At 40.5% G+C, this 61,894-nt stretch overlaps 2 protein-coding genes and 1 long non-coding RNA gene across 6 annotated transcripts in view; 2 read left to right on the top strand and 1 right to left on the bottom strand.

Moving 5' to 3' along the window:
- The first annotated feature begins 3,141 nt into the window (after positions 1-3,141).
- Positions 3,142-7,344, top strand: LOC120880252. Its single transcript, XR_005724990.1, has 2 exons — positions 3,142-3,261; positions 5,152-7,344. It is a non-coding gene; the product is annotated as an uncharacterized LOC120880252 (long non-coding RNA).
- VAMP4 (vesicle associated membrane protein 4) lies at positions 7,308-32,765 on the bottom strand. Of its 4 annotated transcripts, none has more exons than XM_040263504.1 (8): positions 32,585-32,765; positions 29,709-29,825; positions 24,091-24,137; positions 20,774-20,824; positions 15,142-15,242; positions 14,032-14,111; positions 11,032-11,083; positions 7,308-8,737 (listed from the first exon to the last, which is right to left on the bottom strand). In XM_040263504.1, exons 2-8 carry the CDS (start codon positions 29,772-29,774, stop codon positions 8,709-8,711), a joined length of 426 nt encoding a protein of 141 aa, XP_040119438.1. In that variant the 5' UTR covers positions 29,775-29,825; positions 32,585-32,765; the 3' UTR covers positions 7,308-8,708. The 4 variants fall into 4 exon arrangements, with proteins under 4 accessions (XP_040119438.1, XP_040119435.1, XP_040119437.1 ...); XM_040263501.1 differs by lacking the exon at positions 7,308-8,737 and adding an exon at positions 10,295-10,503; XM_040263503.1 differs by lacking the exons at positions 7,308-8,737; positions 32,585-32,765 and adding exons at positions 10,295-10,503; positions 32,273-32,476.
- A 15,669-nt stretch (positions 32,766-48,434) lies between these two features.
- EEF1AKNMT (eEF1A lysine and N-terminal methyltransferase) overlaps positions 48,435-61,894 on the top strand; it is a 17,222-nt gene continuing 3,762 nt past the window's right edge. The window contains exons 1-6 of the mRNA XM_040263500.1: positions 48,435-48,995; positions 52,163-52,922; positions 54,201-54,400; positions 55,797-55,992; positions 58,142-58,309; positions 59,603-59,818. Coding sequence (XP_040119434.1) covers positions 48,843-48,995; positions 52,163-52,922; positions 54,201-54,400; positions 55,797-55,992; positions 58,142-58,309; positions 59,603-59,818 — 1,693 coding nt within the window. The 5' untranslated portion in view covers positions 48,435-48,842. The remainder of the gene's footprint in view (positions 48,996-52,162; positions 52,923-54,200; positions 54,401-55,796; positions 55,993-58,141; positions 58,310-59,602; positions 59,819-61,894) is intronic.

The raw sequence follows: 61,894 nt of genomic DNA, 5'->3' as shown, positions 1-61,894 counted from the left end.
GGAAGACAGGGGGAGGGAGAGGGTATGGAAATGTTCCTTCCTCTGCAACTTTTTGAAATGGTTTGAGAACTGATATTGATGCCTCTCTAAACATTTTGTAGAATTCAGCTGTGAAGCTCTCTGGCCCTACACTTTGCTTTTTGGGAGAGTTTAAATTACTAATTTAGTTTTGTTAATGGTAATTAGTTTGTTCATATTATCTATTTCTTCCTGGCTCAGTCTTGGGAGATTGTACCTTTCTAAGAATTTGCCCATTTCTTTCAGGTTGCTCATTTTACTGGCATATAATTGTTCATAGTAATCTTACGATCCCTTGTATTTCTGAAGTACCTGTAACTTTTTAATTTCTGATTTTATTTTTAAATCTTTTTGTTTATATTTTTTGGCAGCCCTGGGTAGTTCTTCATTACCGCACACGGGCTTTCTCTAATTGTGGTGAGTGGGGGCCTACTCGTTGCCGTGTGCAGTCTTCTCATTGTGGCGGCTTCTCTCATTTAAGATCGTGGGCCCTAGGCATGTGGGCTCAGTAGTTGTGGCTCACAGGCTCTAAGCGCAGGCTCAGTGGTTGTGGCGCACAGGCTTAGCCGTTCCGCAGCATGTGAGATCTTCCGGATCAGGGATCAAACCTGGGTTTCCTACATTTGCAGGCAGATTCTTAATCACTGGACCACCAGGGAAATCTCTAGTTTCTAGTTTTATTGATTTGGGCCCTCTCACTTTTTTTCTTAATGAGTATGGCTAAAGGTTTATCAATTTTATCTATTCAAAGAAACAGCTTAGTCTCATTGATCTTTTCTATTGCTTTAAAAATTTCTAATTTATCTCTGCTCTGCTCTTTATGCTTTCTTTCCTTCTACTAATTTTGGGTTTCCTGTGTCCTGTTCCTAGTTCACATAGGTGTAGGATTAGGTTGTTTTCTTCAGAATTTTGTTTCCTGAAGTAGGAGTATATTATTACAAAATTCCCTCTTACAACTGCTTTTGCTGAGTCCCATAGGTTTTGGACCATTGTGTTAATTCTTTTTGTCTCCGGTATTTTTTGATTTGGTTTCTTCAGTGATCGATTGGTTGCTTAGTAGAACATTGTTTAGCCCACGTGTGTTTATGCTTTTGGCAGTCCTTTCCTTGTGGTTGATTTCTAGTCTCATTGTGTTGTGGTTGGTAAAGATGAATGATACGATTTTTTGTTTTGTGGCCTAACATAAGATTCATCCTGCAAAATGTTCCATGTGCTTTGAAAAGAATTTTCTGCTGTATTCTGCAGCTTCTGGATGCCATATTATATATATATATATACACACACATATATACACACACACACACACACACACACACATATATATATATAAGTCCATTTGGTGTAATGTCTCATTTAAGACCAGTTTCCTTATTCTTTTATTTTTGTCTGGATGATCTAGTCATTGATGTGCACTCTGCTCTGCTCTGGTCACCAGAGCTATATGCTCTAAAGGTGCCCGCTATGTGGGCTGCATGGATCCTTCTCTTGTGGCAAGCTGACTACTGTGGGTGATCTGGTTGGCATGGTTGGCTCCCAGACCAGTTGGTTGCAGGCCCTGCCTTGTGCAGAGGGTGCAGCTACTGACTGGCAGGGCCAGGTCACAAAGTGGCTGGCTATGGAATCTTGGGTGGGTACAGGGCTAGTGTTGCCTTACTGCTGGAGAGAACTGGGTTCTGAAGTATGTAGGTGCAAGGCCAGTGTTCCTGGATCTAGTGTCATCCTGCTAATGGCTGGGGCTGGTTCCTGACATGGCTAGCTGTGGGGTTTGTGGTGTCTCAAAGCTGGTGCTGGCCCACTGATGAGTAGGGCTGGATCCTGGGGCAGCTGGCTGAGGGATCCAAGTTGTCTTAGAGCTGGGTTGACCTAATGGGTGGAGCTGCAGTCTGGGAAGCCCTCAGGTGGGTGCTGACCTGCTGGTGTGAGCTGGGTTCTGCCATGCCAGGCTGCAGGGCTATGGTGGTCTTCGGGCTGGTGTTCATTTGTTGGTGGGTGGGGCTAGGGCCCAGGGCGTCTGGTTCCTGCCCACTGGTGTGTGATGTTCCTGAGGCTAGTGCTGGCTCACTGGTGGGCAGAGCCATGTCCTGTGGTCTCCTGCCAATGCATTTTGGGTGGGGGACTGGGTCCTGTGCCCTCTGCCCTCTGGTGGGCAGCATTGTGTCCTAGACAGGCTGTGGGCTCAGGGAGTCTTAAGGTAGTTTCCTGCTGGTGGGTGGAGTTGTGTGTGCACCTGGCTAATTGCTTGGCCTGAGGTCTCCCGGTACTGGTGCCAGCAGGCTGGTGGGCAAGGCCAGGTCCTGGTGCCAATAGGCTAGAGGGAAGACTCCAAAATGGTGCTCACCAGCACTAGTGTCATGTTAGAGCCAGCTGCCAAAAATGGCTACTGCCGATGTCTGTGTCCCCAAGGGGAGCTCCAGTAGTGTCTCCCACTTCTCCAGAAGGCTCCCTCAGATAAGCAGGGAGGTCTGACCCAGGTTCCTATCAAACGACTTCTGCCCCGGATCCCAGAGCATGTGAGATTTCCGTTTGTGTTAAGGGTGGAGACTTTGTTTCCCACAACCCTCTGATTCTCCCAAATGTCAACCCTACTGGCCTTCAAAGCCAAGCATCTGGAGGCTCATCTTCCTGGTGCAGAACTCATGAACTCAGGCGCACAATATGGGGCTCAGACCCATCACTCCTTGGGGGGAATCTCTGTGGTTGTAATTATCCTCTTGTTTGTGGGTCGCCTACCCAGGGGTGTGGGTCTCAGCTTACTGCAATTCTTCCCCTCCTACCCATCTCACTGTGGTTCCTTCTTTATAACTTATCTTGGAGATGGTCTTTTCGGCTAGATCAATAGTTACTCTGTAAATACTTGTGGTTTTGGTGTGCCTATGAGTGGAGGTGAGCTCAGGGTTTTCCTACTCTGCCATCTCAGCTGAGGTCCTCTAGAATATTGGATAAAGTCTGTACTCAGAAGTCAAGCAGGAGACATAAACTTGGGATTCATCAGCACATAAATGTTATCCAAATTATGAGATTAGATAAGATTACCAAAGGGCATATATGTGGTTCAGACCAAGAGTGAATCCTGGAGCAGTCCAATGTTAAGAGTTGGGAAGAGGAGCAATCAGTGAGGTTAAGAACAAATTAAGCCCAGGTAGCAAGCATTAATGAGAAAAGAGCAATCAGCTGCATCATCAAATCCTGCTGACATGCAGGGAAGAGGGCTGAGAGTGGACCTTCGACTTTAGCAATGCAGAGGTCACTGGTGATCCTGACAAGAGCTTAAGTTAGGAGGCAAAAACTCTACTGAAGTATTTAAGAGAATGAGAAAGTATTTAAGAGAAAGAACTAGAAATCACAAGCATAGATGTTTTTTCAAGGATTGCTAGAAAGATTGCTATCTTTGGATAGGCGGTGGAGGCTAACTGGGGAGGAGAGGTGTTTTTGTATGTTACAGGGGATTCCAGGAGGATGTGCTCATAGGCTCCATGCGCATCTTCTTACACATCCTTAGACAAGATCCAGTCTTTTTACTCAATACACATGGTGAGTGCACTGCGCCTGGCCCTGCTTAGTTATGCATCTGACGTCTACTCAAACCTCTTCTTACACCTGCAGCTGAAAAGCAAAGTGCTGCTCACTGCGCCACAGAAGTTTCCAGCATTGGATAGGTATTCATAAAGTGTGACTGTTGGATTCAGGGAGGATCTGACCTCCCTGCCTGGTTCTTTCATACAATGACTGGTTGGATTACATTAAATACCATCATTCTCAGAATGCACAAACCTGAGTTCTTCCCATCTTCATTCCTGACCACAGTCCTCTATTTGTAGAGACTATACATTTCTGGGTACAACGTGCCCCCAATATCACCCCTTCCCACACCTTTCTTGAGTATTAAAGAAACAAACTAGTTTCTGGGTGGAGGGAGGTTGAAGAGAATGAACACTGCTCCAGTTGCCTCTAAAAGTAGCTCATGCAGCTGAGGGGTGGGTGCCAGGTTTTCTCACCTAAGTGTAAGTGCAAGAGAAATTTGACCCCCTTCCTCTCTTTCAAAAGCATGAGTATTCCAATTGTTCTTTCTGCAGTTGAGACTCAGTAATTTTACAATGAGACATTCTTACCAGATTCTGTCAATAGATTGGGCACTGGGCACGACTTTTGGTGACAGAACATCTTTTATTTATTTTTCCTCCATGTACCTTATTAGAAAACTGGGATGGACTAAACCAGGGTGAAAGTCACTCAGTCGTGTCTGACTCTTTGTGACCCCATGGACTATACAGTCCATGGAATTCTCCAGACCAGAATACTGGAGTGGGTAGCCATTCCCTTGTCCAGGGGATCTTCCCAACCCAGGGGTCGAACCCAAGCCTCCCACATTGCAGGTAGATTATTAACCAGCTGAACCACCAGGGAAGCCCAAATCAGGTTAGCCAGATGGTATTTCAAATAAGTTAAGCTATGAAGTTAAGGCAACAGGTAACATACTGAATAAGCCAAAAAGTGTTTTATTTTGTTTTCTATGAAATAGTTTATTTTACTGTTTACTATGGAGGAGCTACAAATACATATCTGACAGGAACACTAAGATTTGCAACACTGGTGAAAACGGATATGAAGACTTGAGGGTCTACAGCACAGGGTGCACACCATTTACACTGCTCATCTCCCCACACACATCTGAAAACATCAAAGGCACTTATCAAAACGATTAAATAAAGGAGTGTGGAATTTAAAACAGTGACACATACCCCAGGCATAAGATCAAGTGCTTAAGTTTTCTTAGAGTCTGATTTCTGACATTTGACTGATTTATGCAATTTACTGTGTAGCCCTAAAATATTTAATAGACGGTCTGATTTCAAGACCTTTTCAAATGAAAAGAACCTAATGAAATGATGTAAAATCAAAATTTTTCTTTACCCATTATGAAAGAGCACTACTATCTCCTGGTAAAGGCAAAAGACCCACAGTTATGTCAGTCGTGTCACCTCTGCAGGGAGGGCCATGGACGTTGGCGTTAAGAACACATCAAGCCCAGGTAGCAAGCATTAATGAGAAAAGAGCAATCAGCTGCATCATCAAATCCTGCTGACATGCAGGGAAGAGGGCTGAGAGTTGACCTTCGACTTTAGCAATGCAGAGGTCACTGGTGAACCAGCACACAAACACACCAGTGTGTCTGTGATTTCCTAGGCACATTCATCTAGCCAGGTGCACGGCACTGGGCTGGGTGCTGTGGGGACACAAGTACGATGTGATCTGTGTTTTCCCAAGCTTACGTTTATCCCCCTCAATTGAGTTGGTCATGCTTTCCCTTCAATTCCTACTGACCTGTTCTAAGCAACTTCTTAAAACAGGAGCCAGAATAAAAAGATTGTGTCCCCTATGGTTCCATTTGTCTATAATATGGGACAAACAGTGGATGGATTGAGAAGTAGGGCACCTTCCAGCTCCTTCTGACTCAGTATCTTCACACAGCCTTGTGGCAACTTCCTACACAAATATGAGTACTCTACTGCATTCTAAAACAAAAGTATATAAATGCTTTTCGACTGATTTATGTTCTAACTCCTCACTCACAGAAAAATAAAATTGACTTCAAAGACTCCAATCACATTTCCATATGAAAACATACAATCAGACTAAGAGGAGAGTTGCTTTTCCTAGACTTAGGAATACTGACTCAATACAGGTAGCTTCTAATGGCACTCGTTCTCAACATGAGAAAACATTTTCTAGCATATTTTTTAATCACAGTATGCATACACATAAGTGTAAAGAGTGTGGATAAAAATGCTGACAGGCCATCTAGCATGTTTAAGAGTGTACTGATAAGGAGAAATTTCAATTTTTTTCCTTCTCAGTTTGTATATGTATTATCATTTCCAGGATACTCACATGTCATACAAAATTGAAAGATGCCCACTTTTGCTACAAGAAAATGCTGAAGTTATAATTTTTTAATGCAGAGTAACTGCATATAGAGACTATATAGAAGCCATCTACAGGAGTGCTAACAGAAGGTATTTCTGAATTTGACGTGTACTATTACCTATATTCCTCCATTTTATAATGTTCCATTCTCAATACTGAACTTTTCTTTAGTCAGGAAATCCCTAAGTTTATAAAAACCTGAGGGTGATTTCCAGTGAGCTTTAACAGGATAGAGGAGCAAAAAGACCACAGGTAATACTGGATCATATCTGTAGGAAAAACTAATTAATCAGCATTATCACAAAATACTGTAGGGCAACAGGTTTCAGTAGTTAAACATAAACCACAAGGGTCTGTTTCTGGCATTATAAAAGGGGTGACCTGATTTCACTGGGTTATCAACTAGTATTTACAAAGCTACTTGGAATTTTCCTGTTTCTTCATTGTTGTTAAATAATAGTTTTGATGATGGGAAACTTCATTTTTCAAGTGTAGGATGATCTGAGCTGAATGAGAAAAAGAATGATTAAGGGAGGGAAGGCAGGCAGGCCTGGCATCAATTTGAACACAGTTTTCTTTTTCCTAAGGTGCGTATCTCCAAGGTTATGATAATAGAGTCATAAACATGTCCATCACTTTAAGGGTCTTAGTACTAATGAAGACTGAGAAGGATGAAATGATAAACTGAGCTACCACTAAACAGGCTACCACTAGTGCAAATCCCAAACAGAGTAACATATCCACCACCAGTATTCTCAGCAGCAATATATTTAAACACAAAGAGAACTACATATATATGATATTGTCATATAAATATTTCCTTTTATTTTTTCATTGTTAAAATTTTTTAAAATTTTGTTTTTATTTCTTTAAAAACATACTTTATTAAAGAAACACTGGAAATGTGGATTCTTTTTGAGAAATAATCATCTTCACTGATAGATGATATGAAGAAACCAAATTTCTATACTAACCAACAGAAAATTAACCATTGGTGAGTCTAGTTCCAATCCCAAATGAAGGACACACAAATAAACATGTTAGGACTGATTCTGTACACTCAGTTAAAACATTTCCATTCCTGAACTACATTAGCTACTGAAATTCTAAAAATGCTCATTCTCCTGGGTATCCTCTGTCAAAGGGTTTAGTATTTATTATGTTATTTACAGTAACTGACATTTACAAAGGATGGAGAAACCAGAGAACACACTCCATAGTACGTTAAGACCTTTACTTCTTTTTAAATGTTCTTAGTTGACTATAATGCTTAGACCTTCTTAACTTGCAGGTGTATTGAATATCTCTTAATATGCTTTCTCCCTTCAAATGTCTTTTCATTCTAAAGAGAACATTTTTGTATCTTAGTACTAACCCTGTAGAACTGGAAAAAAAAAAAAAGATCCTAGGTTTCATACATTTTGAATGAAAACGACCAAAGAAATAAACCCTATACGGACTATTTTTTTTTCCTATTTAAATACTGCTACTTTCTATTAACCCTATTTCAAATTTAGAGTTATATATACATTGTGAAGACGTCCATGTACACAAGTCTCTACAGAACCTCCAATTTTATTTTAAAACTTCCTCACACACACACACTAGAGAACTCTATTTTCACTTTCACATGTTTAAACAACCCAAGAAAGTTGGCACACTTTAAAGTTGACACTTTTTATCATTATAAAAACAGACTGAGATTAAATGGTGACCCTAGCATTTGGTTACTGACTGATTAGCTAGGCTCCTGACTTCTAATACTCATTATTATTGGTTAATTTCACATTTGATTATATGTATAACATGCATTTCCCAGGAGATAATCAGGGAATGCAAAAATCAAAAATCCTAAGCAGGTGATTTTGCTACTTTAAACATTTCTGGTAAAATAGCTAGTTGAAGTTAAAGAAGAAAGCTACTAATAAACAGAAAATTATGGGGACAAATTACCTGTGGATTTCATTTACTCACATTAGGACTGTTCCTCCTTATTGGAAGCTAACTGAAAACAGACTGGACCATGACTTTCAGCTGTATGTTTGGCATTTTCAAATACTCCAATGATGCTCTCCAATAATTTTATTACCTCCAGTTTATGACACCATACTATGCTTTTCACACTTTAAATTTCCCATTTCCATAATCCAAATGTCAAAAAATCACTACACATTCCCTTATACAATCAAAAATAGGTTTACTGGAATGTTTTTAGTTATAGCTGAAGGCAGCAACATTTACAACATTTAACTTTTGTTACATCTATAAACATGTGAACATTGCTTACAAAGCAATTGTTAATTGAGAAGAATCTTGCAAATATCGATGGAATGGTTATACACATCTTTCAGAATGATGATTTGGTACTCTGCAGAGGCTCCCTGACCACCAGCCTGATCCCTACCTCGATGCAATAAATTCAAGTCCTTATGCCATTAAAATAACAGTATGAAATATCCTTATCAGTGTTTAACTATATATACAATAGTGAATTGGCAAGTATCTAGTTTCAAATTAGACCCTTGGAATATGGCAAAATCAAGGCTGGTTATCTTTGCCTCAAACATAATTATTAAAAGCAACATTTTGTTGGAAGGGAGGGAGATAATTGGACATTCTCAATGCTCCAATTTGAAGTGATACTTGCCTCTTAATTTCTTGAAAAAGAAGCTGTGAAAGTTATATACATGGGTTTCATTTAAATTATGCAGCAACCTTTTATTATTATTGTCCCAGATTTTGTTTAATGAAGATCTGTCATCAAATCAAGTACGGTATTTCACAACTATAAGAACTGCAAGAGAAAAAAATGGAAAAGAAACATCAAAATCAGATTCATATATTATGTGAGAAACAATATTCCTAAACATAGTTTCCATTGTGAAAAGAGGTAATGGGGACAATTTTAATCTGAAATGATAGATAACACATGGGAATGGAGAAGCAAAAATGAGACAACCTAAATGTCTAATATTAGCATTTTGAACAAATGGATTAATACAAAATCATAGTATAAAGAGGCTAAAATATTTAATAACTATGGGAAAATATTTAGAAAATATTTATTAAAAAGTATACATATGATCTTAGTTTTCGAAAAACATGTTTATATATTATTAATAGGAAAAGACTTGAAGTATATACGATAGTTATATTAACAGTAGCTATCTCTGTGTGCTAAGAGAATTAGCTGGATTTTATTTTCTTCTTTATGCCATTCAACATACCACTGGTTGATTCTTGGTACTGGCAGTATATATTCTATAAAGTCATCACAAACACTGAAGGAGTGGATACTGAACCACTGCTCTGAGGGCAAACATAGGCTTAAATTCCTGCCAGCCTCTGGCTACAATGTTTTTGACAAAAAACAGTACATAACTTTGTTTTATAAGTTTCTGGGTAGAGACACCTTATTTACTATACAGTGTTGACTCATTAGCGCTGAACTCACGGCCAACAGGACTGTCACTTATGCCCAAATGAAGCTTATCTAACACACACATTTCCTCCACAAGGCACATTACAGCCTTGTGCTCAGCAACACTAGGCGGCACGGGAGCACCTGTACACCTGGGGGCCATCTGAAACAGCAAAACCTTTAACAAGAGTGACAGAAATGTGAGCAATGTGGCACTGAACAGTCTCTGAAGGACACCTGTTTACTTCATGAGGTGGGACCGAGGCAGAGCATGACATCAGACATCAGCTGGATATGCACATCAAGAGATCCAAAGTCTTCACCTTTCTGACTATATCTGCCAGTGATTCCAAAGCACTGGGGTAAATGATCAATGCTAACTAGTAGATGAATTCACACACACAGAATCCACAAATAATGGGGACTGACTCTGTCTTTGAAACAAAACTTTTTTTTTTCCTGTTTAAAAGTAGTATCACCATGGAATTTTTCAAATAGTTATTCTGAGATACTGTCTAGATCTCTATAAAATCCCTGTAAACACAGAGCAAGAATTTTGGGAGAAAAGATATTAAAAATGATCTGACCAGAAAAGGACAAATATATGATATAACTTATATGTGGAAACTAAAAAGTAATACAAATGAATCTACATACAAAACAGAACCAGACTTACAGTCATAGAAAACAAACTTCTGGTTACCAAAGGGGGAAGTGAGGGGGAAAGGATAGATTAGGAAATGAGATTAACAGATACAAACTACTATAAATAGATAAGCAACAAGGACCTTCTATACAGCATAGGGAACTATGTTTAATATCTTGTAATAACCTACAGTGGAAAATAATCTGAAAAAATATATAACGGAATCACTTTGCCGTACACCTGAAATTAACACAACAATATAAACCAACTATACTAAAATTTTTTTTAAATGATCTGACTTTTAAAAAGGATATTAAGGGGAAAAAACGAAGGGCAAGAGTTATGCTTCAATGATGGAAATGAAGCTCAAATCCAAAACAAAAATTATCATCTAGAGAATTTATCTGGATTTTCTTCAAACACAAAAATTATCATCTAGAGAATTTATCTGGATTTTCTTCAAACATGGTATTATGAAATGAAGCTGCCATACCTAAAAGTTAATAATAAATAGAAAATGTGTGTTATGGTCTTGAGTGTAACAGTAGCCATATATAGCAAACAAATCACGCAGCCCTGTCACTCTTGTTGAGAATCTGATGAAAGATAGTCTTACTATAAAAACGTACATATGGGGACTTCCCTGATGGTCCAGCGGCTAAGACTCTGTGCTCCCAATGCAGGGGACCCAGGTTCATTCCCTGCTCAGGGAACTAGATCCCACATGCTGAAACTAAGAGTTTCCATGCTGCAACTAAGACCTGGTACAGCCAAAATAAATAAATAAATATTTATTAAAAAAAAAAAAAACAACGTGTACATATGCATACTCATGTAAAATTTTATATACAATTTATATGCATTTTCAGAGTTACAGATTCTAGGTTAAGAGCTCCTGTCTGGAGCCATAAACCATTACTCAACCCTGACATCAATCATACTAGGTCAACTGAAAATAAAAGGAAATTTTTAAAAACTTCAAATGATACTCCACTAAATTAATAATCCAGTAAATACTTACTGATAATCACTAACAAAAGGATAACAGCAATCAAAGCCATGATGGCTTTTATCTACAACACACAAAAAACAGAAAAGATTAATGTTTCACGTCTTTATTCTGTCATTCTATTTACCACATTACATTAACTCATCAACAGACAATCTCCTTCTATGAAAGGTTTCCAATTTTTTTTTCATATAAACTTGACTATTTACATCTTTCTATAATAATCAGAGTTCCCCAAATTTGAAGAGTTATGCTTGTGTAGATTTTACTGTTCAAGGCTACAGAGTAAACAGTAATAATCAAAGCCTTCACAGGCCTGATCTTTTTGTCTCTGATTTCACACATATTTCTAACGTAAGGCTAGGAAAAGAATAATCTTTTAGCAACTCTGTCCAAAAATGTCAGGATATTATGAATACCATTGGCATCCAATATAGATGGTTCAATAAACATAGTATAAAGCAGCATTTCTTATAGAAATTATTTTCAAAGTATTAATATATTGGAATTCTGTTAGTTTGTGCTCCCCTTGTTTTCTTAGAATTTTTATCTCCATTTTAAGGAATATAATTTAAACTTTTCATGAATAAACCTCATTTGATAAATAACTTGCCTAAGAGCATTCTGTGTGTCAGTTTCACAGATAGGAGAAATCTTAAGATTAGTCCTTAGCTACTTCATATTTTAGGTCCACATCATCTCTCTCTCTAAAATTGTCACATTCCTCATCTAATCATAAAATGCATTAATTATAAATTGATTTAAATTCAAATGAAAGTGTTATCATCAACAATTTTCACAGATAACTGATTAAAGATGGTTCATTCAGAAAAAAGGCACCCAGTTGTTATAAACACATGAAACATTCTGGTGGATATCACAAATAGCAACTAGAAGTAGCTAATGAAATGTTTCTAAGATAAAAATACTGCTGACATTTTAGTAGCATTATATTCATGATAAGAACAAAGTGACCAAGAGAATACATGGAGGCTTTGCAATTTGAATAGCAGGGACCTATCATATGATAACCAAAAAACGTAGACACAGACTCAGATCAAATGAATATAGGCACATTTTCAATAGGTGTCTGGGTCCACAGTACACTATAAAGTACTTTAGTGACAAAAGTGATCCAGAGACTATATGGAAGCTTTGCATTTTTTTTAAACCTGAAAACATTTCTAAAGTAATTTTGAATTTTACAATAGCTTTTCAAATTTACCAAAAATACATATTAATTTGCCCTATTAATTTGTGCTAAGGCTTAACATTTACAAGATTTTAATAGAAATATCAATAACAATTTAAAAACACTGAAATAAACAGTTTCTAACACTGGCCAGGAAATGTTTACAACCAAAAATGGCAGTATTCACATGTGTCCAAAGTGCACTTCTTCCAAACGACATGGACAAAAATCTGTTTCTCATTAAACATGTTCACTTATTTATGTTAAAAGTCAGGTTGATTGAGATATACTTTACATACAATGAACTCACCCTTTTAGAGTTCATTCGGATGCATTCTGACATCTAGTTGTCAATCGCAGTTGAACATGAGACACTGCTATCACTCAGAAAGTGCCCTCATACCCTGCTGTAGTCAATCTCTACTCCTCGACCCTTAGCCAGTGGCAACCTCTAAGCTTTTTTCCATTTCTATAGCCCTTTTCTTAGTCCTTCCTAAATAATAATTCTGAAGTTAAACCAGAAAATGGCAGTGATGTAGAGACTATTAAAAAATATAAATTAAAAATATACTCTAATTTTTCCCCTTAAAAGCATGCTATTTCTTTGATCTGGACCCCATAAAGTACAAAATGAAAATCTTTAGCTATGGTTAAAAAAAGCTACAAAAAATGTACATTATCATTTTGTTAATGGCCATGTGAATGAGTCATGTGTATGTATGGGGAGAGGAGGTTAATGGCTCATTAACTTTTCGTTCCACCAAACTAATTTCCAGAACAGAACATTTATATAGAGATAGAAAATTTACTCATTTAAAAAACCCAGAAAATTTAAATTCTAGACAAGAGGAGCAATGAAACTTGTATCTTCCCCTAAGTTCTATTTCTGAAAATAAGAGGATTCAACAGGTACACAGACAAAAAGAAGTAAATCTAACGAAACTCTTGGAATAAATCCTCAGCACATGTCAACATCATGTTTTGAAAGTTATTCCTAAACTGGAAAATGAGAGACTTTAAAATGATACAAAGTATCAGGAGGAAAAAGATGAGATGTGCTCTTATGACATGAAATTTTCTATAAAATCTTAAGAGAAACATTTTTCTGCTTGATAAGCAGTAGCCATACTTAAGAAGTAAATTCATTTCCATAAAATGTTTTGCAGGAATATATCAGCATATAATGATTCCTAATTTTTTCCTTGTTAAAATGTTTTACTTCTTATTCCTCTTATCCAAGTACAACAGGGCCTGACCTTGCCAAGCTTCTGAGATCAGACAGATGGGTTCAGGGTCGTATGGCAGAAGACTCTCTACAATAATGAGGGACAGTGGGATTTTTTTTAGCCCCCCCATTTGCCATATGAATTCTGAACGTTCAATTGCTTTTATTTTTTTCCTCCTTTCCAACAGAAAATTATATTTTTCTCTAGCTTGCATTCTATTTTCTAAACATCTGTATATAATGGTATAGGTTGCTCCAAAAAGGTACTAATAATAAATTATAAGTTAATATTTCTTATAAGTCTAGAGGAAGCTAAATTATTAATAAAATGTGGTTTATTCTCTACGAAGAAACCCATGAAAACATCCTTTCAGGCACTGCTTGATTCCTTTAGTTATTTCTAACCCAAAAGATATTAATTCTACAAATATTCAGAGTTCTACCGTGTCTCAGGCTCAGAATATGTAATAATGAGCAAGAGAGTTGTAGCCCCTGTCCTTACAGAGCTTATAATCTAGAGGCCCTTTTTCCTTTATGCCTTTGATCACCACTGGATATGCTGGCCAACCTATCCAGCATCTTCTGATTTACTTACTTTGCATCCGCGCCACCACATTTGCCTTCGAAGTTGTTTGGATCTGTTGCTAAAAGCAGTTGCATTATCCGATAAGCTTTCTATATCACATAGAGGATGGAGAGAAGGATTAAACGACATAACAGGATTCTTTTATCTAGTCACACAAAGACAAGAAAATATTAATTTCTACTTCTGCAAATTTATTCCCCTTTAAGCATGAAAACAACATCTTTTCTTTCCTCCACCCACAAACTCTGGCATTCTGTATTCTTAAAAAAAAGGAAAAAGTGGCTGCAGGTCAGTTTGCTCAATCCACTTTTATGCTAAGAGTAAGCGAAGTCTTCTAGGGCCTCAGTGCTTTCAATAAACTTATGAATTCTGTTAGAAAATACTCTTTAGAGACTCAAATACCTGGCACAACTATAGAAAAAATCTACAAGTGGAGAAAGCAGATTCTTAGATGATATCAAAAGTGATTCTGAAGCAAAACAGTATGAATTTTAAAAGTGGATGAATAATTTTTTTTGTTAAACAAGTCTGTGAAGGTTTAATCAGATAGTCATTCAGCCATTCATCATTTAAACAACCGATCAGTTAAAGCAATAATACAACAATAAGATGTTTCAAACTAAAGGGAGCTAATATATACAACTTAACAATGAAGTTTCAAACAACCCAATTGAAAAATGGACGGAATACCTAAGTAGAAATCTGACTTGTGGTTGCCTAGGGTGGGCAGTGGGTGGGAGGCAGTGGGAAAGGATGGATTGGGAGTTTGGGATTAGCAGATATAAAACATTATATATAAGATGAATAAACAACAAGGTCCTAGTGTGTAGCACAGCGAGCTATAATCAATATCCTGGAATAAACCATAATGGAAAAGAGTATGAAAAAGTATATATATGTGTGTATATATAAATGCTGTACAGTAGAAATAAACACATAAATCAACTATCCTTGAATAAAATAATTTTTTTAAAAAGTAAAGGAAGCTAAAGTTAAAACATTAAAACCATAAATACCACTTTTCCTAAGACAAGATTTCTAAACTTTGGCTAAAAAAACGGGAGATGTACGCTATCAAAATACAGATTAAGAATTTCAAGAAATATGAGGTATCTGTACCTGATTTGTCCTGTAGTTCATCTAGTCTCTCCCCTCTTTCTATTACCTTTGTAATATTTTCTTGCATGACATCAATGACTTCATCCACCTGATTCTGAACACTAGTTTAAAAAAAAAGATTAAAAAATAATGTATTCTTGAGAATTTTACAATTTTTGAAAATTTCATTAGACATTGTAGAAAATAACAAGTTCTCAGAATCATTCAAGTCTAAAGCTTTTAAGTTTAAGGCTTGTAGCAACATTCCTTCCATTTGTGGGCTTGAGTACTCACAAAATTAAAAGACAACATAATATAAATAAAAGTAATATTTAACTTAAAGATAGTTTATTCTTAGTCCAGTTTCTGCAAATTAAATGCATTGTCAGAAAGCTCAGTAACTGCCTATTTGGTTCATTTTTGTAGCCCCAGTACCTGTTACACTGCTTGGGACAGACTATGCACTTAAGACTTATCAGTTCAATAAGTGAACAATTTGGGTATAAGTCCTGCCAAGCACATCCAGCTACTTGAGAAAGAGATATAAGGCAGTGAATGTAGAGATCAGCATTTAACTATAATGGAAGCAGAGCTATTGTTCATCATGGACCGATCTTGAAATTTCTAGGTAGTTATCTTCCATCAGATGCAAGAGACAATAGCCTAAATAAGGTGCAGCAGGGTGGAAATGGACAAAATGTACGGCAGCTCCTACACATGATCAGATATTCTTTACATCAATATACCTACACTACACGTGGTTTTAAAACAAAACCAACGTAACTGAAGGAACCATTACGACCCTAGAATCCCTATAAGCAAAAGACTCCATGGATAGAAACAGATAATTGGCATAGAACTCGTAAAATCCCAGATTAATTCTTACTAGATGATCATAAACCTAGGGGTATTATCTCAACAGTATGACATACATGTAATCTCTATGGCTAATGGAAACTACCCAACATTTAATTTTTCTATCAAGTGACAAATAAATTACTGTTTTGCTCTCCTTCAGATAATACTTTCCACTGGTATAACCTTCTTAATCCAGCTACTGTATAACTCTCATCCAATACATTCAATACAATACACTTTCAATTAGGATAATGGAAAATCTCATGACTGTGCTTCTATATTTCAAGATATTTTCATGCCTAGAACACAACTTTTATAGAAAAAAAGTATATACTTATTTACTTTAATAATAAAAAGGATTAAAAAAAACTAAAAACATATTTTCCCATGATCTTTTACATTTCATAGCAGTTACAATACTCTGATTTCTATTTGTATTTTATGTTGGTCCTATCTTCACTATTATACCATAAATGCAGTAAAAACAGAAATTCTCACACTCACTCATCTGTTTCCTAGGTCATGTGAAATGGGCCTGGTAGAAAATAGGCATTTAACAAATATTTTCTGATCTGAATTATGTATTTCATTTATTCAAAACTACTTACTACGGAGTTATTATTATGCTATTCATTGTAGACACCCATGTGAATGTTTTGAGCCTGATCCTCAGCAAGATCACAGTCTAGTAGGGAACACTGGTAGCTAGGATTATACTACCATATGTTAAGTGCTATAATGGAAGGAAGTCCATGGTATCTGTCATGCAGCCCAAATCAATCCAGCCTGGACCAGAGATGCCATCAACATTCTGGTGCTAAGTTTTAAGGCGTAAGAGTGAATTGGGCATAGGTAAAAAAAGAAAAAGGTGATGGATGGTGGGAAATTTCTAGGCTAAAGGAATAAGAGGAGGGGATATTTCAGGAACCAATGATTAACTGGATATGGGTGAAGGAGTTAGGGCAAGAAAAGGGTAGAGAACTTCTAGATTTATAAACTGAGCAACTGAGTAGATATAGATGATGGTCATTAACTGGAAAAGCAAATTAAGGACTCGAAGGAAAAGCAAGTTTTTGAAGGAAGGGGTGGAGATTTATCTCATTTCCAGTTAAAAAGTCATGTGGTAGAAGAAAGGACACAAGAGAGAACCTACCCTGGAAAATATAAAGGCACGCAGAGAAAAGACATTTTAGCATTGTTTTTAATCCTCCTTGGAGTTTGACAGCACTGGAGCTCCTGAAATGTCTCTAAGTATCACCACTATAGGGAAGCTGCATGGTATAGTGTAGAGAGACCAAGCTCTGGATGCAGACAGATCTGGGTTTGCAATTCAGTGTCATCACTTACTATGTATGTGGCTTTGCAAGTCATTTTGCAAGCCTCTTTGAGCCTCATATTTTCTCAGCTTTAAAATGAAGATGCTAATCTTTCCCTTATGAGAATTATATGTGACAGTGTTTTTTAAACACTTAGCATGGTTCCTAATGTTTAGTGTGTGTTTAATGTCAGTGTTCTTCCATTAAGAAAGCAAAAAAGTTCATGCTCTGCTACATACCCTCATCCCTTATTTTATAAAGAAAATATTTATTTGCATAGTTAACACCCCATCTTGTGGCCTCTTAGGGTACTGTTGACAAAAAAAGTTTAAAAGGTCTGTTGTATTGCAGTTTTATATTTTTGCTGTTCATCATGGAACATTCTTTGGGGACCTTATAAAATTAAAGCAGTTTAGACCAAGGCTATATACAGTTAGAGGAGATTTCCTACCCATGGAAGAGAATGTCTACAATTCACTAAAGTGGCATTTATAAGGCTATTATTTAAAAGCAAAGGAAACATTCTAAAGAGAATCATAAATCTTTATATAGGCATGTGAATATTTAAGATCTTTCCCAAAAATCTTCCCTAAAAAGTAACACTGGAATACTAACAAACCCATTAAAAGGACCTACTGTATAGCACAAGGAACTATATGCAATATCTTATAATAATCTACAGTGGAAAAGAATATGAAAAAGAATATATATACTTTTTCAGATTCTTTATATATATATATATATATATGACTGAATCACTCTGCTGTACACCTGAAACTAAACCCTGTAAAACAACTATACTTCAATAAAGGAGAAAAAGGGACACTGGGCATGTTTTGTGGAATTACTGTTATCGGTATGTCAATCAAATTTGAACAAAGCAACAATGCTGCGGACCCACACTTGTATGGAAATGTTACATATTAAGTGGTAATAACACACCTTAAAGAAACTCACCAGTGCTAGCAATTTTAGTTACTATTCATAAACAAATGCCAGGTATTTGTCCTTGGGCAAGTGGTGTGGCATGTTATGCTCCACCGTTTTGGACACACGTTTGAGTCATGCCTTGGTTAGATAAGTACTCATGGGGTTGTGCCAATAAGGTTTAAATTGTGTAGTTTGATGACTGATCACCTTCTAAGTAAATCTGATAAGTCTTCAGCTCTAGAGTAAGAACTCAACCGTCCCTTACTGTCCTAAAATTCTGTGATCAAAGTTATTGTGATAATTTACTATGCACATATCTATATTCACATGTATGGGTGCTTGGCACTTACTAATATAGACATAGTCTGCAATGCCCACTATGTACAACCCACACTGGTTTAGGAGTTCAGCTGGGAAGTCATACTGAGAAGATTCACTGGGCCATACTCAGTACCAGGCTCAGTCTGGGGAAAGATGTCAGACAGGAAATGAAGGATATTGGCAGGGAAAAAACAGATGTGTCATCAGTGGAGTCCTCTTCTCCAATGGCAGGTGAGGTATTTATGTGGGTGGACAGAGGAGTCACTCCGGCTCAAAGAAGGAAAACCTCTTTGCTATGGCATCCTTGCAACCTTGAATGTGTTGTGGTACTTCTGGAACACGAGAGGGTGAGTGACTTGTGAGGTGGTCTTACTCACCTCTCCATCTCCCTCTGAAGACTGTCATGAAACAATCTGATGACACATGAAGCTTTCTGCAGGATATATCTGCAGACTATAAACCCCTATAAACCTGGGCTAGAACTGGCTCCTTTTTAACAGGGTATCTCACAACTCAGACTGCAGCTTCCTATAATCATTTTTGGTGTATAGGACAAGAACCTAGGGAACTGGCACCTTTGGCTACTCTTCCTTTGACAACCTATGTGAGTAATGAACTGTCTGGATCTAAGTGGCTCATTGTATCTTGACTGTCGAAACAGACCCTTGAAGCAGCAGAGACTTTCTTCTGCTGGCCTCGAAGGAGCAAGCACTGTGGGTTCTACAGCTGCAAGGAAGTGAATCCTATCAACAACTACCTGAACTTGGTCAGGAGCTTCAGATGAGATCAAAGGCGGGGCAACGCCCTCATTTCAGCCTTGTGAGACCTTGCACATAGGGCCCACCTAAGCAGTGACTGAACCCCTGACCCACGGGAAATGTGGGTTGATGAAAGTGTGCTGTTTCAGGCTGCTAGGTTCAGGGTAACCTGTTATGCAGCAAGAAAAGATGAAAACATCCCATTTAGTGTACTAATTTGTTGGTACCTTGATTCTGTATTTCAGAATCCATTAACTAGGATTTGGCTAAGTATGGGCCTATTTCTTCATTCCAACGGCTATGTGACTAAAACCCAAGTATCTCATCAATAACTTGACACCATATTATAGCACCCTTCTCACTATGTGCCATCTACATCCAGACTTAGGGGAGCAACTACCCCTTCCTTAGATCTTGAACCTGGGCCATTCCGTTTATTTTCCAGTTTATCTTTTACAGTGTGGTAATTTTCTAGAGCTATTTCACTTCTCCAGTTATTCCTTCTCCCTTCTTGTCTGGACTCATATATTTCTTACATTAAATACATTCACTATAGCATTACCCACCATCTACCACCAATAATATATACAGAAAAGCTTTAAACTGAAAATTAATGAGCCATAAAACTTAGATCAGGGCTTCCCTGGTGTCTTAGTGGTAAAGAATTCACCTGGCAGTACAGGAGACATGGGTTCTATCCCTGATCTGGGAAGATCCCACATGCCTCGGAGCAACTAAACCTATGCACCTCGAGAGAAGCCACCATGATGAGAAACTTGCATATCAAACTAGAGTAGCCCCCGCTCACCACAGCTAGAAAAAAGTCCACGGAGCAACAAAGACCCAGCACAAACAAAAATAAATGAAATTATTAAAAAACAAACCCTTAGATCAATAAATGGGTTGCTGCCACTGCTAAGTCATTAGGATAAGCATTAGATATCAATAAATTCTGGAAGTATATAAAAAAAGATACTGTAATTCAGAAAACTAAATCTACTATGTTGCTTTTATTGTCATGCTGAAAATGGGAATCATGTTGTAAGATTTAAAAGCAAAATAGACCTTGAGATTATGCTAAATAAATGAATTTGATATATAGTAATCAAAATCAACAACCAGGAACTGCATTTCCTTAGCTATAATTAAGAGGTAGCTCTGTGGGAAAAAAAAAAAAAAAAAGACTGGGGTTTTACAACCTAGAATATTAGTTTACATCAAGGCTCAGCAAATTTTTTTCTATAAAAGATAAGACAGAATAGAGTTTTTAGATTTTGTGGATCATAAAGTCTCTTGTCACTACTACTGAAATCTGTCATTATAGTTTGAAAGCAACTAAGATAACAGGAATGGCTGTTTCAATAAAACTGTATAAAAACTAGATTTGGCCCATAGGTTATAGTCTGCCAACCCCTGGTGCAGGTACAAATATGATAATCATTTAAACAAATAAGTATCTCACAAACTTACTGCTTAATTTTATCATTTCTAGGTCCAAATCTTGGTCCAGATGGTCCTCTTCTGGAAAAAACCCAAAGAACACCAAATACAATTAATAAGGAGAGCATTAAAACAAACACCAAAGCAGAAAATACACACATGTTGAATTCTAAACATGGATCATTCATCATAAGGAACCAGATTTTACTAGTATTGATAGAACTTAACAATATATAATCATGTCTGTACTTCACTGGTACTTAGTACAGGCTGTCACAACCCAATTCTTCTGAATGTTATCAGTTTCAATATAATTCTTAGTTACACACAGATATTCTAATCATTAAACTTTGAAATACCACAACCAAAGTGCTAGGGATTATGAATAACTTTATGATCAATTATAAAATCCTCCTGCAATGCAGGAGACCCCAGTTTCATTCTTGGATCAAGAAGATCCCCTGGAAAAGGGATAGGCTACCCACTCCAGTATTCTTGGGTTTCCCTGGTGACTCAGACAGTAAAGAATCCGCCTGCAATGTGGGAGACTTGGGTTCGATTCCTGGGTGGGGAGGATCCCCTGGAGGAGGGCATGGCAACCCACTCCAGTATTTTTGCCTGGAGAATCCCATGGACAGAGGAGCCTGGCGGGCTACAGTCCATAAAGTTGCACAGAGTTGGACACGACTGAGCAACTAAGCACATAGAACACTGTAAGTCCAATTACCTTGAATTTAGGCTCTAATGAAATGCGAATTTTCAGGGATGAATATAGAGAAAAATCCATTCAAAACACTAAGTTCTTTAAAGTATGATTTTTGATTACTTGTCTTAAACTTATTAACATAACTAAAGGGAAATGGAGTCTATGAAAATATTAACATTTCTCAGATTATCTCTCCATTATAATCAAGTGTTGTATCATTTAAACCAATCCATTTTAATACACTGGAAATAAAAATTTTTGGATATTTTAAGTAATTTTCCTTCTCCTGATGATAGAAAACAAGGTATAAACCACAAAACTCAAAGAATAGGTTCTGACCAATTAAACATTAATTTACCATTTTCCCCTACTCCCAGCCCTGGGCAACCTCCATCCTACTTTGTGTCTCTTATGAATCTGACTACTCCAGGTGTCTCAGGTAAGAAGAATCATGTGAAATGTATCCTTTATGACCAGCTTCCTTCACTTAGCATAATGTCTTCAAGGTTCATTCATCTGTAGCGTGTTTCAGAATTTCCTTTTTAAGACTGAGTACTGAACTATTCCATTGTATGTACATACAATATTTTATCCATCTATCCATTGACAGACACTTGGGTTACTTATACCTTTTGGCAATTATGAATAATCCTGCTATGAATGTAGTGTTGAATAATCTTTAAAAATTATTTTGGAATTTTATTTGTCTCCCTTTCAATACACAGACAGAACCACAGTGTATGGGCATTGATTTTGAATAAGTGTGCCGGTTTTGTCATCAGGCCCTTTGGAAGTTGCACAGCATTATTTGGGAGTAAATCTCCAGTGTACAGAGTTGGCCTGAAAAGTTTGTTTCTTGCTTACATTCAGGTAATCACTTATTTGGCCAAAGCATCTGACCTTCTTTTCAATAATGAGTCCTTTGTTCACAGGTAGCTATTGCTGTAGTCTAAGGCTTCTCACTGTAATTGGCACTGTTAGCAATTAGCTTTTTGACTCTGGAAATTTTGTTACCTATAGGAAATATTCTTCCCACTTCATCTGACCTTCCTGCCAAAAATGGTACTATTTCCTCTTATTGGATTTGCCTTCCATCCTATAGGCTCTTTTTGTCCATTGCCTCATGACTGTCAATTACTTTTATAAAGTGTTTTTTATTGGGGGTGGGGGGAAAGTCTTTACAAAAAACTCCACAACATTACAGCAGAGGGAGGTAAATGCTTCCTCCCAGGCTTTCCGTGCTACACCAACCTTCAGAGAAAACTCCTGCAACAGTATGTCATCCTTCCTGTCTTTGCAATTAAAACTTAGGCCCTTTCTAATTATAATTGCAAAGGATGGATCAAGTTAATTAATTCTGACAGAGCATCAGGGCAATTCAATGGGGAAAAGATAATCTTTTCATCAAATGGTGGTGGCACAAATGGCCATATGCCCCCTGGTCCCTTTACTTCAACCATATATAAAAAATTAATGTACAACAGATTATAGACCTAAATGTAAAAGCCAAAATGTTAAAACTTCTGGAAGAAATCAAAGAAAAAAATCTTAGAATCTTTGGGTTTGGAATAAGCAAAAACAATAAAAGAAAAATTTAATAAACTGATTAAAACTCTGCTCTTCAAAAGATAGTTAGAAAAATGAAAAGATTAAATTACAGACTAGGGGTAAATATTCGTAAAAACATTTATCTGATGAAGAACTTGTAAAACATATTTAAAAAAAAGCTCCTACAACTTAATAAGACAAACTTAGAATTGAGCAAAAGATTTTAACACATACATCATGAAAGAAAACATGAGAACGGTAAACACGGACAAAAGTTGTTTAGCATAATCTGTCGTTAGGGAAATGCAAATAAAAACCATAACGGGATACCACTATACACAAACAAGAGTGGCTAAAATTAAAAGACTGACCATACACAGCGGTGATGAGGATCTGGAACAACCAGAACTCCCATACAATGCCGGTGGGAACATAAAGTGGTACACACCACCTTGGGAAACAGCTGTAAACATATAGCAGCCATTTAAACATAAATTTAATGTATGTTAAGTAAACATACTTACCATCCTAAGTATTTACCCAAGAGAAATGAAAGCATAAGTCCACATAAAACCTGTACACAAATATTTACAGCAGTTTTATTTATAATAGCTAAAAACTAGAAACATCCCAAATATCCATCAATAAGTGAATGGGTAAATGTTCATACAATGGACAGCTACCCAAAAATAAAAAGAGACTAACTATTGAAACATAGGACAGCATGGGTCAAACTACTAATACATGTGACCTCAAGGGTGAATCTCAAAATAATTGTGCAGAGTGAATGAAGCCAGTAAAAAGAAAAATAAATAAAGACGCATACTGTATGATTCCACTTATCAAAAAAATCTAGACAATACAAACAACAGTGATAGAAAGCAGACTAGTGGCTGCCGGCGGACTGGAAAAGTGACAGATTACCAAGAGGTTTGAGGAAACTTTTGAGGTGATGGCAACGTTCATTATTTGATTTTTCTGATGATTTCACAGGCATACAATGGATATGTCAAAATGCATATCATACACTTTATATGTATTTTACTCTATGTCAGTTACACCTCAATAAAGCTGTAAAACAAAAATAACTTACAGAAAAAAGTCCTCTTCTTCGTCTGAATCATCTTCTAAAAGATTTCTCTGTCAAAAAAAGAAAAAGACTTGTTTTCAGATTCCCAGGGGCTTATAAACTGTTAGAGACAGAGCAGTGAAACAAGTTCTATCCTGCTGAAATTTCTTAACTCCAAGCTTCCAGACAGAGGGAAGGATAATTACATGTGCTTCACCAGAAGCTAAAAGATATGGAACCGCAGTGCAGACTTTCTAAGAAAATGCTTATAACACAGAATCCTCTGACTGACTGACCACAAGGTAGAGAGAGGTCACTGAAGCTGGTGTGGGAGTAAGGAATGCAGGTAGTCAGGAAGGAGCAAGTCCTTTCTCCTCCCTCTGCCTTCCAGTCTCTATCTATTTACAGAACCTAAGAAGGAGTCAGGAGGCAAAGGAGAAATGTACTGCAGTTGCAGAGTCCAACTCCAGCATCAGAGAGAGGAGTATATAAGGTAGGTTTTGGAGTTCAGAGACAAGGTTTAACAACTGGCACCTAATAGCGACTCAGCCCATGAATAGCCCTCTACACATATTTGAACTTCCAAACAAAAACTTTATACTTTTACCTTATAAGATACAATTGTTTTTCTTAAAATGAGGAATGTCTCACCTTCTCCCCCAAAGGCGAAGATATTAAGTTCCAAAAGGAGGCTAAAGAAGAGCAAAAACGAAAACTTTCTGGCACACAAGACCTCCAACAGTATGTATCTTGTAGGTAGAATACTGCCTCCCCACAATGTCGACATGCTAGTCACGGAAACCTTAACTATGTTCCCTTGCATGGTAAAAGGGACTTTGCAGAAGCGATGAAACCAAGGATCCTGAGGTGGGAAGTCATCAGAGAGTTCTTAAAAAAGAGAGAGGCGGGGACTTCCCTGGTGGCTCAGTGGCCAATGCAGGAGACAAGGATTCGATCCCTGATCTGGGAGGATTCCACATGCCCCTGAGCAACTAAGCCCATGTGTCACAATTACTGAACCCATGCTCTAGAGCCCATGAGCTCCAACTACTGAGGCCGTATGCTGCAACTACTGAAGCCCGTGCATTCTAGAGCCTGTGCTCCTCAAAAAGAGAAGTCCCCACTTGCTGCAACTAGAGAAAGCTCACATGCAGCAACGAAGACTCAGCACAGCTAAAAACAAATAAACAGATAAAAGTAAACAAACTTTTTAAAAAAGAGACAGGGAGGCAGAAGTGAAAGAGGCGGGGGACACTGGAAGATGTTACACAGCTGGATACACAGCTGGATTTAAAGGTATAGGAAGGGGCATGAGCCACACAGGGCAGACAGCCTCTAAAAGCTGGGAAAAAGAAAGAAAACAGCCTCTTTCCTAGTTTCCTGAAGGAACATGGTCCTGTCAGGCCCTTGATTGTAGCCCATTAAGATCCACTTTGGACTTCTGGTCACCAAAACTATAAGATAATAAGTTTGTGTTGTTTTAAATTTGTGGTAATTTGTTACAGCAGCCATAGGAAGCAAATACACCACCCATGTACCTTTTCTGAGAAAGTTACCCAAGGAATTACACTGGCTAAGAAGAAAATTCAATCACAACAAAGATCTTAAGATGGAGATTGATATACTCAGTATGTCTAATAAAATGTGTGGTCAAATCTAAAGGGAAGATGATAATGTGATTATGAATTATAATGCACAGCTATTGAAAAAGAAAACATGTAATATAAAGAAAAACTTTAAAAGAATCTCAAACTTTTCTAACAAAACCCAAAAGCAGGAAGAGGAGAGTAAAGTGAGGAAGTAACAGCAAAGTGACATGCTCATCTTGGTGGAGAGAGAAGTGGAGGAAGGGGGAAGAGGCCTGGAATGAAAAGTAGTCCAGAGGGGCATAGTTCTCAGCATGTTGACAGAAAACACAAATTTAAACATTATTGCTAACATGTATGGGTTTCCCATGTGGTGCTATTGGTAAAGAGCCTGCCAATGCAGGAGAGATGGGTTTAATCCCTGAGATGGGAAGATCCCCTAGAGAAGGAAATGGCAACCCACTCTAGTATTCTTGCCTGGAAAATTCCATGGACAGAGGAGCCTGGTGGGCTACAGTCCATGGGGTTGCAAAGAGTCAGATACAACTGAAGCAACTTAGCACGCACACATGTTAACATGCAAAGTTAGTAAAAGAAAGACAAGGAAAAAGGGAGAAAGGGAGGAAATTTTTTAACTGTCTAGTGGTCCTGCGGGTAGGGGAAAACTAAGGAAAAATAATCAACTTAGCAAAAGAAGTTAGGGAAACTTGGGAAAACCTAAGAAATATAATGAAGGACTTCCCTGGTAGTCCAGTGGTTAAGAATCTGCCTGCTAATGCAGGGGACGCAGGTTTGCTCTCTGGTCCAAGTTAGATCCCACACACTGTGGGGCAACTAAGTCCATGCATCTCAAGGAGAAGCCCTTGCTTCTTGAAGAGAAAGCCCATGTGCCACAACAAAGAGACCATGAGCTTCAACAAAGACCCAGTACAGCCAAAAAATAAATAAAAATAATATCATGAATATCATTATTCTATATATTATTATAAATAATACACAATGAGCAAGAAAAATGAAAAGAAGATTGCTCAATATTTATTTAAGATGTTTGAGCATCTTCTGTGTACCAGGCACTGTTTTAAGGACCAAGCACCAGCTTTGAACAAGACAGATAAGGTCTGAGCTCTTATAGAAAAACATCTGATGGTGATAAAAGTTATGCAGAGAATTAAAACAGTGATGGGATAAAAAGTGACAGGGTGACTAAATGAGATTAGGCTGTCAAGGAAAATCATTCTCAAAAGGTGAAATTTAGGCTCAGATCCAAACAATATCAAAGAGCCAACCAGAGATTAAGGTGAAGCACATTCACTGCCAGCAGAGGGATCAGCTAGTGCAGAAAATATCCAAGTAAATTAGTTATCATAATAAATATGCACGGTCTGAATGCTCCTATTAAAAGTAAAAACTATATGTGAAGTTCAAAAAAATTCCAGCCAGTATCTATAAGAAATTGACCTAAAATAAATGCCAAATAAAGAATGGAAAAAAGAGAGAGATGGAGAAGATATCCTAGCAAATTCTAACAAAAAGTAACAGGCTGGGAAGGAAATCTGCAACCATACTTTCAGACTAAAGGGTCTGATATCTCTATTAAATAAAGATCTCTGACAAACCAGTAAGAAAAAGTCACAAGACAGAAAAATCATCAAAGGAGAGAAACAGACAATTCCTAACAGAAAAGAAATGGACAATGACCACATAAAAAGATGTTCAAAGTTAATAATATTTAGGAAGATACACTAGTGACTTCTTTCAACAAATATTTCTAGAATGCTATTGTAACTAATAAGTAACAGACAATCATTACATTCATAACACAGCTTATTTGCCCTGTATATTAAAGATACAGTGTTTATTATAGTTGCCGAATGAGAAACCCAATGAAAACCAATGTTTTTACACTTATCCACTGAACAAACACAAGTGCTAAGTATATATTATCACAAAAAGGGTTACGTAATACAATAAGATAGCATTTCACACCCACTAGGCAGATAATGACAAGTGTTGGTGAGGAGAGATTGGTGGTGAGAAATGTGGAGAAATTAGAACTCTTACACATTCCTGGGTGGTAATGTAAAAACTGTGCAGCCATTCTGGAAAACAGTTTGGCAGTTCTTCAAAAGGCTGCACACAGAGTTACTATAGTACCAAGTAATTCTACTCCTAGATATTTACCCCAGAGAAATGAAAATATGTGTAATGAAATGAAAACAAAACTTGTATATGAATGTTCATAGCAGTAGTATTCTTCATAATGGCCAAAAAAATGTAAATAAGCCCCAATGCTCATTAACTGATGAATGAATAAAGTGTGGGACATTCATATATTGGAATATTATTCAGCAATAAAAAAGAATGAGGTGCTGATACATACTACAACATGGATGAACTTAGACAATATCATGCTAGGAAGCCATTTACAAAAGACAACACAGTGTATGCTCCCATCTATATAAAGTGTCCAGAACAGACAACGCTATAGATCTATGGTTGCCTAGGGTTGCAGGGATGAGGAGAACAGGGGTTGATTGCTAAAAAGTACAGAGTTTCTTTCTGGAATGATGAAAGTTGACTGTGGTGATGATTACATAATTCTGTACTAAATATTAATTACTAAAATCCACTGGATTGTATACTTTTAATGAGTGAATTGTATGGCATGTGAATTATGTCTCAATAAAGCTATTATCAAAAAAGTGTAATAGAAAAGAGAAACAAAAGTTAAAAACTTTTATAAAAGTGATTTATAAATTCTTAGAACCAGTTATCAAATGTCATGATCTGATAAACATTCAAAAGGAGGACTCTATTTAAACAGCCGATTTTGTTCAATTCTGGTATCTAATATCCTATTTTTATAGCAAATTGTGGTAGTAGTCAACCAACAATGTAGAAAGGAAGTGCCATTCTTTGAAGTAGAACTGATCGAGACTGCGTATCTTATATTGTTGAGTATATACATAAAGTTGATTTTAAAAGTTTACTAGCAATTTGTCTATTGATGGATTCTATCCCCCTTCAAGGAAAACAAAAACAAAAACTGCAGAAAGAGAATAAAGGGATGACAAATGATTCCTATACTATACTTCAAGATATCTCTATATCATAACATGCTGGACAAAAGCTCTGTGCGAAAAAGGAGTGTGTAAAATGAAGTCAAGTAGAGGAGAGACCATGCCCTCCAGTTTTTAGCATGATGCCTAGCATATAATGGGTAGCAATATTTATCTGTTGCATGAATCAGCAAATAAAGGAATGGTAGGAAGACAGGAAGCGAGAGAGGGCTTCAGGTGGATGAATGAAAAACAACATCTCTAATTCCTTCCCTCAATAAATCCTTATTGATTACTTATTCTAAAAGAAAGCTATCTACAATATTTGTATCAATGTTGTCTTCCAAAACGCTGCATAATTTCTAGATTTATACAACTCTGCATAGAATATTCCAAAATAAACAAGAAATTGAACATTATATAAAAGCTACTCTGGCTCTGAGACAACTGCAGGACCAGAATTCTTCATCTGCAATTCCAAAATCTAAAAAGTTTTGAAAACAAAGAGATTTTTGTAAGTTTTGCAGTCAATACTCACTTGGAGGAAAAGCTGATCTGAATTGATGTTAGCTAATTTGTTTATAAACTTAGTTAGAATAACCAGACATTTCACTGAGAAACATTAGTATGTTCAGAGGTGCTGCTCTAGACACCCCCAGAAGACTCTTGTAAAATGTGCACTAACTACCTTTGTAAAATCTGAAAAATTCTGAGGAACTCCAACCACATTTGGCTCCAGAGTCCGAAAGAAGTTATTGTGTATTTATACAAAATTCCGCTTAAAAGACTAGAAAGAAACTGGGAACAAAATGTGGTCACTAATAGAAATAGAATTTGGCTGAGTCCCAGTCTAAGTGACATATACTTTTTAATGTTTACTGTGAAGAAAACATATAGGATTCAAATATAGCCATAACATTAGATTTTTCTAAAATTATTTACAAAGTAAAACAAATTTTTAATCTTTCCTTTTTAAAGATTAAGATTCTGAACTTACCCTTTCACTTTTCACAGAACCTGTGACATCATCATCATTTAGGTGGCGCTTGAACTTGGGAGGCATCTTTTTTAATGAGGTACTCTTCTACTTCCCAGCAGGATAAATCTTTACCACCTTAAAGAGAAAATAAATTTCATCAGATTTGAAACTTAGGGGTACAAGCTAAAGTAGAAAAAACAGCACACAAGGCCTGATGTGATGGGGCCCCTCCACTTCTCTGACTTTAACTGCTCTCTCTCACAGGGTCTCCACACCAGTGACCCTGGCCTCCCTCCATGCAAGGACTCAGTACCCAAAAAATAGCTAAAACCCTGAGAAAAATGGAGGCAACTTTTAGAGAACATGTGGAGAAAATCAGTGACAACATTTTTATAAAATGAAACAGAAGACTCCACAGGAGAGGAGGGTAAAACAGGAGGTTGTCCCCTTGCAAGTGAGACATCAAATCCTTAAAGATTTTAATTTGGAGTCAGAAGACAGAAAACACTTCAAATTCTCTCACTCACTTTTAGTGAGTTGCATCAACAATGATTCCATTTCCTCATCTGTAAAATAGTGATTTCTAGGCTTCTGCATGGAGTTGGGATGGTCATATCAGATTAATACATACATGCAAAAACATTCTGTAAATTATAATGCCCTGTTCCAATGCATAACACCAGGTGCTCCAAGGAAAGGGATATGTTTGCTAAGTGCTGGGTTAAACAAAGTCAGGTTTTCTGTTTGCTACAGAAAGTCTGTTTTTAAAATGCTTATTTGCATTGAGTTTTTCCAGAAACATGCTTGCATATGCATCATATTCAAAATTTTCTTGAGAAAAAGCTGACATATGCAAACAGAAGTTGTCAGTATCTTGGACAAGAAGATGGATGAATAATGAGAATAGCTAAGGTGTACTGAATATTTTACTATGTGTTAGGCACTGTGCTCAGTAACTTACACACATTTTTTTATTCTTTACAACACTTCTTTGAAGTAAGCACCAAGAAACCAAAAGAAAACTAAGGCTTGGTAAAAGATAAGTAACAGCATTAGTCACTCTACTGATTGAAATAGCAGAAACATAGGCCTAAATTATTAATGACTGTGCATGATCAATTTTAGTATTTACTCAATAAGCTGTCTATCAGGTTACACAATTCTGTTCTCTAAAGACCATTTCCCTGTAACAACCCAGCAGCCCTCTTTCCCTTTGCACAGAACAACCTCTAAGATCTTTAAGCATAATTAGACATCAGTTTGGTGGTTAATCATTCACTTAAAAACGAAAAAAAAACAAGCCCAGAGTCCAGTTTCATAAAAGATAAAGTAAAATTTTAAGTTGACTTCCCATCCAAACAAATTGATATAAACACTTTTTGATAAGAAATAACTTTCCAAACCAGAAACTTAATCACTTGTAACAAAAACCAAGTACTTGCTACCTAAGTAACAGCTCTAGAGTTCTTCATTCTACAATATTTCTGTCACGCACATCCAGCATCTGACCCATTTTATTTCTCATACTTCAATTTCTGAATAATTCATTCATGCAGAATGTTACAGAAAGTATGGAGAAACAGATGACAAAAGAAGCAACCAAACGACTCGAGCTTTTAATTATACCTGTATTTTATTTATATTTTAAACCTTACAAAAGGGCTGCTTCAACATCCAAAAACAAATAGCAGACAGACTTACATAACATCTTTGTGAAATGTACAGTAAAACTACAAGTTTAACGATGAGCAAACCCAAATTCAGAGTCCATAATCCAATCAGCTTCATGAAGGCAAGAAATCAATGACTGACAAACATCAAAGGCATCAACAAAGCAGCAGGCAGATTATTAACTGCACTTGATGAACGACAGGGCAAACGATATTTGCACCAGACGACTAGTAGAAATATACCATGCTCAGAAATTAGACATATATATTCTCCCTAGATCTCTCCTGCCCAAAATACATATAAATTCAGGTGTTTGTGTCTAGGTATATATGTAAACAACCTTCAGTGATGTATTTCAACATCACCAATACATTTTTATGTCACATCACCATAAGCTTCTTATGCCATCATCATACGTTCACAATTTCCTGTATTTTTTGAAGAGGCAGTACGTAATATACTTCTAACCTGTTGTTTAGTAAATGTTGGCTTCTTTTTTGCTTTACGCAAACAACAAGCACACCAAAACCCCTCGTATTTCATTTTAGAAAAAGCTTGAAATCTGTATAGAGGGCTCCCTTTTCCCAGCCTCCGTTCCCTTTCTGACTCCTCTTCCTCAACTCTCATCAGCTATCTCAGTTGGTGCAGTTTCACGAAAATAAGTGACTTGGATGGACACCGCCTGAAGATGTTCTTCCCAAAAGCTGTCAAAGTGTTATGATCCACCTTACGCTTCCGGTCATTATAAATGCAACGGGATTGGCGCGCTCTCCCCCCAGTCTTTGAATAAAGAAACAAATTCATCCCTCTAGCGAGCAGCCCCGTTCACCCGCCCCCCGCATCAGTCGCACCGGGTCACGTCCCCCGCCATCTGCTCCAGACTCTAGTCCTTTTTACCCCAAGGTACGCACTCACATTCCGGGCTGCCTCCCACTCTTCTCGTCCTCCCTAGCCCCGCCGCTGTTGTCCTCCCATCTCCCCAGAGCACCCTACAATTCCTATTCGTCTCCCCCTTAACCGCCCCTTATTGCACACCCAGGTCTTGATCGTTCTTCCTGAGGGTAACCCGCCCCCTCCGACCCCAGCCTTTCCCCACTCGGCGACCCCCGAGGCCAGCCCCTCAGCCCGACGCGGACGTTGGGGGCGGCGAGGCACGGACATCGTCTCCGTTTCCTTCCTCCGCACATTCGCCCCTCCCGTCGGGCCCAGGAGGACGGCCGTACCTGAGTCTCCCGGGGAGCTCCCGTCAACTCTCCCGGGCGGGCGGCGCTGGACGGGCGGGGGGAAGGAGTGGGAATCGGAAGAAGAGAGCGGGGAGGGGCAGACAGTGGGCGCGGACCCGGCGTCGGCCGCTCAGCCGCAGCTGCGCCCCCGCTCATCGAGCCGATCGGCCCTCCGCAGCCTGGCTCCAGGCTGAGGGGGCGGGTCCAGGCCGCGGAGATCGTCGAGGGAGTCGATTTTCCCCTGAGCTCTCCTCTTGGAGGCTGCCGCGGACGCGAAGCTTAGGCCTGGATGCCCCGGGTGATTTCGTCTGTTCAGGGAGGAAACACAGTCACGGGTTCCCGGGTCCCAGCCGAGGTCGGGCGTTCCGGGGAGGTGGAGGAAGGACTGAGAAGTCAGCCAGCGCTGGGCGCTGAAGGCCTGCTCGCGACTGGGGTTGATGAGGCGTTAATGAGGCGGCGCTTTGTGCGGGGTCTGTCCCCCGAGCTAATGCAGATGTGCCGAAAACCCGGGACGGCTCGGAACCTGAGGACTGGCCTTTTCTGAAGGAAGGGATCCGTGTGACCCCTGTTTATAGCATCAGGGTTAGACGTGTAGATCTTCAGGGCTACCAATCCCGTCTCCCTATTTTAGACTTTAGGAATCTCTCTCACAAAGAGATTTCCTTGAGGTTGCCCAGCTCGGTGGACAGATTTTTGAGTCTAGGTAGGACTCAGTGTTCTCTCCCCAGTAAGCATGCTGTAGAGTTCTAACCTAAAATGCCTGGGTCCAGACACCGCGCAGGCACCGGAGCCTTATCGTGGGAAATCAGCCTTGCACATCCATTCTCCTGTTCTCTTGACTCTGCCCACCTCCTCTCCTCCCGAGTTAGTGGTTTACATAAGCCGATAGTGCCTGGGCATAGTAATCCATAACGGTTCCAGCATTGTTTTTGTTTTGTCTTGTTTATTATCCATTCCTCCCAGATACGCCCCAGCTGGATTGTTCTTAATCTTTTTTTTCTAACAATTTTTTTCTACATGTCATTTTTACCAAATATTTTTAAGTTCTTTGTTGAATAGTATTTTGATTTAGTGCATATTTAAGCCAAACAAACACTAAGTGAAAGATACCTTGGTTGTCACTGAGCACTGGGGGCTGGGCTCCCTGTGTTATATATAGCAGTTTCCCACTAGCTACCTATTTTATACATGGTGGTATGTATATGTTACTGCTACTCTCTCAGTTCATCTCACCCGCTCCTTCCGCTCTGTGAAGAGTTGTTTTGGTTTTTGTTTCCTTCATGTGTGCACAAAACCTGTGAGTGCACTAGATTTTAGGATTCCAGCACTGAGACAGGGCTCCAGAGATGCAACTGAGTCACGTCCAGAGCCAATGTCAGTATCTGTGTGCACAGACGTAGTTCTACCTGCTCTTGATTTCCCAGACTGCTCTTAATTTCAGTGATTGTATTTTGTGGTTCCAGAATTTCCATTAAAAATAGATTCTGATCCCCTTTTATCTTTTTGTCATTTTGGGGTAAATTTTTTAGGGGAGTGGCTCTACTGTGCAGCATGTGGGATCTTAGTTCTCCAACCATGGATTGAGCCCATACCCACCTGCATTACAAACATGGAGTCTTAACCCCTGGACCACCAGGGAAGTTCTATTTTTGAATATTTGAATCAAAGTCCTTGTCTGTTAATCTAATACATGAATTACCTGTGGGCCGGTTTCTATTGTGTATTTTTTTTCTTGGATTTTGGTGCTGTGACTCTCATCTCTGCTGGGTAGGTAAAGATGCTAAGCAGAAAACTTCTGAAAAACAGTGATTTTCTCATCCTAACTTCCTATACCAAGTATTACAGCTTCCTAATTCAGCAAAATTTTGAGGGGAAACCATCAGGGTCCCTCAGTTCTTCCTTCCTTCTTTCTAAAATCCTGGCTCTCCAAGAGTTCAGTTTTGTCTCTTCAGTCCTGTGAGAACCCAAAATATAACTGTTTTTTTTTTTTTTTGGCCCCCCCCCCCCCGCCCCCAATAATGACCCTTGACCAGGCAAAGCCCAGGTGCTCAGCCTTCTATCAAGAATCAGTAAGCACCTCCACCTGGCCAAGGAAAAAGCTCTCCATTTTGCAGTTCCCCCTCGGGAATCTTGGCTCCTCCAGCCTCGATGCTCTAGCAGCTCTTGGATTGCTTTATAGAGATGCTGTTTGTATTTATCTGGCTTTCCCATTTATTTTTAGAGAATTGGTGTGTCTCAGTTTACTCCATCAGACCTGAAAGTAGAATTATATCCAAACCACTCTTACACTACTATAAAGAGATAAGCTTACTTGCCATGACTACACAAGAAAATGGGAAGGAGGGGTTTCCAAAAGGAAGAATTTCTTATGCCCTCTCACATACAGGCAGATACGTAAAACTCACTACTTATAGACTCTGATGAGGGGAGAGGGGAGAGGGGGGTGAAGCGGGGTGAGCCAGAATGAGAAGATTCTGGTTTCTTTAGGCAATGAAGGCACATTCAGTCAGCATTGTTTAGTCAGAAATTCTTGGGTCAGCTCCCCTTCTGCCACATATTACAGAGTTGGTAGAAAGACAAGTAGGGTCTCTTTTTACTCTACATTTTTCTCTCTATATATACATGTATAGGCTGTACCTAAACCTTTTTGTGCATAATATATACACATTTATCATTCCTATTTTCCTTTATTAGACTTCTGAATGGTTTTATGTTTTTAATTTTTAATCTTTTTTTTCAGCAAAGAAAATATCACATACTCTGCTCACGCTCATTTCAAAGCCTGTAACAATCCATGAAGTTGGTCTCAGAGTTAGTCGCACTTCACTGACATCAGAAATCACAAGGGTTCCTTTATCATAGTCCTTGCTTTAGGTGCTATGTCAGAAGTGGCATCTGAGCAGTTATTTAGAAGGAATGAAATTATACCATCAAAATACCTCAAATAGATACATTTCAAACTTTCTTCAGAGGATGAAAAGTGAAAGTGAAAGAAATCTTTCCATACCAATTTTTTAAAAAACAGTCAAGTTTTCTCTAGATCAAGTTGGCCTCTCTTGTTTATTCTTTATGTTATTATAGATTTAAGGCAGTGCCAAAAGGAAAAATTCTCATGACCATGAAGAATCAAAGACCTCCTATTAAATGAAAGGCACTGTATATACACATAAGCCAAAAACCTTGGCAATCTTGTGAATAGGGACCCCTTATTATTAATAAAATCATATTTATAAATGCCTCAGAATAAAACATACAGAATTACAAAGGAAGGAAATTTATAATGTTACAAAACATTTTAAAAGCAAAATTTGTGATATGCAAAGATACATACTTATTAACTCAAATTTTAAAAAATCTAGTGTCAGGACTAACATCTACCATTGTTTTGAATTAGTAATGACCATAAACAGTATTTCAGGATATCTGATTGTAATGTGATATGAAAATCTTAGTGATTTCTATTGGTGACACAGTCACTAGGACTACTGAGTGGTTTTAAGGGGCTCCATTTATAGTTGAAAGTGAAAGTCACTCAGTCATGTCCAACTCTTTCTATACAGTCCATGAAATTCTCCAGGCCAGAATACTGGAGTGGGTAGCCCCCCCTTCTCCAGAGGATCTTCCTGACCCAGGAATTGAACCAGGATTTCCTGCATTGCAGGTGGATTCTTTACCAACTGAGCTATATAGTTGAAGAAATTAATAATTTCTGTTAAGAGGTTACTGAAAATAAAGATGTAATTTCTTTCCCATCCAAATTCACAGACCCCTGAATTCTATCCATGGGTCATCAAGGGTCCCCCAGTTTGGAACTTATGCTTTAACTATTTCATCTTCTCCTGCAGAGTGGATGGCACTGGGTACAGAAAAGTTTCTGAGCAAAGAATAAACAATTGTTTCTGCTCTTATACACCTAAGGCACAGAATGTTGCCCCTCCTAATACTTCTTATTAACATGCTCATAGATCTGCCTTGCCCAAAGTCCTTGCACCATTCCTGAGAATCTTGGAGTCTAGTACAATAAAAATATCCTTCCCTGAAAATACAGGCTGAATTCTTATTAAGTATCAGGCCCTATGCCATATACATTATGTACCCAATTATCATGCAACCCCATGAGGCAAATGTTATTATTCCCAGTTTACATAGACTCATTTGTAACTCATTTTTCATTCCAAGAAAGTATATTGAACATCTGTTGTCTCTGTTGCTAAACTAGGTGCAGTGGTTTAAATACAGACACAGTTGCTATCTTCAGACTTTATAATATAGCAGGAAAGACAAGCAGAAATAAATCACATAATTACATAACGTAATGTAAAAGAACACTTGTTTTGAAAAGAATAAACAAGTGTCTGAGAATGAAGGGGACCTATTTTAAAAGGTAGGGTTGTCAAGAGAGTGGGTAACATTTAAACTGAAACCAGAAGTATGAGAGAAACCCGTCATGCATAAAGCAAGAGAGAGTATTCCAGGCTGAGAGAATAGCAGGAGCAAAGATTATTAGGCAGGAAAATTTGGCATTTTTAAAAACAATTTTTAAATTGTGGTAGAAAATGCATGATATAAAATTCATCTTAACTATTTTATACTGTATAGTTTTGTAGTGTTAACTACATTTACTTTATTGTGCAACAGATCTCTAGAAATTTTTCATGTAAAACTCAAACTGCACCCATTGAACAACTCCCCAGTTTCCCCTCTCCCAAACCCCTGGCAGTGAAAACTCAACTTTGTTTCTATGCATTTTGACTACTTTAGATAACTCATATAAGTGTAATAATAACGATGTTTGTCTTTTTGTGACTGGCTTATTTCAGTTAACACAATATCCTGAAAGTTCATCCATGTTGTAGCACATATTAGAGTTCCTTTTTCTAAAAACACTAATACTTTTTTAAAAAGTGTATATAATATACCACATTTTGTTTATCCATTCATCCGTCAGTGGATGTTTGGGTTTCTCCACCTCTTGGCTACTGTGAATAGTGCAGCTGTGAACATGCGTGTACAAAGATCATTTGGAGATCTTGCTCTCAGTTATTTAAACCAGAAGTGGGATACCTGGATCACATGGTAATTCTATCTTTAATTTTTTTTTCTTTTTTGAGGAACCTCCATACTGTTTCCCATAGTGGCTGCACCAGTTTACATTCCCACCAACAGTGCACAGGGTTCCAAATTCTCCACCTCCTCAGCAATACTTGTGAGGGCCCAGGCTGCCCGATCCCTGATGAAAAGGTGCATGTTGCACAGGTACTTGTGGTGAAGCTCAAGGTGGCCAGGGATCTGGAAGAGAGCAAGGGTCTGGAGAGACAGGTCAATGTGAGCAGCATTTTAGGAATCAAGGCATATACCTAATCCCAAGCCCTAATCTACCCAATTGGGATATTCCCTCAGAAGACAGATTTCCAGGTGACTGCTGCCTTGGGAGGGAAGGACTGGGCGGACTGGCTAGAGTATCATTCAATCAAGAGACACCTGGGAGCTCTGGTTGCTAGAGAGGCCTGAAACCCATCAGGCACCAAGTCCAAACGGGGGCTGATTCACCAATTTAAGGCTGCCACCTCATAATGATCTTTAGGGCGTGGGCTTCTTCCAGCTTGGAGGCTATTCAGGTGGTGGGGATGATACTGTGCAGGGCCCTGTGGGGCTCTTGGGCAGAAGGACTTTATGTGTCCCCTGTTTTTTGGATTACAGCAAACAGCCTTCATTCAGCCTTCCAGACCTTCCCCGAGTTCCAGTGGGCAGATTCAAGCAGTTGTTACTTAGGGAAGGGAGGGGATGAGAGACCTTGGACAAACTGTCATGAACATCCCTGGGGCAAGGTCCTCTTTCCACATCAAGGGATATACACAATATCTTTGAGCTATACTGCAGATACTGAAAACCCCTCCCGGTGGGAGGAGTTAACAATTAATGATGGTATGCTGTCCACAGGCATGTAGACCCCAGGCCAGTTGGACCTGAAGGTTGATGATGCTCCTACTTAACTCACCACCAACCCATCGGAGAAGGCAATGGCACCCCACTCTTGCCTGGAAAATCCCATGGATGGAGGAGTCTGGTAGGCTACAGTCCATGGGGTTGCTAAGAGTCGGACATGACTGAGTGACTTCCCTTTCACTTTTCACTTTCATGCATTGGAGAAGGAAATGGCAACCCACTCCAGTGTTCTTGCCTGGAGAATCCCAGGGACAGGGGAGCCTGGTAGGCTGCTGTCTATGGGGTCGCACAGAGTCAAACACGACTGAAGTGACTTAGCAGCAACCCATCAGAAGAATCTCCCTGAGCTGACCACGCCCTCTTTGAGCAGTTACTATAAAACTTCTCACCATTTTCTCCAAGTTTGGACTCAGTTTTGAGGGCAGTAGTCTCCTGTGGCTCCCTTTGCCTGGCAAAGTAATAAAGCTGACCTTTTCTACTTCACTCATAACCCTGTCTCAGAGATTCAATTTGATACTGGCATACAGAGAAGCTGAACTTTCAGCATCCAGGACTGGCCAGATAGAGCACCACAGACCTGGAAGTCCTGGAAGAATCCACACAAGGACTAAAATGGAATGTTGTTCCAATTCTGAGCGAACCACACTCCTGTTCTCAGATGAGTCATAAATAGTCCTCCCTCTGTTTACTCAATTCCATCTCTTTTACCCTGACCCACCATAAATGTGGTGTCTCAACCCAAGTTGAGCTGAGAAGTTGATTTCTCATTTAGCTTCCTGCCTCTCCATTCTCTGGCCACTGATTAAAGCTGTGCTGTTTCACTCTCACCATAGGTTTTGTTATTGGCTGTTCAAATCTGAATGGAAAGAGAACCTTTCAGGCAAGGTGCCTTGACTGAGCTAGGGGCCAGGTGGAGTTCCATACAACCAACTCAGTGACAGCCAGGAATCTGGAACAAGGCAGGTGTTAGGAGATGCAGGTCAATGGAGTGGGCTCTTAATGATACAAGTCATCTGCCTAATTCCAAACCCTAACCTACACAAATATGCATATTCCCCTTGAAGGCAGAGCTAGAGGAATCTGGTCTTAGCAGGTGTGGCTGGGCAGGCTAGCCAGAGTATCCTCCAATAGGACACACTGGGAACTATGTTTGCTGGACTCCATCAGGCAGCACGTCCAAATGAGGACTGAGTGTCACTAGTTTAAATCTGCCACATCAGAAGGGTTTTCAGGTGGTGGGCTCCCTTTACCCTTGGGATTATGCAGGTGGTTGGGAACTGGCCTGAACTTTATGGGCCTGGAGGGCTCTGGCTGCCTGAGGCCAGGTGAAAGGGATGTACTGGGCACGATCATTCAGCAAGATCAGCATGGCTGGGATCCTGGAACAGAGCAAGTGTTAGGAGTGGCCAGGATATTAATCCTCTTATCAGACATATGACTTGCAAGTCCCTGTCCCCCCAGTAGGTTGCCTTTTCACTCTTGTTTTCTTTGATGCACAGAAGTCTGATGTAGTCCATTTTGTATATATTTGCTTTTGTTGCCTGTGTTTTTGGTGTCATATCCAAGAAGTCATTGCCAAATCCAATGTCATGAAATTTTCCTCCTATGTCTTCCTCCAGGAGCTTTGTAGTTTTAGATCTTAACTCAAAATGGATTAAAGATGTAAATGTTATTTTTGTATATGGTGAGAATAGGGTCTGATTTCATTCTTTTGCTTGTGTATATCCAGTTTTCCCAATACCAAGGAGTTTGGCATTTTTGTGGATGATGGAGCAGGCCAGTGTGTCTGAGTGAGTGAGTGAAAGTCACTCAGTCAAGTCTGACTCTTTGCGACCCCATGGACTGTAGCCTGCCAGGCTCTTCTGTCCGTGGAAGTCTCCAGGCAAGAATACTGGAGTGTGTTGCCGTTCCCTTCAGAGCTTGGTAAACAGAGAGAGTGGTAGAAGAGGAGATTGGAGATGTAGGCAGGGTCTGGGCCATGAAAGAACTTTATAGAACATTCAAAGAGTTTAGATTTCACTCTCAATGCATTGTGAATCTACTGGAGAGTAACATGAACAGATTTATACTTTTAAACGATCATTGTTTTCCTCAAAAAGTTAAACATAGAGTTATCATATGACCCAGCAATTCTACTCTTAGATATATATCCAAGATAATTGAAAACATACATCCATACAAAAACTTGTACAGAATAGCCAAAATGTGTCAACAACCCAAATATTCATCTATGGATAAGTAGAAATACCACATTTTGTTTATTCATACAATGAAATAGCATTCAACCAATAAATGGAATGAAGTACTGTTACATGCTACAACATGGATGAACCTTGAAAACATTATACTAAGTTAAAGAAGCCAGTCACAAAAGACCACACACTATATGATTTCTTTTTAATAAAATATCCAGAATGGGAAGTCTATAGAAAGATTAGATTAATGATTGCAAGATGGTAGAAATATTTTGGAATTAGATGGTGATGGCTGCATAGCATTGTGAGTATACTAAAACAAAAGTATACATTTTAAAATGGTGAATTTTATTATGTGAAATATATCTCACTGGGAAAATTGCTACATATTTTTTTAAAAAATCACTGTGGCTGCTCTGTGGTAAATGGATTGAGGTCGGACAAGGGCAAAGGAAGCAAAGGGGGCCATTAGGCAAAGGATCAGAAGGCTTGAGGTTTGACTGAATTTACATACTAGAGACTGCTTCCGGTTCTAAATCAAATGTTCTTAACCTCTGTACTACAGAGTTTCCTGTAACATGACAGGGGTTAAATTTAGCCAAGAGTCCCCTTTCTGCCATCTCTCTCCAAAACTGCCCACACCATATCTCCTAAGAACATTTCTCTGTTGAGTTTTCAAAACTAGAACAGCTGCTTGGATGAAATTTCCACGTACTGGGGAAAATTTTTCCCTTCGTAGTATCAGAACAATGAGCATAAAGGTATACTGCTCAAAGATGAGCTGGATTAAAGAGAGTAAAAAGTTTTGGCACCATTGTTTGAGATGATTTTTAGGGGCAGACCTTCCTTGCATTCTTATGGTAAGAAAAGTATTTTAGTTTTAGAAAAAGATTATATATAACTTCTTTGTTGCACTAGAGGGAATTCTGTTCTGGTGTTTGGGAAGTTCTCTGGATCTGAATGTTTTTTAAAATGACTTTAGGTGGAGCACTTAAGAAATCTTTATTTATTAGATGTTGTTTTAAAATCCTTTTCTTTGGTGGTAGAAAAATATTTTATTATGGGCTGAGAACAGAAAGCATCCAATAAAATGGGATACATGAGTTGCTCATGGTAGGTGTGCTCGCTTGTTAGTCACTCAGACACGTTCGACTCTTTGCAACCCCATGGACTATAGCCCACCAGCCTCCACTGTCCATGGAATTCTCCAGGCAAGAACACTGGAGTAGGTAGCCACTGCCTTCTCTGATATATATTAGTGTGTGTATGTTAATCCCAAACTCTTAATTTATCCACCCTCCCCTCCCCACCAGCCTGACACAAACTTTCTGTTTGGTTACCACAGGTTTGTTTTCGAAATCTGTGAGTCTGTATGGAGAAAACATTTTAATGATTTAAACTTGTAATTGCAAAATACAAAGGCAGGATCCAAAAGGAGGGCTTTATGAGCCTTCTCATGTTAGGGGTCCAATGCACAGAGACAGGCCATTGTCTTTGGCATCATTCTCTCATCTTTCCTGGCTTTTTAGTTTTCAAAATGTTATAGCCTGCTGGTCCTGAAGGTAAACAACTTGCCTTGTACACTATGTCCTTTGCTTTCCCCTCATAAAAGTGGATACAAATACTTTGTAGTCCATGCATATCAGAAAATTAGAACACAATGGATGTCTACAGTGACAGAGCAGGAAACTGCCAAACAAATAAAATCCTGGGAATCAAGTATTGTACCCAGAGGCAGGCATGGCTGAATTCACTCAGTCACATATAACTTTTTCATTTATTTTTAAACAATTGGAGTTTTGCCTTAGTTATGTGTGTGTGTGTGCATGTATGTGTGTGTCCATCCCATGAATTCAAAGTAATAGATGAGAAAATTCTTGGTAAACTGCAAGTGATATACAACCTAAAAAAATACTGTTATTCCCAATCTTAGGAATCCAATGTCAGCTAAAGAATGACTTCTCAGGTCAACAGTACCTTCAAAAATGGTTGATGCCAGCTAATAAAATGGTACCACGTTATCCTAAGATATCATGTGTGCCTTTAATTGTTCAAAGACATAGGAAACCATTTATTTCTTAACTTCTCAAATGTGGAAAACAAACCCATTCGCGAAGGAGATTTCCAGTGTAAAATAGTTTCCAGCATTATATGAGACATTCCCTGTACACCAAGGAGAAATTCCCTTTAAACAGTTTTATATCCCACTCATGAAGCCTTTTCATGTTTGGACTGCTAACTCCAATTGGATAACACTGACAGAATTTGAAAAGGGTATGAGCCCTGGGATAGGCATGCAGGATGGGGAGACTGGCTTTTAGCTCTGGCTCTGGGTTTTACTAGTGTGCTGCTACTGCTGCTAAGTCGCTTCAGTCATGTCCAACTCTGTGCGACCCCATAGATGGCAGCCCACCAGGCTCCCCCATCCCTCGGATTCTCCAGGCAAGAACAATGGGGTGGGTTGCTATTTCCTCCTCCAATGCATGAAAGTGAAAAGTGAAAGTGAAGTTGCCCAGTCATGTCCAACTCGTAGTGACCCCATGGACTGCAGCCTACCAGGCTCCTCTGTCCATGGGATTTTCTAGACAGGAGTACTGGAGTGGCTTGCCATTTACTAGTGTAGTGACCTTTAAATTCCTTGTAACAACAGTTCTACACTTAGAAACATGCCCTGTTTCTATAGATGACTTCCCCAGTTATCCAGAGGCCTAGCTAGAAGCCACTTTGAGCCCCTCAGTCTTTTATCAGTTCAGTTCAGTTGCTCAGTCATGTCCAACTCTTTGTGACTCCATGGACTGCAGCACACCAGACCTCCCTGTCCATCACCAACTCTAGGAGTTTACTCAAACTCATGTCCATTGAGTTGGTGATGCCATCCAACCATCTCATCCTCTGTCATCCCCTTCTACTCCTGCCTTCAATCTTTCCCAGCATCAGGGTCTTTTCAAATGAGTCAGTTCTTCGCATCAGGTGGCCAAAGTATTGGAATTTCAGCTTCAACATCAGTCCTTCCAAAGAATATTCAGGACTGATTTCCTTTAGGATGGACTAGCTAGATCTCCCTGCAGTCCAAGGGACTCTCAAGAGTCTTCTCCAACACCACAGTTCAAAAACATCAATTCTTTGGCGCTCAGCTTTCTTTATAGTCCAACTCTCACATCCATACATGACTACTGGAAAAACCATAGCCTTGACTGGACAGACCTTTGTTGGCAAAGTAATGTTTCTACTTTTTAATATGCTGTCTAGGTTGGTCATAGCTTTTCTTCCAAGGAGCAAGCATCTTTTAATTTCATGGCTGCAGTCATCATCTACAGTAATTCTGGAGCCCCCCCAAAATAAAGTCTGTCACTGTTTCCACAGTCTTTTATACCCTATATAGATAATTAGTCATCAAAATGCTTTTGTTATTCCTAAGAACATCTCTCATATTATCACTTCTTTTCAACTGTAACAAACCTGGTTCTCCATTGGCTTCTTGCAGCCAGACAAGTTTAGTCCAAATGCTTGGAACAGAAGAATTCTATTCTTCTCAAAACCTGACCTTCACTTTAGTTTCTAGCTTTATCTTCTGCTGCTTCCTTTCCACTGTAACCTGCCCAACCACACACTTCCTCTCATGTTTATGCTCTGTTCTTTCCCTGTTGCTACTGTAGCAAATTAACAAAAACTTGGCAACTTAAACAATACAAATGTATTACCTTATAGTTCTGGAGGTCAGCAGCCTGAAAGTATTGACTAAAATCAAGGTGTCCACAGGGCTGTGCTCCCGCAAAGACTCTAGAAAAGAATCCTTTTCCTAGACTTCTGCAGCTTCTAGAGGCACTGACTTTGACTCATGGTCCTCCTCCCCCATCATCAAAGCTAGCCACACTAAGCCAGTCCTCCTCCTCATGCTACCACCTATCTGGTTCTGCCTTCCTCTTCCACTTCTTCCACTTTTAAAGACTCTTGTGATTACACTGGGCTCATCTGGATAAACTAGACTAGTCTCTCTACTTTAATGTGAGCTGATTATCTTACCTTTGCTATGTAACCTCCCACATTCACATTTGGGGAATTAGAAGATGAACACCTTTCAGTTCAGTTCAGTCGCTCAGTCGTGTCCAACTCTTTGCGACCCCATGAATCGCAGCACGCCAGGCCTCCCTGTCCATCACCAACTCCCAGAGTTCACTCAGATTCATGTCCATTGAGTCAGTGATGCCATCCAGCCATCTCATCCTCTGTCGTCCCCTTCTCCTCCTGCCCCCAATCCTTCCCAGCATCAAAGTCTTTTCGAATGAGTCAACTCTTCACATGAGGTGGCCAAAGTACTGGAGTTTCCGCTTTAGCATCATTTCTTCCAAAGAAATCCCAGGGTTGATCTCCTTCAGAATGGACTGGTTGGATCTCCTTGCAGTCCAAGGGACTCTCAAGAGTCTTCTCCAACACCACAGTTCAAAAGCATCAATTCTTCAGTGCTCAGCCTTCTTCACAGTCCAACTCTCACATCCATACATGACTACTGGAAAAACCATAGCCTTGCCTAGATGGACCTTAGTCAGTAAAGTAATGTCTCTGCTTTTGAATATGCTATCTAGTTTGGTCATAACTTTTCTTCCAAGGAGTAAGGGTCTTTTAATTTCATGGCTGCAGTCACCATCTGCAGTGATTTTTGGAGGGACATTATTCTGCCTAACACAAACTCTCTCCCATCTTCTGCCCCCTAAATTGTCAGAAGTGATTTTAATTATCTATTCCTCATTTTGCAACAATCAATTAATTGAATCTTATTACAAGAAAAACCTTCTGTTGCAATTAAGTAAGACTAACTGCTCTTGAGAGTCCCTTGGACTGCAAGGAGATCCAACCAGTCCATTCTGAAGGAGATCAACCCTGGGATTTCTTTGGAAGGAATGATGCTGAAGCTGAACCTCTAGTACTTTGGCCACCTCATGCGAAGAGTTGACTCATTGAAAAAGACTCTGATGCTGGGAGGGATTGGGGGCAGGAAGAGAAGGGGACGACCGATGATGAGATGGCTGGATGGCATCATGGACTCGATGGATGTGAGTTTGAGTGAACTCCGGGAGATGGTGATGGACAGGGAGGCCTGGCGTGCTGCGGTTCATGGGGTCGCAAAGTCGGACACGACTGAGTGATTGAACTGAACTGAACTGAACTGCAAATTACACATTCAGAGGTCTGGATTTATATTTTTAGGGAAAAAACTCACAATATTGAATGTCTCTATCTAAGCTCAGTTTACATTTTAAATCATACTGGTTTGAAAAGATAAATGCACCCCAATGTTCATAGCAACATTATTTACAATTGCCAAGATATGGAAGCAACCTAAATATCTATTAACAGATGAATGGATAAAGAAGATGTAGTATACACACACACACACACAATGGATGGAATACTACTCAGTCATAAAAAATGGCAGTGAAATATTGCCATTTGAAGCAATGTAGATCGACTTGGAGGGCATTATGCTAACTGAAATAAATCAGTGAAAGACAAATGCTATATGGTATAACTTATATGTGAAATCTAAAAGGTACAACAAACTAAAGACTATAATAAAAAAGTAGATTCAGAGATGTAGAGAACTAGTGGTTACCAGTGGGGAGAGGGCAAAATAGCAGTACAGGATTAAAAGGTACAAACTACTAGGTATAAAATAAGGTACCATGGATTTGCCTGGTAGTCCAGTGGTTAAGAATCTGCCTGCTAATGCAGGGGACACAGGTTCAGTCCCTGCTCTGGGATGATGCCACATGCCAAGGGGAATTAAGTCTGTGCACCACAACTATGGAGCCTGTGCCCTAGAGCCTACAAGCTGCAACTACCGAAGCCCACAGGCCTTAGAGCCCATGCTCTGCAACAAGAGAAGCCACCACAAAAAGAAACTCATGCATCACCACTAGAGCATAGGCCCCACTCCCTGCAACTAGAGAAAGCCCGTGCACATCAATGAATATTCAGTGCAGCCCAAATTAAAAACTAAATAAATAAGCTACAAGGATATATTGTACAATATAGCCAATATTTTACACTAACTGTAAATGGAATATAACTTTAAAAAGTTGGGAATCACTGTATTTTATACCTGTAACATATAATGTTGTACATCTATACTTCAATTAAAAAAATCATACATACTGGTAACCACTCAGAGGATCCTAATAAAACACAAAATATTTTAATATCTAATTGGTTTAAATTAAATAATGATACTAATGACAACACACCTACTAATTACATTTCATTGGCAAAACTTGAAAGAAATGTTTTACTTATGGGTATTTAAAAAGACAGAATCTAGTGTTATATCTAAAACATTTCTGCATTAGTCATTCAAACACTTTTAGGAAACTTCCCTACATGTTTTAGTTTAAAGTGCTTTGGTTGTTACTGCTTTCCTAAGCTTAAAGAAGGGAGCAAGCACACAGATGGAGACGGGTGAGTTACTTCCCCTCTTGGTCTTAGACACAGTGCAAACATTAATTGTATTTTTAGGGCATTAAATAAGGGGCTGGAGCTTGGGCTGTGATCGAAATCACTTCTTACAACCTTTTCCAATATCATTTCCTTATAAGAAAGGACAATAGAGACAGAGGGAAAAGCAGCAGCCAAAGGTTCCTGCAAAGACTTCCAGCGGTTGAGAATACTTCTTGGTTCTTTCCTATGTCATCCTGATACTATTGGAACAAGTTTAGGTGTGCAATATTTACCGAAGCAGTAAGATTACAAAATCTTTCAAAATCTTTTTGTCCCTTCCTTAGGAAAGCCTTCTCTAGTCATCCCCTAAATTAAGACATTTCGAGAGATCTCCTTTCGTGGATGCTTATACTTCTCCTTCACAGCACTTATTCTCAGATCCTCATTACAGACTCTTTTTTATGACTGTTTGATGTGTTCTTCCATACCGTTGTCTTCCTTACTACTGCGTCCTTAGCTTTCACCACAGTGATGGGCTCAAATTTACACCCTTAAAATGGTGAATCAATACTTGAGGGGAGAAGGCAGAGGCTATGTTATTTTGTCAGTTTGGTATTGGGGAACAATTCAAGCACAGTGTCCTCTGCTCTCAATAAGTGCTCTTTGAAAGAACAGATGTCACACCCCTTAGGAACCCTGCATGCTGCCATAGCTGAAGCCTCTGAGGTTCACCTTATCTTAAGTAGAGAGGAAATAATGTGAACTCAGCAAGTGGTACATGAAAATACATGTTTCTTCAGGTTCTCGTAGAGGGCTTTTAGATAGTCTCTTAAAATTGTGGAGTTGGAAACATCCATTTTGCCTTATCTCTTAACAGCAGTTCTCAAAGTGTGGTCCCTGGGTATCACATCGTTGGTATCACCAAGGAACTGGTTAGAAATGCAAATTCTTGGGAAATAGACCTGGTGAATCGGCACAGGCCTCTTCCTTCTAATCTACAGGTTTTTCCTTTCGGAGGTCCCCTCCTCCAGTGTGCGCACTGGCAGCGGCGCTCAGCCCTTGGGTGGCTCTTGATTAGAGTTCAGAGACGAAACACCGAGGTCAGGAGCACCGAGCTCGGGCGGAGCTCTCTCCCAAGGCTCGAACGTCCAGAGCTGAGAAGACTGTCCCCGTGAGGGGCTCACTGGGACAGCCGGGCTTCCGCCCCGCCTCCAGCCCGCGGCCCCGCCCCGTTCCGGCTCACGTAAATAAACGCGAGGAGCCGGCGACGGAGTCGCGGGTGTGAGGCGAGGTCGTTGTAACCACTTAGGTGTCAGGAACGAAAATCACTGACCAATGAGCTGCTTGGATGGTCTGGGCAACCGACCAATCGCGAAGCCTCGCACCCGGATATGATAGCCGGTTCTGAAACTGAACTCTGAAAAAGTGTGAGGGGCTCCCCACGTGGGTCGGGGCACTGGGCGTGGATCAAAGGATGAACGTTTAGTAGGGTCAGTGTCTCGCGGGTGCGGTGAGCGTGTAAGGATCATCCCTTTGGATTTTGAGTTGGAAACAAATAAATGAGGCTGTTTGTCCGTGGAAAGAATTCCCGCAGCGGTGTCCCAGAGCCAACGTGTGGGGAAGCCCCTCTGATGGTACCACACAGAGAGCAGGAATCTTGAAGACGCAGCTCGGGTAGTGGGACTATGAGTCTCTTACCTAAAAGCTCGAAGGAGTTTGGCTCCGTTGACTATTGGGAGAAGTTCTTCCAGCAGCGAGGAAAGAAAGCTTTCGAGTGGTATGGAACCTACCTGGAATTGTGCGGGGTGCTGCACAAATACATCAAGCCCAGGGAAAAGGTAAGCGCGGCCTGGCAGCCCGGTGTGTACTCTGGAAAGTAAGAACTGAAAACAGAAATCCTGCATTTGGTAGACCGTGACCGGCGTGGGGGCCCTAACTGCCGTATTTTCAGGACTTCATGCAACATTCCGGCTAAAAGTTAACTACAAAATATCCTTATACAGTTTTCAGATAACAGCTTCCACCCCCAGATCATTCTTGAATTAGTAACCTCACAGGAAAAATGACTTATTAAGTAGTGCAAACTAGGTAGCTCCTCCTAGTGAAGAAAGTGTGCTTTTCTGTCACTGTGAATGCCCGGGGAACTGGTAGATCCGTGGCTTTACTGATAAATTAATCTGTTACCAAGTAGTTGTTGTGAGCCCACACTTTAAGTTTCTCTGCTCATCCCTTTAGCAGCAAATGCGTTGATACATAAACCCTGGGCACATTCCAGAAGTGATAAGTACAGTAATAGGCTGGACAGAGATGGGGTTGTACTGGAAGTAGAGAAGGAAGAGGGTAGAAAACGAACATTCAAGGAAGAAACTCTAAGAGCCAGACTTTATGTTGGTTGCTGTGTGTGTGTGTGTGTGTGTGTGTGTCATTGCGTCTCATAATACATTTCAAGGTGAATGATAGTACAAGAATTCTACAGATGCGGAAACTGAGTCTCTGAGAGCCAGTTTCTTGCCCAAGATCATAAATGTAGTACATGGTCATGTGGGGATTTAGACTTAGGGCTACCTAGCTGAAACGTTTATGCAATTGTCACAGTACCATGCTTTTCCAGAGATGGGGCAGAATTTTGAAGGATCAATGGGAGATTGCTCAGTAGAGAGGGAGGCAACAACTTGTGTTTTAAGTTTCGCTTCATGAAATAGCAGAATATCATGAGTTGGAACCCAAGGCATGAGTGGAATAGGATTATGCCAGACCTAGATTTTTTTTTTTAACTTTTTGTATTGGGGTTCAGTTCAGTTCAGTCACTCAGTTGTGTCCAACTTTTTGCAGCCCCTAAGACTGCAGCATGCCAGGCTTCCCTGTTCATCCCCAACTCCCAGAGCTTACTCAAATTCATGTTCAGCAAGTCGGTGATGCCATCCATCCATTTCATCCTCTGTTGTCCTCTTCTCCTCCTGCCTTCAATCTTTCCCAGCATCAGGGTCTTTTCTGATGAGTCATTTCTTCACATCAGGTGGCCAAAGTATTGGAGTTTCAGCTTCAACATCAATCTTTCTAATGAATATTCAGGACTGATTTCCTTTAGGATTGACTTGTTTGATCTCCTTGCAGTCTAAGGGACTCTCAAGAGGCTTCTTCAACACCACAGTTCAAAAGCATCAATTCTTCGGCACTCAGCTTTCTTTATAGTCCAACTCTTACATCCATACATGACTACTGGAAAAACCATAGATTTGACTAGACAGACCTTTGTTGGTAAAGTAATATCTCTGCTTTTTAATATGCTGTCTAGGTTGGTCACAGCTTTTCTTCCAAGGAGCAAGCGTCTTTTAATTTCATGGCTGCAGTCACCATCTGCAGTGATTTTGGAGCCCAAAATAAAGTCTGTCACTGTCTCCATTGTTTCCCCATCTATTTACCATGAAGTGATGGGACTGGATGCCATGATCTTAGTTTTCTGAATGTTGAGTTTTAAGCCAACTTTTTCACTCTCATCTTTCACTTGCATCAAGAGGCTCTTCAGTTCCTCTTCACTTTCTGCCATAAGGGTGGTGTCATCTGCATATCTGAGGTTACTGATATTTCTTTCAGCAGTCTTGATTCCAGCTTGTGCTTCATCCAGCCCGGCATTTCTCATGATGTATTCTGCATAGAAGTTAAATAAGCAGGGTGATAATATACAACTTTGACGTACTCCTTTCCCAATTTGGAACCAGCCTGTTGTTCCACGTCCGGTTCTAACTGTTGTTTCTTGACCTGCATACAGATTTCTCACCAGGTAGGTAAGATGGTCTAGTATTCCCATTTCTTGAAGAATTTCCCATAGTTTGTTGTGATCTACACTGTCAAACGCTTTGGTGTAGTCAATAAGACCCAAGTAGATGTTTTCTGGAATGCTCTTGTTTTTTTCTATGATCCAACGGATATTGGGAATTTGATCTCTGGTTCCTCTGCTTTTTCTAAATCCAGCTTGATCATCTGAAAGTTCATGGTTCATATACTGTTGAAGCTTGGCTTGGAGGATTTTGAGCATTACTTTGCTAGTGTGTAAGATGAGTGCAGTTGTGTGGTAGTCTGAACATTCTTTGGCATTGCCCTTCTTTGGGATTGGAATGAAAACTGACTTTTTCCAGTCCTGTGGCCACTACTTAGTTTTCCAAATTTGCTGGCATATTGAGTGCAGCACTTTCACAGCATCATCTTTCAGGATTTGAAATAGCTCAACTGGAATTCCATCACCTACACTAGCTTTGTTCATAGTGATGCTTCCTAAGGCCCACTTGACTTCACATTCCAGTATATCTGGCTCTAGGTGAGTGATCACACCATCCTGGTTACCTGGGTCATGAAGATCTTTTTTGTATAGTTCTTCTGTGTATTCTTGCCACCTAGGCAAGTAACAGTTTTGCAATAGTTTCAGGTAAATAGCAAAGAGGACTCAGCCATACATATACATTATCCATTCTCCAAACTCCCCTGTCATCCAGGCTGCCACACAACACTGAGAAGAGTTCTGTGTGCTATACAGTAGTTTCTTGTTGGTTATCCATTTTAAATATAGCAGTGTATACATGTTGATCGCAAACTCTCAAATTATTCCTTGCCCCCCCGTCCTTCCCCTTTGCAACCATAAGTACCTTCTCTAAGTCTGTGAGTCTCTTTCTGTTTTGTAAGTTACATTTTCAATGGTAAAACAAATAGGAGATTTCAGTTGCAACTACTGTATTTGGATTCTGTGACTTTCTATCAATTCTTGAGTAGTAAATGTTTGATTCAGAGAAAAGAACAACCATGGTTAGTTTGTTCCTATACTTGATTAATAAAGGCTTGTTTCAGAGAAAAGAACAACCCTGGTTAGGCGGCTTCTGTGTAACTTGCATTGTTATAGCTAAATGTGATTTGTTACTAGTGAGTTCCGACAGAGCCTAGAATCAATTCTGTAATGGTGTTCTCATTCCTTTGCCTTGATCACCTCCATCTCATTTTTTTTTTTTCTCCATAGGTGCTAGTGGTTGGGTGTGGTAACTCAGAGCTAAGCGAGCAGCTGTATGATGTGGGCTATCAGGATATAGTGAATATTGACATTAGCGAGGTCGTCATCAAGCAAATGAAGGAGCGCAATGCCAGCCGACGGCCCAGGATGAGCTTCTTGAAGATGGACATGACACAGATGGAGTTCCCCGATGCCTCGTTCCAGGTAGTGTTGGACAAGGGCACCCTGGACGCTGTCCTGACAGATGAGGAGGAGAAGACCCTGCAGCAGGTGGACAGGATGCTGGCTGAGGTTGGCCGTGTCCTGCAGGTGGGCGGTCGCTACCTCTGCATCTCCCTGGCTCAGGCTCACGTCCTGAAGAAAGCAGTGGGTCACTTCTCTCGGGAGGGGTGGATGGTGAGGGTGCACCAGGTGGCCAGCAGCCAGGACCAGCTGTTGGAAGCAGAGCCTCGGTTCTCCCTGCCTGTCTTTGCCTTCATCATGACCAAGTTCAGGCCGGTCACTGGCTCTGCCCTTCAGATCTTTGAGCTGTGTGCTCAGGAGCAGGGCAAGCCTGTGCGGCTGGAGAGTGCCGAGCGGCTGGCCGAGGCGGTGCGGGAGCGGCAGCAATATGCCTGGCTGTGCAGCCAGCTGTACCGCAAGGCCGGGCTGGGGAGTGTGTCCCTGGACTTGTGCAGTGGGGACACGGGGGAGCCACGCTACACCCTCCACGTGGTGGACAGCCCCACTGTGAAACCATCGCGGGACAATCATTTTGCCATTTTCATCAGTGAGTTGGGATTGCTCCCTCTCTTTCCTGAAGGGGGCTGGCTTACAGGGGCTGGATCTGGGATTTGGTGGATGGGTATGCCTTGGCTGGCTTGATCTTGCAAAGGGGTGGTACTTTGAGAGGTTAGACTGGCCACAGCATACGGAAGGGGGAGCTGCCTGCTTGAATCTGAAGTTTATGTCTTCCCATCCTCCATGGCAAAGGCCTGATGAAGTGTGAGAATGGGGTTGGCCTGGAACAGGGAGAAGTAATACAGATAAGTTTAGGCAGGTCAAGCTGTTATAGAGATGTTACTTTGTATCAGAGTAGTAGAAGCAAGGAGCCTTGTAGCCTGTGAGCAGCATGACCTGGGGAAGTCTCTGTGCTTTTCTGCTGAGTTTATGCAAACAGGACAGAGTAGCTGCTGAAAAAGGCAGCTCTGGGACCAGGCTGGTTTCCGTTCCTGGCTTAATCCCTTCGGGATGCTACTGGATGAGTTAGTGTTCTTTCTGTGCCTCAGTTTTCTCCTCTTTAAAATGAGGTCGTAACTGTCTTCTGTAGTTGTGAAAAGCATAAAAACTCTTAGAATAGTGCCTGGCGCATGATAAGTTTTACAAATGTTAGTGTTTTTATTGAAAGGGGTAAATGATACCAGATTCACCTTAGTAATGATCAACAAAGATAGTATGAGGAAATGCTTTCAAAAGTAGAATATTCTAGACAAATGTAAAGCATTGATATGTTGTGCTGGTAATTGGTTTCCCAACATGGAATCTATTTTTCCAAGTATTCCCTTATCCTGACTGTCCACCTGTGGGAACAAATAGCACAGTGGATGTGAGCATGGATTCTGGGGCTGGACTGCCTGGGTTTAAATCCCAGCTTAGCCAGTTACTAGCTGCGTGAACTTGGGCAAATACAGTAACTTCTGTGTCTTAATTTTCTCATTTATAAAATGGAAATAGTAATAATGCTTCCTGCATCTTGGGCTGTTGTGAAGATTTGATTAGTTTCTGTTTGTAAACTGTTTGGAATCATGCCTGGCATGTAAGAAATGTTAGCATTATTACTATTTTTCTCTACACTTGGTACTCGCCTCCCTCCCCTTACACGCCCACATTTTTTTTCCACACTGGGTCCTGCCATGGGTCTGGCAGTGGGCCTTGTGCACTAAGGAATTGATAGCCCCTCAGTAGGTCACAGTTGGAAGGGATGGCCTGGCTCTCTGCCACGTGGGGCATGTTGATTGTGGGCTTGAACATTTCCCAGGACTCCCTGTCAAAAAATGCCTCTTTCCAGTCCCCCAGGGTCGGGAGACAGAGTGGCTGTTTGGCATGGAGGAGGGCCGGAAGCAGCTGGCAGCCAGTGCAGGCTTCAGGAGGCTGATCACAGTGGCCCTTCACCGAGGTCAGCAGTATGAAGGCATGGACGGCATCCAGGCTGAGCTGTCGGCCAGAGTCATGGAGCTGGCCCCGGCTGGGATGCCCGCCCAGCTGCAGGTAAGAAGGCTTGGGTAGCAGCTTTCAGGGTCTCTGGAGAAGTCGTATTAAGAGTCAGGAAGGCAGAGGTTGTGTTGGAAGAAGCTAGGACTAGGGTCTGTGACCCTAGACTGTTCCTGGAGGGCATATCGGCAGCTAAGAGCTAAGTGGGTAGAAATTATGTCCCAGGCAGTGAGCGGAAGGTGAGTGATTGCCTTTATTGAGACCCACAGTAGCATCGTCTGCAGGGCCTCTTGGACAGCATGGAGGAAGTCTCCACCTCCAGCTCCTCACACTGTGGATTCCTCAGACAGTTCTCCTAATGCACTTTGCATAGGATTTCCTTGGCTATTTTGCTCCTTAGAACCGTCATTGTGTGAGGTAGAATGGGAAAGGGCCAAAAGAGCTCACCTTAATTTTCGGAATATTAACTCCGTGGGTTTGATGTTTCTCTAGGAAGGGAACTGCAGGGTTTTGCCAAAATGGTGATATGGTATTATCAGTTGACACTGTCTGTCTTGTGCTATCCTGGTCATAAGATAGGGTGATTGACTTTACTGCAAGGACTTTACAGAAAAAGTTTATCTTTCTTGATAGATGGGAAAGACAACCTACCTGGAGTCTTGGTGCTATAGTAACAGGCCTGGAAGGAAGAAGCCAGTCTCCTGGGTTCTCAGCCTGTGGTTCTGCCCACAAGGCTGACTTGTGCTTACAGATTAGTAAGTCTGTGATGCTTCCTGAAGACTGGGGTTAGTGTCATTAGAGAGACCCAGAGCTTGTGGGAAGGTTCTTTTGTGAATTTTCTCTCAAAGTTTGGAGTCCCTCATGATGATTAAATATTCTTGTAAGTCTTTAAAAAGAATTAAGTGTGAAGATTGGGAAAGGAATGGAAAAGTTTAGGGGGGAATGTATTTTTTTCCTTATTTTCTTTTTTTCCTGTTTAGTAAAATGCAGGAAAAAGATGAGAATCACTGGGGGAAGGGAGAAATTTCTCCAAATTTGGAAAGGTTGCTTTGCACATGGATTTTGGTACCTTTATCCCAGCTCACATTCCTTCTCTCATAGTTCTGGTCCCTCTTCAGGGTTGCTTCTCACTTTCATTGTCTTGGACTGTTGAAAGTCCTTTTAGGAATTACTCTTGAGAAACTCCGGTTTTTCTTGTGGAGAACCAACTGCATTTCACTAATGGTTTGGGGAATCTTTATTCAGTTGGTTTTCAACATGATGGATGAAGCTTTTTGAGATGTAGTCAAATGCCCCAGAAAAGTACTTTGACGGAATGGCGAATCTTTGGAGTCGTTGCTACACAGGACCTTGGTGTGGGGATTCCTCACAGAGACACAAAGGCAAGGGATTGGACTTTCTCATCTTTCCCAGTGGAGCTGGCATGTCGACCACAGATCTGCTGTTCCTTCAGGTGCCCTTCCTGTCTGTGGGTGGGGACATTGGGGTCCGGATTGTTCAGCACCAAGACTGCAGCCCCTTGAGTGGTGACTACGTCATCGAGGACGTGCAAGGAGATGACAAGCGCTACTTCCGGCGGCTCATCTTCCTCAGCAACAGGAATGTGGTGCAGTCAGAAGCCAGGCTGCTGCAGGATGTGTCTCACAGAGGTGAGGCATCGTGGACGCGGTGGCGGTGTCCCTGTGGATGTGATATGGACAAGGTGGGGTGGCCAGAAAGACTTGGGAGCTTGGCGGAGTTGTAGGACAGACCTGGATATCTCTGACCAGAGGCACATGGCTCTATGGGTCATCCTCTTATCTTCTGGGCTGTTAGAGTGTGAGTGGTGATGAACAGAAGAGGGGTCGATATTCTCTTCTTGAGCAAAGCCTGGCTGTAAAATGATAAAGAGGGGGGTGCGGTGGTTTACCAAATAAATGTGATCATCGCCTTAATGCCTGGAGTTCAGAGACCACCTGTTTTATAAGTTACTCCATATGTGTCTGTATATTAATTCAGTAGGCATGCTCTCCTCCTTGCAGCCGCCTCCTAGCACTTGGTTTAGAGGATTGTAGAGTTGGTGGGTGCCCTAGACGTCACATAGTCCACTGCTGTCCAGTAGAACTTTCTGCAGTGAAGGAAATATTTAATACCCAGTGAGCTGTCCAGTGTGGATGCTGAGCGTTAGGAACATGGCTGGTATGACTGTTAAAGAGCTGCATCTTTAATCTTATTTATTTCCAATGAACTTATATTTAAATGTAAATAGACACAGGTAGCCAGGGTTACAGGCTTGGACAGGGTAGATCCAGACCATGTTCTCTAGGATCCCTTTTAAGTGATCTCCCAGGTACTGCTCAGAAACACCCCCTAAGGGGGAAAGCAATTGTTTGTTTTGCCTGCTATTTCCTCCTGTGTATATATTTGTACTTCAAAAGCAATACTTGCTTATTGTAATCAGTTCACAAATCAGATGCACAGAGTAGAAATGAATGCTCCTCCCTCCACCTCTCCAGTATAACTTCCCTTTTGAGGCCCAGAGACTCAGGCTTGGAATTTGAAATTGGCTTTTCTGATTCTTGAACGTTTCCTTTGCTTGATGACCATGCTGTTGTGTTGGCAAGGCCATCTGGAAGGAGAGTGGAAAGAAAGAGTTCAGAACCTCATGAGGTCCTGGGTTTGCCCAGAGCTCAGGGTCAGGTGACTCTCTGCAGGACAGTTTTCTCTTGAGGGGTGTCCCCTGGTCAAGTGCACCTGTGTTTGCTGGGTTCCCGAGCTGTCGTTGGGTCACTTGAGGTGCAGGTTGGTTCAGCTTCGTCTCACCAAAAAATCAGTAAAATTGCTTCAAAGAAGATAATCCCCTCCAATTTGGGTTTCAAGTTTTTTTCCCCCATTGTTTTCAGGATCCTAGTCTTCTTACCATCACTTAATTCTCATGGGAATGATTTTCTTACAGGAGTATTGGTGAGAAGAAGGAGAATGTGTTAAAAAGTTTTAACTTTTCTGATTGTTGTGTTAAATCAGGCTGCCCCTCACACATCGCTGCCCAAAGCTGCTGTGGAGTGCAGCTGGTCCCTAGGAATACGGCAAAACCAGCTGTTGACTCTGTCCTGGTGCATTGAGAGAGTAAGGAGAGGAAATGTAAAGGGACCTTCTGTAGGATTTTACCCCTTCTGTGAATATTTGCGATGTCCTTGTCCACTGGGGTGATGTGCATTACCATCTGTGTGATGCAATTGAAAGATGGTAGGTGTTGGAGACAGGATTCCCACATTCAAATCCTAGCTGCACTGCCAGATTTTCTATCTGCTGAGAATTGGAATAAGAATGTTGTTATAAAAGCTACAGGAGTAAGAGTCCTGGTACAACAATTGGCACAGAGGCAGTAATTAGTAACTTTAAGTTCTTTTCCGCTTAAAAAAACTCTTGAATAAACTCCTCTCCTGTGAGCGGCTTTATGTTTCCTAAAGAAGTATATGTTTCCCTCACTCAAGTATTCCCAGTGTTCTCAGTTTTTGGGTGTTTTCTTTGCCACTTCCCTTTTCTGACACCCTGGCACGTGTTAAATGTTGGACCACCAACTCTTTGGGAAAAAAAAGCCATGAATTGTACTGTTCCCTAATTTCTGTGCATGAAAATGGCCACCACGGACAGATTTCAAGCTACCAGCATGTCAGCCAGTTCACAGAATGCCTGCATATTTCACCATTGGCTCCCGAGTCTCAGTCAGCCAGCTGCAGCACACTGCTGCTCGTGTGCCTTACTTTCCAAGGAGTGGCGTACCTCACACAACCTCATTTGACTGTGTCTCTGATCTAGCCCAGAAGAAACGGAAGAAGGACAGGAAGAAGCATCGGCCTGCTGATACCCCAGAGGACCTCCCTGCAGCCCCAGGGCAGTCCATTGATAAGAGTTACCTGTGCTGTGAACACCACAAAGCCATGATCGCCGGCCTTGCACTGCTGAAAAACCCGGAGCGGCTTCTAGGTGAGGAGGTCGCCACAGCCTTCCACAGTAGGAAATGTGTAAGATTACAGATGTCATCAGGGTTGGCTGCCTTGCAGCTTAAGAACCATGATTACACATCAACAGATGCGCATATATTCATGTCTTTCTTATTCCCAACTGTCTTTCTGCATCATTCATGAACATCCAAGTAACTTTTCCCACAAACTCAAATTGTAATCTTGAAATAGACATATGTGCTGATATCTATTATTTTTTTCTTCTATTCACTTATTTAAAAATTAGTGTAAAATTAACTACAGTTTTAAAAATTAATGTATAAAATATCTTCAGTGAAATCTATAAAGTGAACGGATCTTAAATAGTTCAGCTTGATGAATTTTTGCATATCCATATACCCTGTAACCAGATGCAACATTTAAAAATCACATCTCCAGAAAAATACCTGTGTACTTTAGGAAAATTTCTGGCTTTTCATTGATGCATTCTTTGAGTGCCAGATGTAATTCTTTCTTGAATTTCTGCTTTTAAAAAAATCCATAGTATAGGTAGTACAGTCATAGCCTTACCGCTGATAATAGGTTAGGATCTAACCACAGGAGCAAAAATATTTGTTTCTGTCCACTCCTATAGCTGTCTTCCCCTCAAAGTCCCTGAGTATGTCCTGCTGAAATACCCTATACTTGTGGTCTGTCTTGGTGCTGATGTGTGTCAATGGATTCTCAGTTGTTACATTTAATCCTCAGGGTTTCTCTTTGGTGATTGTTTCTTGTTTCATATCTTCTTTCATCCCCTGTTTCTCTGAACTTGAGTGTAGGATCTGGGCCTTTGTTTTCCTGTGACTTCTGGAACTTGGATGGACTTCCTTCACTTGTTGGGTGTGTCTTATTAAAGGTAGCTGTGGCCTTTGAGTTGGAAGCTGGGCAGAGGGCATCACATCTACACGCCCCGTGATCATGGACAAGATGTTGCCCATTGTCCCTCCTGTTTCCTAGAGGGGTTTAATGATGCTGATGGTGGGGATTATTGCTGTAATGTCCGCTGAGGGCTTTGCGATGTTTAAGGAACCATAATAATAATATACTGATTGCTCTTCTGGAACTAGTAAAGGAAGGATCATGAGGCCAGGGTTGAGTTTACATATATTAAATTGACTCCTGAATTTCTAGAAAGAGACAAGGGAGGCCAAGTCTCTAAATCTTGTATCTTCTGGCTAGAGCAAACAATCCGACTGTCTCTTTTGTCCTCTCTAAGGCTGGTGCAGAACTTTACAGTGAGCAAATGGTAACATAATGCTTTTATTCTTTATTACAGAGACCCCACTGGCACTGTTGGTGGTAGGCCTGGGCGGGGGCAGCCTCCCTCTCTTTATCCACGATCATTTCCCAAAGTCCTGCATCCATGCTGTGGAGATTGACCCCTCTATGTTGGAAGTGGCTACGCAGTGGTTTGGCTTTTCCCAGAGTGACCGGATGAAGGTCCACATTGCAGATGGTCTGGACTTTATAACCCACCTGGCAGAAGAAGAAGGTACTGCTGTTGGAGAATTTAGAGGGGTGTTGAGGAAAGATTGATCCAAGGTTGTCAGGCCTGTAGAATTCATCTCTAAGAGATATGAGCATCATCCCAGTCTTTCACCTGTTCATTTGTTCCCTCATTTGTTGGCATATTTATTCAGTAAATATAGAGTGTCTTAGAGAAGGCAATGGCAACCCACTCCAGTACTCTTGCCTGGAAAATCCCATGGACAGAGGAGCCTGGTGTGCTGCAGTCCATGGGGTCGCTAAGAGTTGGACACAACTAAGCGACTTCACTTTCCACTTTCATGCACTGGAGAAGGAAATGGCAACCCACTCCAGTGTTCTTGCCTGAAAAATCCCAGGGACGGGGGAGCCTGGTGGGCTGCTGTCTCTGGGGTTGCACAGAGTCAGACACGACTGAAGCGACTTAGCAGCATAGAGTGTCTATCATATGCTCAGTGCTGTTAGGGGTTAGGCTATGGCAACAAGTAAAACAGACTGTTTCCTGCCTTCATCGTGCTGAAAAATCAGTGGGCTCCTCTTCTGAATTTCTTCTAACCCTGTGATATTGCCACCACCTCATTATCCCAAGAGAGTCAGTGTCTGGAGCTGAGTGAGGTAAAGGGGAAGAAATGTTGGGGGTGTGTGTTGGGAGACGTGTTCTGTAAATCTTTCAGCTCGAGGTGAAGCCAGAAATGGAGTAAAACATCATTCATGTAGATGAGTAATTCTAAGCCCCAGAGATGTTTGGCAATGTTGGCAGGCATTTTTTGGTTGTAAAAATTTTTCATTGTAAAAGCACAGCCTACTGTTAGGTAGGGGTGCTTCCGGCATAATAGTGGGTGGAGGCATATGGAGGCCAAGGGTGCTGCTAAACATCCTACAATGCACAGGATGGCTGCTGATGATAAAGAATGATCTGGTCCAGATGTCAACAGTGCTGAGATTAAACCCTGATGCAGGTGTTAGTGGGAATTCCAGTAGCCCTGCTGCTGCTGGGACTAAGGCTCCATTTTTCTCTAATAATTTGTATCCCAGACTTGGACAAAAGGCATGTTAATGTGTTCTAATAGCTCTGCTGATGCTTCTGCAACTTAATGTATAGGCTCCTGGTGACTGATGTTTTACAGAGTGTGAGCCCCTTAAGGAGAAGTTAGGTTGATTCAGTCTTGCCTGAACCTGGGGGGTCCAGGCCACCCACCCTTCCTAGTCTGCTCATTCTGTAATAGTTGCTCTGGTTCTCGCTGGGTTAGAGTATCTTCTAGGAAGGGTGTGGCAAAACGGGATGCCGGGGTAAGTATTTTGGTGGTGGTGCTGCTGCTAAGTTGCTTCAGTCGTGTCCGACTCTGTGCAACCGCATAGACGGCAGCCCACCAGGCTCCCCTGTCCCTGGGATTCTCCAAGCAAGAACACTGGAGTGCGTTGCCATTTCCTTCTCCAATGCATGAAAGTGAAAAGAGAAAGTGAAGTCGCTCAGTCATGCCCGACTCTTAGCGACCCCATGGACTGCAGCCTACCAAGCTCCGCCATCCATGGGAATTTCCAGGCAAGAGTACTGGAGTGGGGTGCCATTGCCTTCTCTGAAGTATTTTGGTGCAGGGATAGACAAATGCTGCCTTAATTGCAAAGTGAGCTGAACTCTTATCAGAGTTTCCCAGATATGCTCTCTGCAGCTGGGGCCAAGGTAGGGGCCCAGACCCAGGATAGCTAATACATGTGAAAGCACTTAAAACAGTGCCAGGCATGTGGTAGGTACTCAGTCCAGGATGTACTGCTATTGTTAGGACCTCTAAACCAGATCTGAACAGCCCTGGCCTTTGTCTCTAACAACAACCTTTCAGGTTGTTGGAGGACTCAGTGCCACAGGTGGGGGCCATGGTTGTCCTTGAACTTTGATGAGCCAACATGTTCTGCTCTTGAAAAACCAAAATCAAATCTGTGCTATGAACAGTAATGGGCATGCTGTAGTCCTAAGTAAATATATATTGATTATTGAATAATAATTAGCACCGTCTCAGTTTGCTAAAAACCAGTCGTTCATATTGTAGGCCTACCCCTTGAAAAAACTAACATTCTAGTAAGGAGT

The sequence above is a fragment of the Oryx dammah genome, unplaced genomic scaffold (assembly GCF_014754425.2).
Source record: "Oryx dammah isolate SB20612 unplaced genomic scaffold, SCBI_Odam_1.1 HiC_scaffold_21, whole genome shotgun sequence".
In the NCBI taxonomy this organism is placed as follows: domain Eukaryota; kingdom Metazoa; phylum Chordata; class Mammalia; order Artiodactyla; family Bovidae; genus Oryx; species Oryx dammah.
This window is presented reverse-complemented; position numbering and strand designations above follow the sequence as displayed.

Excerpts from the sequence above, each read along its gene's own strand:
- VAMP4 (XM_040263501.1), bottom strand. The coding sequence starts at position 29,774 with ATGCCTCCCAAGTTCAAGCGCCACCTAAATGATGATGATGTCACAGGT. Across the intron at positions 20,825-24,090 it reads GAAGAAGAGGACTTTTTTCT|AAGAGGACCATCTGGACCAA; the intron begins GTAAGTTATTTT and ends GGTTTTTTCCAG. Across the intron at positions 15,243-20,773 it reads AGAAATGATAAAATTAAGCA|TGTTCAGAATCAGGTGGATG; the intron begins GTAAGTTTGTGA and ends TTTTTAAACTAG.